The sequence below is a fragment of the Pollicipes pollicipes genome, unplaced genomic scaffold (assembly GCF_011947565.3).
Source record: "Pollicipes pollicipes isolate AB1234 unplaced genomic scaffold, Ppol_2.1 Scaffold_5724;HRSCAF=6776_pilon_pilon_pilon, whole genome shotgun sequence".
Lineage (NCBI taxonomy): Eukaryota > Metazoa > Arthropoda > Thecostraca > Pollicipedomorpha > Pollicipedidae > Pollicipes > Pollicipes pollicipes.
This window is the reverse complement of record NW_023596746.1, coordinates 22558868-22625221: the sequence shown is the minus strand read 5'-3', so window position 1 is coordinate 22625221 and position 66354 is coordinate 22558868. Positions and strand designations below refer to the sequence as shown.

Genomic DNA, 66354 nt, shown 5'->3' with positions numbered 1-66354 from the left:
TGATTACGCTTCTGCGCCCCACTGATTTATTCACCAAGGACGATTCTGATTTCAGGCTATCAATTGTTTGTTCATAAACACTAGCTTTGGTTTCCATTTTACATTTATTTACCATTGGACACATATCGTATCTGAACTAAAAGCCTCAGGGTCGTATTTGCTTGTGCGGTGTCCCACATGCATATGAATACAACACACATATAATCACTGGCCTCTGACAAAAACAAAATCCAACCAAGGTTCTTGCACTTGCTGATTTGGGACCTGTTTTTCCTAGATCAGCACTATAACTCGATGCATCACTTAAGACGGGATTTTGATTGCAACTGGACCCCCTCCCCCCTCCATATTCCAGGAACCTTTTTTGCATGAGGGGTTCGACCGGCCCGGGTTGCCCGTTTAATTCCTTGACAAATTCCAGATATGTGTCTTGGTTCCTTTCGGATCTCTATGCATATTGTAAAACGAAGCGTTACAATATTCCAGGCCAGATATTGGTTCTTGTTTGATCTCCTGGCTCAGCGTCAGGCTGGATACTGGTCCTCGCAGGTTACATGAGCACAATTCAGTGCTAGATCATGGCTCTCGCTGTTTCCTCAGCTTGATTCCAAACTCGCGCACCCTCGGCAGCTCTGAAAGACTGTCGGTGTTTCCACGCGCGACGCGGGTCGGCAATGCATCGTGGTGCAGCACGCGCTCTTTCAGAGATTTCGGTGAGCGAGACTTGTGTAGGATTCTATGCACTGACGCTTGCTCACTGTTTAACTGAAAGCTGCTGAAATATAGTTATTTTAGCTCGGCTACGGCAGGAGAAGCATGATCATAGCAGCACGTACCTTTCACGATACGCGCACAGTGTTTGGCCATTTTTTGGATGCCATACCGCTGAGCAACGCTGCGGCACTCCCACGGAGTCAATAAATGTTGCAAATTGGGAAAGACCAAAGTTTCGATTAGCCTCTTCTCAATATTCACCATCAGCTTCTGTGAAGAAAAAAAATGAAATGCCGGAGATACTTGCATAGCAGTGCATGGCTACCACTGGCACCTGAAGCTTTCAAGTCAGGCTTCCGTCCTCGACGATACCGAGGACTTTGGCTGAGTGTGGGGTTTGAGTAACGAAATATCGGAGTTCAGTAGGAAACCTGCCCTTCCAGCGCCGCTGACGTTAGTGTATTAGGATAACATAAGTTTTTGTCGGATTTATCTTTAAACTTTTTTGGCGAACCAGGAGTCAACTCCTGCCAAAGTTTCGTCGATGTGGTCTTTAAGACGAATTCAAGCGTTCGGATGGCACGGGTGGACAAACTGAGCATTGCCCGGATACATACCCGACGCACACTACAAGTACTAGTAGAAGTATTTCGGGCTTAAGGGGCGCGCCGATCGTATCCGTCATTTAGCGCCTATAACTTTGTTTTAGTGGTCTTGACTTATTCGACGCAAGCGGGAAAACACGCTGTGTGCTCTGAGTCATCAGGTCTGGATTAGGCGTATCGAAGCTGGAGCTACACACCCTTATGGAACATTAAACAGGCAAGTAGATTATTTTGAAATCGATGTGCTTCATAAAATCTAAAGCAATCATCGCATCATTGTTTAGTTCCTTCCCAATGAAGGAGCATAGAGACAGTGTTGGCCGCGAGTGAGAGCCAAAGTTATCATGACGCTCAGCTTCCAGGTGGCGACACTGCACAAGGATATGAGCGACTGACAGAGGGCGATCACACCGAGAACACGTTGACATTTGACCTGGCAGAAGAAATTCGTGTGTTCCGTGCGCATGGCCAAAACGGAGGCGACAAAGGGTGACTGCCTCCTTTCTGCTGTCGCGGTGGGAGGACGACCAATCACCCAACGCGTCTTTCATTGCTTGGAGTTTGTTTTTCGCGTCACGGTCGGGGATCTGTGCTCGCCTGGTCCCAAGCCTGTTGCCAGCTTTTTGCCAGACGCGCAGATACCAACCGCTTGAAACCTGAGCATGGCACTTGGACGAAGCAAGGTGGAGGACCGCCCGCGCCCCCTTTTGCAGCAGCGTCAACTCTTTCATTCTCAACTAGCCTCATGTGTCCGGACACCCAAAAAGGCATGTGCTTTTTGGCTCCTTTAGAGCTACTAACTGCCGTAAGATTTCATCCACTAAGGAATGCTCTGATTTCAAATGGGTAGCTAAGACACCGCTCAAGGATTCTGATTATATGAGAAAAGAACCGTTCCGCTCTGTGCTTCCTGGCGTGATGTAACGCTTCGGATTCCACACAGTTCAGCAAGTGGTGAAACAATCTAAAGGCTCCGTCCAGACACCGCATGTCACGCCTCACGCTGCCCCTCTTTCTGACTTAAAACCATGCATGTATTTATGTACGAAGGAGTCGCGCTCCATGTAGCAGAAAAATACAAAATAAGGATCGCAACAGAAAAATAGGGACCGCTCGCGAAAGAGCAATGCCCGGATCTTGGCGGCCAGGTGTCGCACTGAGGCAAGGCAAGCTAATACTGACTGAGCAGAAACTGACAATCGCACTGACAAAACTCAAGATTAATGCGTGCAGACTCTCACGCGCCATTGTGCGACAACCACGGATCCACCCGTCTTCAGGTATTTAAGGGATCGGTATCAGGTCTCGACAAGTGAATCAAATCAAGACGTGAAGCTAGCTATACGACACATGCGAACATTCCAGCCTGTTTCAGCACTGCCTGATCCATAAGCGCACCAATATCAGACGGGAAAGTCCCCGATGCCACTTTTCCCAAACTGGCCCCAAATGCACATGCTGTGACCCGGAACAAGGCAATGCGGGCCACTAAAAGCTACACGGTCACATAGTTTTTACTTACTGCGACCACAGTTTGTTCCAGCCGCCGGTTGGACGCCGCTCCGCCGGCTAGCCGCAGGGGGGGGGGGGGGGACCCGCCCATTGTGGGAAGGCCGGAGAGCTGTTGACATGACACGCACAGCGATTTGAACGATTAATTTTGCATACCTAGATGCCGCGTTAGCTATTCGATCACGATTAGCGCTTCCATCAGGCACTAACAAGACCACATAAACTTCATTTGGGCTTTATGCTTACCATACTTCATCAATGTGACTAAATCACGTACCTGTTAACTTACCTTCTATTGAAAAGTCTTTACGTATGACAGGGAAAAGTCTTTCATTGATGCGAAAACAGTATAAAAAGCGACAACAGCCGAGCAAGGCGACAGCATTGTTTGTCTTTGGGACAGCGTATGATTGCTAGGATTTGTGATGGTCATTATCCAAGCTTACGAATTGCACAGTGTAGGGAGATTTTACCCATCCAACTTGTTCTTTGTTACACTATTTGACAACTGCCTTGATAAGGTTTCTCACTCCTGACAGACATTAAAGAAAGTTATCAAAACCTTGAGCATTAATTTTGTTCACAGGATCTTTACATAATTTGAACTGATTCGGCTCAATACTGAAAACATAGCGATGTATTCTGTACCATGCCTCCAGCTATCAGACTAATTCTGGGAGTCTGCTTTAATTATTAGCCATCAGCTGTTCACAAAATAGGCTGCGGGCCGGCTAGTCGCCGACACGAAAAACAAGCTAGCGGTAGCCCGCTGTGGTAGCCAATCTTTGTGGCATCTTAGTCTTGGTGTGCAATAGCTTCGTCGCTCTCACCAAGCGTGCAAAATATTTCCCATTCATTCCCCTTGCTGATTAAAATTGCCAGGTCTTGGCATTGGCGAGGTTCCAGCGCATCGATAGTTCCTATCCATGTGTGCTCTTAATGATCGCGAGCCCTTCCCTTAGTTTAGGTGTCATTTGCGTCGTGATGATTACATGCCATCATATTTTGTTCATTCCACGCCGCAAAATGCGTGCAAATGAGCGTAATGTTACCGAGTGGAAACATTGGACTGATCAGAACATCTACGAAGTGCTCAACTGACGCCCGTCAAGCAAGCCGATGCAAAGCTGATGCATTGTCGGGTTATATGGCGCTTCTATCTTTGCGCTCCCCCTCCCCCCACCCCCAATATCTACTACCTGTAATCAGAATATTTAGGCCGGAACATAATAGAAGGTACAAAAACAGCGGAGAGAAGCTCTAGTCTCAACTAAATTTTTACATTGTCAAGTGTTGAGAAAAGACGGCAGATATGCAAGTTAGCAAAACAACGGTGCGGAGCTGATCTGCACTGCTCTGCAGACCATGTGAAGTAGTTTATATGAAAGCTGATCCTCCGAGCAAACAAGCCTGCGTTACCATCCGCGCCGATATGCCATTTTCAAGTTTCCACGTCCAGATACCGCAAACACTTAAAACACAAGAGTGTCAGTGGTCACCCCTGTTCTTACTTAGTGAAACACAAGAGTGTCAGTGGTCAGCCCTGGTCTAGCCTGGTAAGCACTTGGCAGAGCCGCGCCGACGGAGCCTCCGAGTCCGTGAATGGATGGCGAGCCAGGGACGCCCCGCACCGTGGCGCCGCCGTCACCGGGCCGTCGCCGATCATGATCACCAGATTGGCCCAGGATCAGCGAGAAGCTCGCGTTCCTCCTGCACGCCCGACTATCCGCTTCACGAGGAGCAGTTCAGTGAGGCGCAGCCGTGAGGACCCGGGTGGCGAAATGCAGCCTGCTTCAGTAGCCATCGCCAGGAGTACGCCGTGCATGATGGGGGCGCGTCAGCTGACCTCGGTAGGGACTCGGTCCCGTCCAGAGGCGACACGTTATAACGGCGACATTTTGTGACCATTAGTTGATCTGACCGCTCCAGTCAGCAAGCATGAAGCTTCTTGTCGTAGCCGTTCTGGCCGTTCTGGCTGCAGTCGACAGGCAGTTTGCTAACCAGTCCCAGATCGGCGCCCAGTCTGGCGTCCAGTCCCAGTACCGCGCCCAGTCCGGCTGCTCAGTCTCAGTACGGCGCCCAGCCTGGTGCCCAGTCTGACGCCCAGTCCCAGTACGGCGCCCAGTCTGGCGCCCAGTCCCAGTCTGGCGCCCAGTCTGGCGCTCAGTCCCAGTACGACGCCCAGTCTGATGCCTAGTCTGGTGTCCAGTCCCAGAACGGTGCCCAGTCTGGCGTCCAGTCCCGGTACGGTGCCCAGTCTGGTGCTCCATCCCAGTACGGCGCCCAGTCTGGCGCCCAGTCCCAGTCTGGCGCCCAGTCTGGCGCTCAGTCCCAGTACGGATCGTCATCCTCCTCGTCCGGATATGGTCTCAACTCGCACAGGGAGCCGTTCAAGTCAACCCTAGGTCTGCCGCCGACTCGCAGTCCAACGGAGGTTGCGGTCAGCAGTCCAGCGAAAGCTGCAGTCAGCAGCTCAGCAACAGAGGCTGCGGTCAGCGACCCAATGGGGGTTACCCCCAGACCAGAGCTACGTCGCCTTCCACGCTGTACCCATTCAGCTACGACGTACTGGACGTGCACGGTAGCGACTTTGGCGCGGCCGAGGAGTCCAAAGGCGAGGGGTTGCAGGGCCGGTACAGTGTGGTGCTTCCGGACAGCCGAATCCAAACCGTCTCCTACTCGGTCCGCGGCGACTCCGGCTTTATCGCCGATGTTTAGGACGAGGGCGAGGTCAAGTTCTTCAACACCTGCGGCGAGGAGGAGGGTAGCAGCAACGTCAAGAGGGGACGTGGCCCGACCGGAGGTCAGGCTGCGGCCCCAGCAGCGGTCAGAAATACGGTAGTAAAATAATATGGTAATATAATAATAAATAAAGGATAGTAAAATACGGTAGTAAGCTTTCAGACGTCTCTTTTGCGGTGTGTTTGGGGACTGCGGCTGCGGAGCCATTCGCAAGACGGTGCAACACGATAGTGCAAGACTGCACAAAGCTTCGCGGTTTTCACAACGGCGGTGCAGTGATGATTCCTTGGAATACATCGTCTGGGGCTGCAACTTTGACGGTTTGATAATAGAGACGGCTGACCTGGTTCGCTGAAATAAACAGCATCGCTGAAATCAGCAGCTTCATTTTGTTATGAAGTCCGTAGATACTCAGTGCCAAGCACAAGAAATCGGAACGCTTTACATTGGATAACAGAGCATCGCTGTCTCACTTGCTGAAGCTTATGAATATCGGTACACGCAAGCCGCAGCCTTTTAGGTGAAGTAATGAACACACATGCGGCGTGAGAAAAAGGATATGAGATCCTGCCGCAATCGCCTCTCACGCAGTGCAGAGATGACGGATTCCGATTATTTCACCCGCGTTTTCGGACCGCGGACACCGGTCCCCTGACGCCGCCTCAAGCCCCTTCCCGCCCCTTCCCCTGTCAAGTCCCTTCTCCGCCCCTCCCCCTGTCGCGACACCTCGCCGGCGGCGCTGGCGCGGAGAACCGGATGCGTCCCCTGCCCTGACCTGGTCTGAGCCCGCCAATCAGAGGCGTCTGGTGGCCGGCTGGGGCCGTGCCTATTATCGGGGGTGCCGCCGGGCCGTCCCCTGTGCTCGGTCAGGGGGAGGGGAGGGGGTGTTTTTCCGGCCGGCCCGCCGGCCGCGGCCGGTCAGAGGTGGCGCCGCTGCGCCGCGGACGGGATCGGCGGCGGTGCTGCTGCAGGCGAGCAATGGCCGAGGCCAGCGAGCCGCCAAGCAGGCCGACCTCAGCCACGCCGCACGTGCCGCTCGAGGAACCGGGGCCGCTCCGCTCCGAGCTGTTCAACTGGCTCCAGGGGCCGAGACCGGTGCCTTCATCCAGCGTGCCATACGCCCGACTGAGCCAGGCGGCGCGCGCGTTGCAGGACTCCACCGAGAGCTACTCGTTCTGGGTAGGTGCGGCGTGTGTCTCTGGGTGTTGTGCGTGCCGTTTTCTGCCCCGGGACGTTGGATGCTGGTTGTGAGTATGATCTCATACGCTGTCCGTGTGGTGGTTGCCGTAGTGGATGAATCGCAGCATTGAGCTTGGTACGTGTGCGTGCGCGACATCCCTGTTGTGGGTGCGTGTTGGTACGAGGAGTGGATCTGATGCCTTACCCTTGTTCCGCTGTGCTTATGCTCCGATGCATTCGTCGCGAACGCGTTGTCTGTTCGGTTCCGTGACCTATGTCTATGGGTCTGTTTCCGTCGCTCCTCCAAAAAAGACGAGATAGGACTGGAGGAGCTTGGACGAGCGCTTGAATCTGCGTTAATTGTGCCGCCGCGGGACCGATTTTGGAGGAGGCATCAGCTGTCACTGCGCAAGTTAGCCGAACAGTTTTGGTGTACTGACGGCGAATGATATTGAGCGCTGAGATTTCTGAAAGGTATACTCAAAAGTCGTAAATATGTACCACTGCAATAATTACATGAATATGAAACTATAAGAAATTACTTATTATTTGATCGATCTGCACCACTTTACACACTCGTCATCTGTTTCTGTCATGTGGCAACAGATGAAACCAAAAAGCATGTTGGTCAACTGCGCCACTAATGTCTACCACAGCTCCTCCAAGCTCCTACGAAAAACCACCTTTCGTTTCGGAGGAAGTTGCGGAGCTTAGCGGCGAGCTATGAGGAACTTTGAGAGGTTAGAGAAGCCACGGCAACAATCTGGTTAGTTTGTAGGAGCTTTGAAGGAGGTTAGAGGATCGACGGGAGCGGGCTCTATCTGTCAGTGGCTTATCGTTGGCAGCACAGGACTGCTTGCTCTTAATCATTTTTTCGCATAATCAGCTCAAAATGCTTCGCAATGATCATTAATCGTGGGGTTTTGTGCTGATGAACAATCGTGGTCGTCGGATGCTAGCTACTTGTTTACAAAACGAGACACACGCCCAAACACTGTCGAGCTTGTTGATGCTTCGGCGCTTAGCACCCTAACAACACCTACTCACCCCTGCAAAGCCACCGTATTGCAGTTAGAACTAGTTATTTATATTTTCTGCCTGCGGTGGGCTGGCAGTCGTCTGGCGTATGCTCAAAGGCGAAAAAGGTTGTGAAGGGAGTCCCGCTCACTTTCTGTGGAGTGGAGCAATAACCTCGTGATGACGTTTGGTAAGAAGCCACTTCAAGAAAAGGTGTATGGAAAAAGATGTATGGAAAAGTGTATATGTGTAGATGTGTGTGTGAAGGTGTCTTCAAAGGCGCATGGAAGATTGAATTTTAGGACATCCCTTCGCCCGCGCCGTTGTGATTATTTGAGTATCTTGCGCGCAGAGGTGTGCGACGTTCAATGAGCTGCTGAGGAGACACGATTCTCATTCTGCTCGATTTCTCACTCGATTGCTCGATTCTTCTCGAGCTATCGATTCTTGCTCCAACCTGTTTGGAGCTGAAGCATGGCTCGAATCAAAGGTAGTTTCGGCAGAGAGAGTCGATTCGCCTTTTTTCCAATGGAGTGCGACGTGCTTCGGCGCACGCCCTTTCACGCTGCGCCATCAACTGTTATCATCATATTGGCGCTCAGGGGTCGCAGCGAAACTGAAGTTCGAACACGGCTCCCTCTCGTGGGAGCCGAGAGTTCTTACCACTCGGTCGTTGCGGCCCCCGGAATCGAGCTTTGATTTGCGCAATTTTGTTTTTATGACTCGGATTCCGACTCTGAACAGCAGAGAAAATCCGAATGGTGTACGGCAGCAGAAGCAGCCAATCCAAACAGAGCAAAATCAAAAGGAAACGAAATATGGAAGTCAACCAAAGCAGAGACAAGGTGCATGCATTATGACGAGTTTGGCCAGTTCATCGGAGCAGCACCAGAGGTGTACCTTTTGGGTTCCTTGACTTCACGTTCCTCTTGCCTACTGCAGGGCCAGCGGCGATTTAAATAAAACACATGCGTACAAACTTCACTTACTCGTATCGGTCGTACAATTTTGGCAGGGGCCAATCCGGAAGAGACCAAGGGAAGGCTGCTCATGCTTGTTGCAAAACAGTTTGAGAGGTCCCCCATGCTGTTTCAAACGTCTCACGTCCATAGTGCCGGTGCTGAGGCCGGCAAGCCGCGCAGAGGTCATGTGGACCCTCTTACTGGACGCATTGTCTGCAGTGCACGTTTCTATTCACTGCCATGTGTCGCATGCGGGCTTGTATGCATCATAAATGACAGGCTTCGCCAAATAACCAGCCGTTGGTTTAGCTATTTGATCCCCATTGGTGCTTCCAGAAAATCAGGTGTATGTGTATCAAGTGCGTGCAGGCAGTATCGGATATTTGTGTTTAGAGGCGGTTGTATAGAAGGGAAGAAGGCGATGAAAAGAGTAAAATGTCGTTGCCTGTGAGAAAACAGCTGTAACATTCAGCCTCACGCCATGTATTATAACATAACATTTAGCTCCATATGAGAGTCACGCTTCCACACACTTTTCCATGCCACTCGACGTCGCCCAAAGAACTGTCAAGTCAAGAGTCAAGCTGCAATAATTCTGCGGAGTTTTTCCCTTACACTGGCCCAATGGAAAGTAATAACGTCAAGCGCGCTATGACGGAATTCCAGACCATATCGATGCAGTGGAAGATCAAGCACGACGTGGCATTATTTCGAGAGCTTGTAATCTGTCGGTGTTGGGGTGCACATGATGGGTTCAGAATCTGCTGCTGGTTGCAGGAAAAATGTAATCGAGAAGCCTGCTTTCTACTCTCAAGTATAAATCTAGTCCCTTTAAAAGTTGAAAAATGCTTTAGGCCATGGATGCACTTGAGAGCCATTGCAAATCGCGAAATTGCGAATGACCACTTATCACCTGCAATTGCAAAATTAAACGAAATAACGCGGAAGGCAGCACGGAAGTCATCCGGAAAATCAGGTAAGGGGCACCCAAGATAGGAGATAAACGCCGGTGCTGCTGGGATCACAGCCCGCGGGACAGCCGGTGGCTTCACAGCCCGCCGGACAGCCGGTGACGTCACCGCTGCGGAGCCGCCGAAACATGGTTGATGTTAGTAGGGAAGGACGGCTGGGGCGGACACGGCGCCGCTGCCGCCGCCCAGCGGATGACGTCACCGTCCCCGGCGGACCGTCTGTTTATGTCCTGGGTGGCGTGCTGCCTGCACGTGGCCTTGGCCCATTCAGGCTCAAGCACATGTCCACGCACCACCAGCTGGGCGGCAGTGAGCGCTCGTCCACAGTCTGCCACTGGCGGTCACCAGTGGCGTAGTCAGGATTTCGCGCCGAAGGGGCCAAAGCGGGTCACGGAGCCCTCTTAGCGAAGGGTCTCTCCTCGCCGCTATGGAGGCCCTGTTTTTTATTTTGTTTTGAGGACCTTTTAGGCTCCAGATCCTATTTTGACTAAGGCCTCTTTAGACTCGGGAAGCCTGAAACTGTTAGAATGGTTAAATGTAGCAACTACTTTGATGTGTTAGATATCACACGAGCTCCTAAAACTAACAAGAAGTAATGGGGCCTTCGCCCTCAGGCCCCTTCCCCTTCCTGTGGAGACGGTGGTATATATGGCACACAACGCTCACCACTCGCCTACGCCACTGTTTTTTTCTGTCAGACATGGTGATGTAGCCAGCCTGGATCAATGCAATGTCGGGTCAGCTCATTTGTTTTTCCCCCTTTCGGATATGTCTAAGAAACAGTCATGGAGCTAATAGCAACAAAACGCCGACACATAAGACTTACTGACATAGCTACCATAATTCCAAACCTATTTCTCGTACAGGTAGTCATGGCATTTTGAAATCATGGCATTTTGAGCTATGTCAAATTAATATAATTTTCTTTGGGCTACTTTACTCAAAACGGCTATCCTAAAACAGCAAGCTAAGGTCATCCAACTAGGTCTGTGTCAGGGATGTAGTCCCCTATTCAGTCGGGGCTGGGTGGAGGGGTGGTGGTGGGGAAATGGCTCTAAACCCCAACATGAGAAGAAAGCTGATCAAATGCGGGAAGAAGCCCGTGTTTGGCGCGGTTTGTGGTGTGTCGGGTTAGCATTCCCTGCTTAGCCTCCAATTTAACTTAATCTGGGACGGAAGTTGTTCAGTGCATTTGCGAGAAACATAAGTCACATAGATAAGACTGAAGTAATAGCCTTATTCCTCGGAGAAAAAAAGCAGGAAAACCAGGATCTTCGGCGTAGTCATGATGCTTTCCTTTCATTTTTCCCCTTTCAAGAAGCCACTAATGAGTCACAATCATAAGGACGCGATCATTGATTTGCAGGACCCGGGGTTTATGAGAACAAAAAAGGAGACCAATCTCTTTCTCCATTCTCCTGGTTTTTCTCCGAGGAATAATGCTATGAGTTCTGTCTTATCTAATCTGGGACGGGGTTCCTTTCTCCGCTGTGCCCGCCCTTGCTGCCAGGGTCTGGGGCAGACATTGCTAGATAACCTCAGTAGATGAGTGCGTCGTAAAGCCGCAACGAGACACATGCGAAACTGCCCGCCTGCCCTTGGTCTGTGTTATAACCCCGACTCGGCTTGATCTGTTGTTTCCACTAGCTTGCTGTCAGACTGCTCACCGGGATGCAGTCCCACGCCAATTACTGCATGGAAAAGGAACTGGACGTTGGGCAGGTGATGACAGGTCAGAGATACTGGTGTGATTACGCATCCGAGTGGCTGGAGAGGCTCATTCTGGTGCAACTTGGTTGCAGTTTGCAAAACTGCAAGGGGCTGGCTATATTTAAGAATCTGCGCTCTTGAAATCAGCCAATATTTTGAAGTTACTCGTTTCAGTTCCCGGCCGGACGAAACCTTGATCCGTGTTGAATATTCTCGGGTAAAATTGGCAACTTCGGCGTAGCCATAATGCTTTCATTTCATTTGGTTCCTTTTTGGATAAACCACTAATGAGTCCGAATTATTAGGAACGATCATTTATTTGCAGGACCCGAGGCTCATGAGAACAAAAAAGAAAATGCGCAGATATAAATATAAAATACAAATCCAAAATATAAATATAAATGGAGAGAGAGAAGAGAGGAGAGAGGGAGAGGGAGAGGGAGAGGGAGAGGGAGAGAGCGTACAATCATATTGACGTGTTTAAGAGAAGAAGTGTGTATTGAGAATGACGTTCAAGCTATTAATTTGTACGGCGCACCGAGAATAAACTGAAATTTCTGACGTGCATTACCTGGTCATCGACCGACCATGGTATTATACCTGGGAACCACCTCATTGTTGAGGTCTACCAATCCTCACTGCCGCGTTTTCTACACCGCTATGTGTGGGTGTTGGATGACCTCAGTGGTCGACGCGCCCTTAAATACCATTGATCGATCTGTCAATCAAAGAAATACTACTTAAAGCACTTATTTACGTCCACATGTGTGAATCTTTATCGATATCGGCTTAGTCTACAGAAATATTAGCGTAACGCTTAAGAATAACGAATAGATGGACTCCGTTTTTAAGGACTCACAGGTTGTGACCTTGAACAAACAGTAATTCTTGTTGACCAAACGGAAATGAGACTTTGCAGCACGTGCACCAGACCCACTCTTTTGGTTTAGGGAACTACAAAGACGTGCTACTCAACCCCATTTTTAGGAACAGGTTGTCTTAGGACTGTACAAATAAGAGTGTCTAAAGCCCTGATCTCAGTGGACCTCATTCACACGCCCTATCTACAAAATACAAAACGACAGCATATAAACACGATACAGAACAATGAAAAACAAATATCACAATGGCAGACAAGCATCACGAGTTGAAGGCATGTAAGTAAAAAATGCGAAGCATAGTCTCTCGTGTCATGGAAAGGATCAAATTGTGTATACAAGTGTAAAAACGTGTTGAAAGCGCAGAACAAAAACGAGAAAAGTGTTATTGTGGACGTGGAGATATTCTGCCTGGTAACAGGAATACAATGCCTGAGCTCCGAGACGTCCGGACAGAGATGCGTAGCGGAAAAATAACGGACGAGAAGTACACTTCTGTCTTGTCAGCCATCACTCCGTGAAAGAACGAGAACTTCTGCGCTGTGTGTCGATTTGCAACTTTGTTAATCTTATCTGGATGAAGTACACCGGCCTTCGCAATTTTAATCATGCTAGAAACACCACACAGAGCTCCTGCTACACGAAAGCTCAAAACACAGCTAAATGCGTCCCAATCTCCGCAAATTTATACCTGCAGGCGCTGTCCAAACCGCGGTTCTGTAAGGAAGAATGGAGCGCGCGTCAGCGCGGTGGCTCGCAGGGACGCTAGTTTGACTATGTTCGCCGCGCCCGCCCGCACACGCCGTACGTGGCTGGAGCAAAAAAGTCCGCAGACTTCGCATTAGCAGTCCTATCGTACGGTTGCCGGGCCTTATTATGTGTAGAAGTGATCTGATCCAAAAATGTATTTTTGCGCTTATGCAATTTTTAAAAAACGATAATATGCAGTTCAAATAATATGTATTTCAGTGATATACCGCTTCGACTGCACAACTTGACTTTTCAGGTTTCTCTAGTCTCGATCAAATCCCCACTCGTTGAGACCATTGCAGCCTCGCCAAGTTAGCAGTGGATGTGGGCCCTCTATGCTTGTTTAGGTATCTCAAAATGCATGGTCTACCATGGTCTACCATGGTGAAAACTGATTTACAGGTCGATTGGTATGACGTGCTAGAGCCAACATGAAAGTAAGGAGCTGAACAATTTTATTTTCGACACTCAAGGACCGTTTGCCACATAAATGAAACGACAATACGGATACAAATGACGTATCTTGGTGGGTATCTGGTTTGGGACGTAACACCGCCCATTTTCTCTCATCAGGACCATCCAAAAAATATGAGCCAAATTCGGCGAAACGACAAACGACTTATGTACATGTTTTTGCTGAGATTGCTTTGCTGCTTCTCCTGCGGGTGATCTATAAGGTAGGCTGGCACAAGATCGAAGCACAATTTTGCCGTCCTACTTAGCTCCTCAGATGTCCGCAGAGCGCGGCTGATACAAGCCAGGGTATGCCATCATGCCGCCTAAGTCATCTTAATGTCATCATTGTCATCATAAGTCGTGAGTCTGCGACCGGACACACCAATAAGTCTGAACGTCCAGGTGACGTGTAAAAAGGTGTGAAACTTAGCCAAAATCATTCTACCACGCTGAGTTTAGCCGGCTACAGCTCGACCCCGTTCAGCGTCGGCTCCGTCCGAGGCAGTGAGCGGGTACAGGCAGTGGACGGTGGCCGCGCGGGGGAGGGGGTGGGCTGGGGGAGGCAGACGAGGCCGCTCGCGCGCGCGGCGGACGGCCGTCCTCACTGCTCCACGGCGGTTGACGGCGGGTGGACCTGCCGGAAGGGACGTCCCGCAGACGGAGGTCGAGAGCGACGGTGACGGCCCGAGATCTCAGCATGCTGTTCAAAAGGAAGGTCAGACGTTGTTTGAGGTGCAGAGACATTGATGGGCTGCCCGGATGGTCGCGTTGATGGCGTAGGCAGTTGACATTGACGCAAGCTTCGCTTGACTGGCACCTATGCATCCCGTGCTCCGCACTATTTACATGTGCCTTGGAACGTGAGGGGACTTTGCCCCACTGTGACTAGGATTTATAGATGCCAGAGGCGTAAAATCGAGGACGAGGGACTGGTGGGATACAGCTCACTAACTCTCCATATAGGTTGGAAACTGATCGCATCGTGAAAAGTGGAAAGAATCTTTACAAGGGGACCTGGCCCTGGTGCTGATATCACTTGTCACTGGTGTCTAGTGCTGGCGTCGGCGTCTTGGTGCTAAGACCACTGTCCCGGTGCTGGTATTCCTGTCCTGGTGCTGATTTGTTTTCGTGGTACCGATGCCGCTGTCCTGGTGCTGAAGTCCATGTCCTGGTGCTGATTTGCTTTGATGGTGCTGAAGCCGTTATCCCGATGCTGATGTTGCTGCTCTGACGTTGCTGTCTCGGCCTGCCGACAGTGGCTGGATCTGCAGGTGCGTGAGCCGCAGTTGGACAGCATCGGCTGCTGCAACCTCTGCCGCGGCACCAGCTGGAAGCCGTACCCCGTCAGCTTCCAGATCACCACCATGGTGCGGTAGCCGTCAAGACCCAAATCCCCCGCGCCCTAGCGCTGGTACTGCGATGTGTACTGGCCGCTTACCAAGCTGAGGTGCTCATTTTCTATGTCAAATCAGTCCCTGAGTCAAACCTTATTTGAAGCAATCAAAGCACGATCCATGTCGACTCGTGTGGGAAACGTCGGACGGGTTTACCTACCTAAGCGACTGCCCCTTTCCAAGATGGTCGACATAGGACAGCAAGCTGCTCCTTTTCGAATTTTCGCTGACCCACATAGCTCCCTCGTTCGGAGCAGTAGTCCAAATGGTGCATAGCCTGCACCAGCCACGAGCGGTACGAGACTCCCGGATGTGCTGGTGTGCGACGGGTCTGGGTGTGTAGCGACTCGCGGGCCGTGCAGGGATGTGAGCGGTTCGTGGGTCCCCGCCCAGCACCGCAGCGCCGTCCACCGGTCCCATCTGCGCCCGTGTTCGCGGGGGCGTGCGGGACCCGTGGGTGCGGCTGGGGGTGCGGGTGCGGGTCTGGAGCTCTGACCGTGTCGACAGTCCGACTCGCCGATGCTCTGCGCCAATTACATGGTGATCCGGCGGTGGGACGAGGACTTCATGAAGCTGGCCGCCAGCCTCAGGAGCCAGTTCGCCTTCAAGTAAGACATCGGCCGCCGCTAGTCTAGGACGCGCTGTGCGCCGACAGCCGCTTCCGATTCACAGTGCGCTCAGGCCCAGTCAACGCCAACTGGGATCATCCGCGCTGCATGACGAACGTGCTCAGAATGGATCGAATCACCGTGTTATAAGTGGCTCTCACACACACACACATCGAAGACCACCACACCGTCGCTCTCTTCTTCGGAGACAAGCTCGCACAGCCCATCTCCACCCCGGCACGGTCTCCATAACCGTCACGGTCTGTCCGCCGCCGACGCCCTCGGTGGAGCGGCGCGTAATGTCACTCTTGCTCCGGCGCAGCACGGAGCTGATGCGCGGCCTGAAGTCGCTGGGACCGCGGCGGCTGACCAGCGTCTCTGACGATGAGCTCCTGCTCCAGTGCGGCCTCCACAAGAGGCTGCTCAAGTGGTGAGTGGGCGGCATATGCCGGCATCGACCGGGTATCTCGTCTCTTCCCAGGCCGACGGTCACACCCCGGGCGCCCTCCCCCCCCCCCCCCCCCTCTGCTACGACGGAGGGAGTCGCCTGCAGCCCATCTCACCGTTAAAAATGCAGTTATGAGGCTGAGTTATCAACAGTTTATCATGCCTCGTCCGCAAGGCCCTCGTCAGGTCCTGCAAATCGCGCTGGTTTAATCTGCCGCGGAACGGACCCAAACGACCAGCGGTGTCATGACCAGGCCTGTGTGGCTGACGCCGGCAGGATCCTAGCCCACGAGGTGTTCTACAGCAGCCACGACCTGCACGCCTTCCTCGGCTGCCGGGAGGAGGAGTGTCCGTCCAACAGGACGGACGCCGTCAGGAAGTTCCCGCTGTACCCGCCGCGCCTTTGATGGCCGTCGCGGGACCGGCAGACTGGGTCGGTTTGGGTCCGGACATCTGTCGTCTGTAATCGTTTGTTGGCGTTCCAAGCGGAGGTTATCGCTTATCATGCATTCCGGAGTTGTGTTATGGAGCGGACTGGACCTTGGGAAGGGTCCATTTTGGCACGCGTCGGTGCTGCCGCGTAAGACTGTTCGACGTGCAGTTGTTAGACGGGATCGCCAAAAGGCGCGCAGTCGCTTCTGAGCTCCTTTCTAACAACTGAAATCAAAACCCGCAGCGTGAATGCATCCCTTCGGAGGACAACATTTAACAGTTGCCACAGTAAGCCGTGAAGTGCACTTGCGAGGGGCATTACGCATGTAAATAGGGCATTACGAAAATTATTATTCATCGAAGAATAACCAGGAGAATCTATCTCTCTACATTTTGTGTGTAATCCATCTCGCTAAAATCTGCCTCTCCATTCTTCTAATTGTTCTACGAGTAAAAAGGCTCTAGTGTTATCTTCTTCAAATGTCATTATAATCACATTGCTCCTTTACAATGACTTTTTACCAACGACCTCGATTGGCAGAGAGCTCGCAACAGACCTCTGATATTGGCTGGCGCATTTGATGGCCTTAGTCACAGCAGGCAGATTGTTTCTCCCGGACCAAATGAAAACGTAATCAAACTTATGTGTCTAGTGCGGGAAAAATTCAACGATACCATCGTTTGGTGACTTCCTGGGTAGTACGACGGGCAAAGCGGCAATTTGACATATCCAACGAAGGTAAAGCGGCAATTTAAGATCTACAACGAGGGCAAAGCGGAAACTTCACATCTGCGACCAGGGTAGAGCGACAATTTAACATCTCCAACGAGGGCATAGCGGCAATTTAACACCATTATCTCTCGTATATTAACCGAAACTTCGTGCGAAATTAGGTCATACTTCCAAACCGGTCCTGAGATTTGGACTTGGGTCGGGGTAAAAATTTAGTTTTTTCGGAGGTACAGATTACATTACAGTGCCTTAACCAATTGTGACTGCCAGGTTTTCTTCTGATTGCACTTCGCGTGGCAATTTGGCATCCCAATTGCAGCCTGTGCAATAATCAATGTGATTATATCGCACAGAAGGGATTTCTTTGGGCAGGGCGCTTTTAAAACGAGCGCAAATCGCATCCGATCACCATTTGATGTTGGACGAATACGCTTCTCATCGTCGGAAGGTGTCGCAGACATCGGGGAATGTAGCTGTTTTAAAGCGGGCGCAAAATCGCATCCGATCACCATTTGATGTTGGACGAATACGCTTCTCATCGTAGGAAGGTGTCGCAGACATCCGGGAATGTAGCTGTTTCCTCTCGCACATTTAGTGTATTGGTGTTTTGTGATACTAACTTTGCATGCGGTGGATCTGGTGACAGGCGACGAACGTTGTAGGCGGCTGCCTATTGCGACCACGTGTGATCTGTTCCAACTATTCAAAAAGTTACGAAATCTGATTTGGTTCTCAAATTGGGTAATCGAATGTTACATTTTTCTGCGACGTAATCGTCTGGAACCAAACCGAGCTTCCAAACACCGGGTCGTTGATCTTAAGTCCGCAGGGTATGCGGAAGCCATCGGTAATGGTTATGGCCGTGCGCAAGATGGGCTCGGCCCTGGACGTTTTAGCTTATCAAAGCGTGAGCTGCACCCAGAAAATAACCTGAGTTTGGTTTTGCCGGCAGGGCGCGTTGTCTCGAGAGCAACGCGAAAACTCATCCTTGGGAGAAACGTGTTTTTAAGATCTCAGGGAAAGCGTGTGACAAGCTGACATGCCTTAGAACAAGACGGGACCGTGGCTATATCCAGGAAGACAGCGTCATCATTGCATCGAAAGGCCCGTCTCAGCTCAAGGGCCGCGGTGGTACTGTGAACAACTGCCAATGCATTCGTTACAGGGAGCATTTGTCTTTCAGGGCCGTTCATTTAAGCATGGTTGCTCAGTTCCTGGAGAAAGCGGAGGTTTTGTGTGTTATCTGTATGTGTGTCTCTGCGCTATTTTATTCATCTATTTAAAGCGATGTATTTCAGACTTTTTGCGACATCCAAAGCCCTTACAGTTGATAAGTTGTAACACTTTCGTTAGCCAGCAACAACGAATGCTGAGTGCCTGATTGCGTGCTTAGATTGTTCTGGTGATGTACATAGGTCCTGGTGCCACTGTATAGTTTTAAGACGTAGAGTGACATTTCTAAAAAATGTGAACGGTCGTACGAGATGTTTGCCTTTTTACTACGCTTCATATAATACAAACTGATAAGGCGTCACATACTTTCCTTAGGCGTTAGATGTTCCTTTGGTGACAAATACACATATTGGACGTTTGTTCTAACTCCGTCAACGTTACTGTTTCATCGAAGCTTCCATTAGAATGCCCACTCAGACACGCAACATGGACATTTATCGGTTGTCTTAGATAGCTTTGGTTGTGTCCAGAAACTGCACGAAGTAGGTACTGCTTCAAAAGAAGAACGTGCTTTCGAGTTCGGTATCATTTCTGCAGCACAGCCGAGCAGCTCGGATAAAATACAAACGCAAAATTTTCATTTTGGCTGAACCGGACACATCCAAATTGTTGTTCCTTTTCTTGTTACCACTTCCTACAAAATTGCTGAGTGTATATTATGTGACCTGAAATCCTTTATGTTAATGTGCACTTAACTTAGACGTTCACAACTTTCAACCTCATCCGCGGCAAATCTATGTGTTGAAATGGCTGCAGGGTAGGCTCAATTGTTCTAGATTGACCTGTCCCATACCAATTACAAGGACGGTCACCAGACACAAACGGAATAGTACAACGATACGAAATGCCAGACGCTCCGCTCGACGAATATGGTAAGCTATGTTGTGGATCTTAAGATACCGGTCACCGTTGCCTCGCAAAAAGCTATTTGCTTTTGGAAATTAGTCATCAGTTGTAATTTATTAGCTGTTTTGAGTAGTTTATTACATCTGGAAGTTTATTACAGCTGGAAGTGAAGTCCGTTTCTCATTACCTGCGACCCTCCGAGTCGATCACGTCCGTACGATGCAGCGTCAGCGTTTCGTACAGCATATGTGTGGATTACGTCACCAGCAGGGACGGTCAATCTATCTTGAAGACAGTTTAGTGTCACGCACATTGGCTCGCACCTTGGTATGTTGCGGCATGAGCAGCGCAGCCACACACCACGACAGGACGAGTGTTTTGACATTTTTTGGAAGCGATTTTTTATGTGAAAAGTACGCCCAAATTCGCGATATTTACCCACGAGTTAGTGCCATCTGTGGCTATCGTCCAAAATTTTCACCAATGGTTGCAATTAGATTGCACGAGCAGCTTTAAACTTGAGCACTTCTAGAGCACCACCTGTCACATCTGTGTGAACACTTGACGGACCCGGGCGTGTCAGGATACCTTCAACTCGTCGGATACAATAAAACATCGTGAAAAGGGGCGTACGAAGATTTTACAATGAGGGCGTACAACCCAACATTCTCACTGAGAACCCGGCTCATCACGCCGCGAGCAGCTAGATTTCATGTGTATCGTAAAGATGCATCGCATGCTCTTTCATGTTTACACCGCATGTTACATTCCCATTCTTACGTGTCTCCTTGGTCTGTCAACATTCGTTCCCGTACATATCAATGCATGTTAAAATGATGGAGGGGGCGGACACGTCCCTCCGTGGGTTACCATGCTAGAACACCCTTCAATATACATGTCCACCGAGTTAGGCCACAGGAAAACGACCGTAGAATATAAAAGGTACATTTTTGGCCTCATATTTCATTGCGCTGGTAAGCATTGACTCATGACCATTCCAGTGGTTGTAACAGCCAATAACCTGATAATATGCACAATTCAAAGATACATGTCATTCGAAGGAAGGTTTTTGGATTATAATGCAGTATAGAAATAAATATACATAGGTGTGTATATGTACATATCCACACTAATTTATATATATATATATATATATATATATATATATATATATATATACAATCATTGCGTTTGTGGTGAATTGACGTAATGTACTTTGCCACGATACCGTTTATTTGGTATGGTACCACATATACACAAATACACATGCACTCTTGCCCACGAATGTATCATGCCCTTTTGCTCATTACTGGAGCTCGCACTGCCATTCGCGTATTTCCAATTAACGCTTAAAGACGGCCTGTCTTACTGGCGAAACGCGAGTTAAGAAACGATACCGTTTCGTCTCTCTCTTCTATCGGACGACGCTGGATCCCTGAGAAAGGCGGCATTGACCCGACACTGTCTCGTCATCCACCCGCTTTATCTTATCCGTCTTTTATCTATGGGTTGATGGCTTGCTGAGGTCAGCGGGCCCGATACTTATCCGTCTTTTATCTATGGGTTGATGACTTGCTGAGGTCAGCGGGCCCAACACTTTGACAGTCAAGCGAAAACCTACGGTACAGTCGGTCGTGTCGGCATGTGGCGGTGCAAATCCTTGGTCGTGACCGAGTTGCGTTTCGGTCATATAAAGCTATAACACCCCACCCCGCGTTTTCTAATTTTTATCTCTTATTCCGTTTGCGGGAGTTGTGTGTTCAACAGACAATATTTTCTCAGTCTCGTAAAATAAAGAAATTGCCCAAAAGTGGCGGCATGACCGTTATTGCTGATACCGAATTTGGGCTTCATGTGTGCGATTCATGTTATACGCGTATACGCCATGGCCCCGCATGGCAATGGGTTCAATAACACTTCATGATGTCAACGGGTATCCAGCCAGGTCATCCTCACGCATAATCACAAACGGCCTTCGCTGTCTTCTTTGTGTAGCATCAGACATCAGTGAAAAGTGTGTCTTCATGCAATCTGAAGGTCATGGCCATCACTCACGAGGTACTGGATAAGCGCTTAAAAGTACCTTAGCATTCCAGGTCACCCTAAGTAAGCTCTGTGTTGTACTTTGCAGTGGGCACGCAATATGGGGTTGGGATGATGTAGGTCAATGTTTATGCTCTCTGGAGTAGACAAGTCCCAGGCTCCAGATGTTGCTCCTCGACTCCCCCTTTTTCCACTGCATGAAAGTTAGAGCCTGGGTCGATGAACGAGGATAGTGAATGAGGCAGAGAATGTGAGAGAGCTTGAACGAGAACGAGAGCCAGGAACTGGGAGAGATCAAAAGAGCGAGAGAGAGAGAGAGAGAGAGAGAGAGAGAGAGAGAGAGAGAGAGAGAGAGAGAGAGAGAGAGAGAGAGGAGAGATAGAGAGAAGAGAGAGATCAGAGAGAAGAGATAGAGAAGAGGAGAGAAGGAAGAATGAGAGAGAGAGAGAGAAGAGAGGAGAGAGAGAGAGAGAGAGAGAGAGAGAGAGAGGAGAGGAGAGAGAGAGAGAGAGAGAGAGAGAGAGAAGCGAGAGAGAGAGAGAGAGAGAGGAGAAGAGAGAGAGAGAGAAGGAGAGAGAGAGAGAGAGAGAGAGAGAGAGAGAGAGAGAGAGAGAGAGAGAGAAGAGAGAGAGGAGAGAGAGAGAGAGAGAGAGAGAGAGAGGAGAGAGAGAGAGGAGAGAGAGAGATAGAGAGAGAGATAGAGAGAGAAAGATAGATGAGAGAGAGAGAGAGAGGAGAGAGAGAGAGAGGAGAGAAGAGAGAGAGAGAGGAGAGAGAGAGGAGAGAGAGAGAGAGAGAGTAGAGAGAGAGAGAAGAAGAGAGAGAAGAGAGAGGAGAGAGAGACGAGAGAGAGAGAGAGAGAGAGAGAGAGAGAGAGAGAGAGAGAGAGAGAGAGGAGAGAGAGAGAGAGAGAGAGAGAGAGAGAGAGAGAGAGAGAGAGAGAGAGAGAGACTAGGAGAGAGAGGAGAGTTAGAGAGAGAAGAGAGAAGAGCGATCTCTCCCTCTCTCCTCTCTCAGTCTTCCTCCTCGTTTCTCTTCCTCCCTCCGAGAGAGAAGAGAGAGAGAAAGAGAAGAGGAGAAGGAGAGAGAGAAGCGAACTTCCCCTCCTCGTTTATACAGAGCCTTCGCGCGTCAGTGTGGGATAGATGCACATCATTTCTGATAACAATTTCAGGAAATATCACGGCTGTTGTTGGTTCCCTCTGTACTGGATCTTTGGTCGTGCTGGGTCTTCTCTCAAGGCATCGTATTAAGCTGGGCTTTGGTTTCCGCTGGATCCCTGTGCATATTTTGCTGCACTGGATCGAGCGAGAGCGAGGGCGCATTGCTGTATCTAGCTTACTAGAGAGCGGTAGAGCGTACTACGCGTGCTACTGTATCTGCAGGCTTACTGCCAGGTGTAAGGCTGGCTCCTGGCACTTGCTTTCCCTTGGCTGGCTCCCTTAACATATATTAGTACTGACACTGGCTCTCGCAGAATCTCCAACTTGGTTATAAGCCGATTACTGGCTCAGGAACCAAGAACCGGTTTCCACGAAGAATTATGGGGAGGCAAGCACGCGTGTGGCGTGCTCCTTGTCTCCTGTATTGAAACAAGACAGCAGTTTGCGGGTGACCTAGTGTCTTTGGTCACCAAAGTTCACTGTTATTTGCTAGACCCTTGCTGACCTATGAGTCTCGACGATTGGCGAAGCATTCCAAGACCAGAATTGGCACGCCAGATTTGACTTGACTTCAAGGCCAAACAGGGGAACTCGAAGATTATGTTGCTTGAAATACGTATCTCACTCAAGTTTGCATGTGTAAGGACACAAATTCGGACCCGGCGTTCCAGTTGCCGTCGCGATTGCTATCATCATTGGGACATTATGACGCACCCATCTGCTGAGGCTATGTGGCACCGCCCGCTTTTCACCCTGGCAGGAATAGGCGGGCACCGCGGAGAATCGAGCCCCGTGCCGTTGGTTTTCCAGACGTGCATCACAGCTACCAAACTGTCGGTACCTCCGTCGCGAATACTTCGCTTGACGAACATTGACATTGACATCGACAAAATCTCGACGGACATCTTGGCCTCTACTGCCCCTTGAGCCGAATATATTATCGCGGAATGCATTTTTTGCACCTTGGGTCCTGGGTAGTTCTGGCATACATCTTACGTCTATGCTCAAGGCACTTATCTTATTTATGGATGAGACATGCCCGCGAAGCTCTTCAGCTAACAAGCATATCGCTAACTGGCGATCACTGCTGCAGACGCCTGGCTGAACCACATAACCTTGCTGTCCCAGCCACGGCAGTACCGTCCACCACCGGACACCCGACTGCCATGGAAGTGAGTTAGTGTGTGTTTATTGGGATGAATCTGAGTCTAAGTCTTTGTTTTTCTTTTTGCTATCGACAAACCACCTCATCTCGCTGCAAGAAATGAGCCTCGAGAGCTTCTTTTGTCATAAAGATATCGCCGTCTAAAGTGCACTGAAAATATATTAAGATTCGCTTTGAAAACACACAAATAACATGAGCACACTTGCCACACCGCGCGTGCACTTTGACTAGGCAACGTTCCATGTTGAACTTTAACCGGGCTCCGCCAATGTTACAGCAAGTCATTTCAGTTAATGGAGGAAAACAATGGCCCCTCTTTCGCTCGGATATATTACATCGCTCGGGCGAAGAGAGTGGTCGGGATGGAGGTTCACACAAGGTAAGACATAGCCGTGTGAGAGACTGGGTACAACCCTCAAAATAGTTTTCCATTTGTTGGCCAATGCCGGGAAAATTAGATCGTCCGATCCCGATAAAAGTCAAACGTTTGTTTTTGCCGTGGCATTTGCTTCTAAGTGTAAAACCATTTCTCATTTACATCGACACCGCCCCCTGGAGGCTATCACGTTTTAAATTTGGCACTTAATATTGTAATATTATAAACCATGGCGCTGTGAAATCAACCAAAACAACCCTATAAAAGGGTCTCGTTTCTGTCACGCTGCACTTGTAACGGCAAACAAGCACGCTTTCCGTACGACGGTTTGGACCACGTTTCATAACAGAGGTCTGAAAGCATCAACAGACGATGCTGCACTCTCTAAGGAAACCATCTCATCCGTGTCAATTAATTGAAGTATATTTCCCTCCCCCCTCCCTCTCTCTCTCTCTCTTCCTCTCCATTTAAGATGGCGCCACACTACGCCCCCCCCCCCCCGCTCTCCGTCTATAGGTGGCGCTACTTTACTCCCCCGCCGCTATCAGCCCTTACCAAGTCCTGTAAAAAGTGACCCAATACCATCTCTAACAGATGCTGTATATTCCTAACAGGAGCACCGACGAGGTGATTCATGTGCCCCGAGCCGCCCTGAAGTACAACATTACCGACCACATGCTGCAGATGTCCCAGCCCAAGAAGGTGTACCCGCTGGATGGTACGAAGCGGCGTCACGGAGGCCACGCGGGCGACCGAGCATCACGCACGTCGGGTGCCACCCGCACGTGGAGTGGCCGCCTGGCAGTGGTCGTCTGGCGCGTGCTTTCCAGGCTGATGTTATTCGTGTTCGATTGGGTGCGACCTCTTACACTTTTATTTTGTAGTAAAAATGACGGCGACGTGGCGCGCAAGGCAAGATGATTCACGCTGTCGGAAAGGGCTCCAACACGTACAATGTGATACGAATTCGCATGCCTTTGGGTCTTAACAGATGGTCCTTATGTACAAGAAAGCAGATGAAATGATTCATTGACTGTGTAAATTGATTTCAATAAGCTGACAAAAACAGACAGAAGTTTGCTGATGGTTCGTTCGAAACTGATGAATCCATTCATCACTACGCAAACACGCCGCAATTGTCGTGCATCAGTATTTTTTAGACAGGTCGCTGAGAACAGGCCTAGGGAGCTCAGATCAGTATTATTCCATCGCCAACTCGAGCGCTTCATTTTCCTCACTGACGCCTTGTATTGGTGGTTATGATCTGTCATACGTCTGTTTTCCCTGCGTGTGACAGTGAACGAGCCGTGGCGGCTGAAGGGGCGATACAAGCTGTCGGAGCGAATGGACGCCATATCGAAGCCACGTAAAGCGTACCCGAGCACGGACCGGCCAGCCAGCGAGATCGGCCACCCGCCGCGAGCTGCGCTGTACGGTTCGCCACCGTCTCGGGCTGCCAGGTCGGCCGCATCCAGGCCGCCCCCGCCGCCGCCGCCACCGCCACCGCCGCCGCCGCCGCCCGCCGCTAAGCCAAGCGTTCCTGCAGCCACCTCGTCCAGTGCGGGCCCCGCCACGTCCACCACCGGTCCCAGCACGTCCACCACCGGTCCCAGCACGTCCACCACCGGTCCCAGCACGTCCACCACCGGTCCGAGCGCTTCCGCCACGGGTCCGAGCGCTTCCACCACGGGTCCGAGCGCATCCACCACGGGCCCGACCGGGACGTCGTCGGCCACAGGCGCAACGGGCACCTCCTCTTCTACGGGCGCCACCTCGTCCGGCTCGTCCACCACGGCCGGCGCCACCTCGTCGGACGAGTCGCCGCCGTCGGACGCGGCCCCGGTCGAGGACGCCGCGCCGGTTGAGGACGCCGCACCGGTCGAGGACGCCGCCCCGGCCGAGGACACCGCGCCAGATGAGTGAGGCCCGGCCCCGGATGAGTGAGTTCGACTCCGGGCACGTGAGACCCAGCCCCACACGGGTGAGCTCGATCTCGGGTGCGTGAGACCCGGCCCCAGATGAGTGAGCTCGACTCCGGGCGAGCGAGGCCCGGACCCGGACAAGTAAGGCCCGGCCCCGGACGAGTGAGGCCCGGACCCGGACAATGGGGCCCAGCCCCGGACGAGTGGGGCCCGGCCCCGGACGAGTGGCGCCCGGCCCCGGACGAACAACGCATGCCTCATCATCGGCGACGATGAGGTAGGGTTGAGCAGACGCGAGAAGCCCGGACGGTAGACTCGGGTCGGCTGGCTGCGAAATGGGGCGACGGCACGACCGCTGGCACGAAATGGAGCGACCCCGCTCGATGCTCTACGGACTGCGGAGCAGGAGCGGAGCAGAACAGGCTGATCGCCAAGAGATGACCGGAGACGGAGCGGCGTCTCTGCAGGCCCCTATCACGGTTTAAGCAGGAGTGGCACCAGCCCGCTCCCCGCTCTGGCAGGCAAGCGTGGCAATCGAGCGTCCTTAGGACGGCCGAGGCGTGCCAGGCATCGCCCAGGAAGCCCGAGGGACGCTGCCCCTGCCGACGCCTGAGGGATTCAGCAACTACAGATGGGCTGTGTGACGAGTCGCTGAAGATGATGGTGATGAGGAGGAGGATGATGCTCCTCTGTCCCTCTAAGAGGCACCAGCCGGGCGCTACGTTTGCGGTCATGATGTATTTTCTCCCATGTGATCAAGCGAGGGCCGTCTGAGATTGCCGTCGTGAACGCGTCGGGGGTGCCGAGCCGCTATTGTGACGGCTCGGGTCAAGTCTGTAGTGTCTGTGACAGCCGGAAGTCGGTAACAGCACTGAAGTCCAGTTTGTCCGGCCGGGGACTCGTCAGTGGCTAAGCCTAACTCGCGACACTCGAGGGTGCGCGGACGGCCGTCGTGGCCAGGCCAGGCCCAAAGCGGTGCAAACCAGGCCAGGCACCTGCCGGCGACTGTGGGGCCGCGCGGACAGCCAGCGCCGTGACGTCACCAGGCCAAACGGAGGACGGCGGACGCGGATGGCGCGGCGAGAGGCGGCGCTCTGAAGCGGTGGACGCGCGTCAGTCGCCGACCGCGCGTCTGTGCCCGGCGTCGTGGTCTGCGCGCTTGGCGAGGTCGCGAAATATGTGCGCGGGCGGCGACGCAGAGCTGACGGTAACAGGGTACCGCGTGTGAGTAAAATTTAGTGTGATGTCAGCAAAGTTATCTCAGTCGTACGCATTCAGACAACTGGATGAGTCTACATAATATAGACAGTAAAATATCATCAAAATTTATTTCTGGCTTAATGCATATCATATTGCGTGTTGCATTATGAGTTCATAACTAGGGAATGGTGGATGGAAGTAGACCCGGACTTGGGCCAGGACAATGCGTGAACTTCGCTGTCATATTGAGGAGGTTATTGCATTTTTGAGATAAGGTAACCTATACGATAGATGCTGCAAACTCAATTTTAACATACTACGATGGTGGATGGAGGATGTACACAAAGGCCGGTTAGCGAACGGAGAGTGCCTGGTTATTGGCGACAGCTTTTATTCGGTCTAAAACTACTCGTTTGAAAGTCACTGTCGGGACAAATACGCTACATTAAATTATAGCTTGGGATTGTTTCTGATCGTGTAAATCTTAAGCAATTGGTGATCACGAATTACAGCAAGTCACGTGATAAAAGTCCATGACAGCGTGCTACTTTCTAAAATGGCCTTAAGGTATCAGACACGCTGCGTGGGTTAGTGACGGAGTAGTTTTTATGGGGTAGAAATTTAACACCAAAATGAGTTCTACGCAAGGCGACTCACGCATGATAAAGTTAATCCCCACGACCTCGCGAGGAACTCACTGAATCTGCCTCCCGGTGTTACGATCTGAACCGACTCTAGGAATCGAAGTTGGACTCACTTACTGTAGAATTGATGCCCTGGCTGAAATCTTTACGATTCATGGCTCACTCAGGCAGGATCGCAAGGGTTAATTTCCGACCGATTCCGGACACTGGGCTCGTAACTGAGCTTGTCAACTCGGTCTCAAATCCATGAAGCAAATGGGGTAAGTTTGCCGCCGGCTCCGGATTTTTCAAGACACGGAAAGTTTCCGCTTCTGCGTGGGAAATGCGGCGGGCCTCGACTTGCATACTGCATTGTCCTCGTTAGGTGCTCGTGCCCCAAATCTGTTAGTACAAGCACATCCGTTTCAAAACTGTATTTGCCAAAAGACATATAAACGGCCGTTAAAACTGCGGCACGGTACACGCAAACACGCGACGCAAGAACACCGCTGTAGCTTTAGTCCAGTCTGCGGTAAGTTGAGCAAGCCTAGAAGCCTTAACCCGCGGCCCGCGACCTCAAGCAACAGTGAAGATGTCGGACTTCAATCTCCAAGGACACTTAAAAGCTATTCACCCGCTGGTTCCAACAAAACATATAAAATAAATGGAAAAATAGACAAGGAAGTGATCCGGACGCCTTCCAGGAGGCGCACTTCCAAACGACTGCTTCCATTGTTCGCTGATGCTTGGAAGATCACATTACACGTCCTTCAGGGCCTCTGGCAGGGGGTTCTTCGGATGTTTGCTCTCAAAGTGCTGTTTGTACGTTTTGGGATCCGGCATTTGAGACTGAAACATTCAGTGAAAATTTCGCGGCTGTTACAGGCGCGTTTGTTCATGTTTGTTTAGACTCGGTGTGGTTCGTCTTTTCATGACCTACCACTTGTCTGGCGCAGAAAATGCATTTTATCACATGTATGCACACGCAACGATAGCACTATTATTACAAAAACAAAGAGCAACACACCGACATAACTATCATCAAAGTGCGAGGCATATTCGGAAATTGCAGTTGTAGGCACGAGACATGCACAATAGAGAGGTGACAAAGAGAAAACATCTCAGAGGTGGGGATAGGGAATAGTGCAACTGGCAAGACTTACGCAATAAGCACCCATTTGTTCATGAAACTATGGCTATGCACACGTGCCCGTAAGGGATATCACAGTTATAAGTTATCTGATTCACAAATATTCAGACGTAATATTTCGCCGGATTGAAGGGACACCGAAACGTTCTAAAGTCGGCACAAGCCGAACTTCTGAATTATTGAATAAGTGAGCTGTAAATATCTCGCAGGCGTGATGTGTAAGTACGCCGTACATATGACGACTGGAGTACCGAATTCCCCAGCGCTCAGACTTTTCTGAACGTGAAATACCTTTGTAACACTTCGGGTCAGGTTAGCGTTTAATTATTGTAAACCGACACGAACCTTATGACCACCACGTGACGTTCTACTCCATACCTACGTTTCAATTGCAGATACCACAATCTGTTCCCATGACACTTCCAGTGGGGGGGGGGGGGGGGGAGAACAGGACGGACACCCGCAAACATTACCGCGCTCTCACTTACTCCGACTCTCACTGCCCCTGCTTCACGCCAAGCGTGCCTGCACTAGTTGAGTCAATCTTCATCTTTAAAACATATTTCAAATAGCCATTCCTTACAGTCAAAGGAACTCTCAGCCGCCGCCATCAAAACGCTATAATCTCTATCGGTTTCTGACCCCGATTACAGCATGGCGTTTTCACAGAACGCTAAAACACACGAATCTGTTACGGCGTATGAGCTTAACTTCCTCATGCCTACAGGTTTCGATCTAAGTGGCTGTTGGTTTCATTTGAGACAACCGAACTTATGTGCTGAAACATTCAGGGTACATGGTCAAAATAACCTTGCATGGCCTCACTTACACTTGGCAAAGAGCGGAGGTTTGGCCCAAGAAAAAAGGCATGATTCGTTACAAATCGTCAACAAGAAGCAGAGCATTACACCTGACTTACGGTGGAACATATATATATATATATATATATATATATATATATATATATATATATATATATATATATACATATATATATATATATATATATATTCGGTTTGAAAAAGCACCTGCTACGCTAAGTGTCATCGACCGCAACCAGCCGCCCGCGATTAAGTTCTGCCGTCCCGTTGGTTCTGGGACCATATCTGCCTGATTTAGCCTGGTGTGCGTCTCGCAATGTGTCAAAGAACATACCGACATGACTACGCGCGCCAGTAAGACGCCTTTCTGCGGAAGGGGACGAGCGAAGCGATAACTCCAAGACAATAAGGGCTCTCAACTGTTATCATGTAGATGATGACGAAGACTCAGAGCATGGAGCCCGGCGAATTTGGCAATCGACACCGCTAGTTTTATCGGTGCGTCAGGGAGTACCTTTGATGGGAATTTAACGGACGGCGGTCGGCTCATACAAATTTGTGACCTGATTAGCTCATAATATTCCTGGCCGTGAGTGAGGGTGGGCTCAGCGATGTAAATCGGCGACACCGATGACTTTGCAACAAAGCAAGATTTTGAACGCAATGCTCCTTGACTTGCGAATCCAATAAACGCGGTCAACACAAAATATACAAAAGGTATGCTTACACGCATGGCGAAAATCCATCTTGTGGCTGTAACTGTGACCGATCCACCGTACCAATAATTGACTTACGAAATAAAGTGTCATTTCTTCATCATGCTGTGCTTTTTACATTAACGTGTGTCTCAACAAACTATGCAGTGTACAACGATGCTACGGCTCAAGGAAAGGATAACACACAGAAGCGAACCTGATGCATGGTTTTGGGAACTGAGATAAGCAATTGCACCTCTTTGTTCCAGTGAACACTGTGAACCTGTGACTACCAGCCAGCGCTGGTAAAGATAGCGTGAAGGAAGTGCATCGACCGGGACGGGCTAGGCCGGGTTGGCCGGGCCGCATAAGTAGAAGTATTTTATCCTTGTTCAACTCAGACTCATTCAGCCTGCGGCCTCACTCGTGTTAAGCAAGAGCTTTGGTTTCCCCAGGCGCTTTTCGTTTCAGGCTACGAAACTGAATGGCTGATGTTAGGATTAGCTAAATGGCATCGGCATCTTACAGAACATGGACTGATTTATGCATGGGTGTTGACAAATATCTGGCATGACCTCACGTGCGACATATTTCAAAGCAGAGTACTGACAGCATGACTTGGCTTCGAGGGAAAATACCTTGCAGATATCACAGTTGAAGCTAAGCGCAGCAGCCGCAGCTTTTTTCTGATCCTTCAAATTGTGACCGGCTTGCTTCTTTGCCATGGCGGTTTTAGCCTGAGCTTTCTGTTGAGATTGTATTTTCTGCTGTCCACGGGCCATGGTGAAACTATCTGAGGACAAAAAAAAAGAACCGTCACATCTCCAGAAACGACGCAGACGATTCCACCCGTGAGTTCCACACAGCTTAAGGATGAGAACCGGCTTGCAAACATAAGACGATGCAATCTGATGGGTTCACCCACTCCCTTCTTACAGCGGCACCCAACAACGGCCTCTTTTTTGGCACGTCACCCGCTCGTCGTCCTTAATGCGGCTGGAGGCCTTCATGGGCCCGCAGCATCAGTTCGAACCTATAAATGATGCCACACGAGCTGGGTTGGGTAGATTGGCGACAGTGTCGGCATGGGTGCCGCTGTGGGTTGATAAGTTAAAAAATGCGCGCTAGTAATCTTAAGCAATGACGCAAAATATTTCTGGCTATCTGTCCTTAAAGAAAAGTGGGCACTTGCAATAATATTGCCTGCTAATGCAACTGCATCAAAAAGGGTTCCACACGCTGCCCTTGCTCAATATCTTGTGCTGTTCAAACTACGACTCTGAAAAACATTAACCACGAGAATGGGATTGAGTCTGCATCGGTAGCGGGTTAGCCCAGCAAGGAACCCACGGATATTTAATAGACTGGACAGCAAAACTCCGTCCCAAAATACCTCTAACCGCAGCACAGACGCTGATTCACAGAAGGCTTCGTCCGCACCAAACGCCGCAAGAACCGCAGGACGTGAACAGGCGGCCGGCCTCAGGGGCGATTACTGGGTGGTGGGATAGACCGCGGACCGGACGCGCGTCGAGTCACACGCGGGACGCATGGCTGGTTGGTTCTCGATGGCATGCCCCCTGCACTCTTACAGAGAGGGTCTACTACCCAGCCGACACGCTGCAGGATGTCGCGCGATAGCAGAGAACAGTTGGCTATCAGTTGGGACACCGTCGCTGGCCCACAGTGCGGATGTTGTCAAGGGACGGCAGTTGATGGCAGGTGCAGGTGGACGGAACCCCGCCATCTCTCGGGCCTGGCGTCATATGGCCGCCCGGGTGCCTGTGATGTTCCAAGTCTGTCGTGATCACGGGTCAACGGAACCATGCTGGCGACGCGGCCGGCAGCCTTGTTGACCTCGTCACCAATGTCGCCCGAGACCCTCAGGACCGCATTCTGCGCGCCCCGGTCAAATGACGTTTGGACGCGGCCGTGCATTTAGGCCAGGAGCACGTCGTGCGAGGCCATGAGGTGGAGAGCTCGAGTCCAAAGACAGCAGACAGTGACTTGACTTTAGACAGACAGCAAGTCGGGGCTCAACGTATTCTCCTTGGCCTCAGTGTTACGCTCCCGCGGGAGCTGGACGGTGGCGTAGCTGCTTTACCAGCGCCCACCAGCTCAGCGCCACAACGTCAAACAAAAATAACTATGTCAATGCTGCGACGGCAAGTGCCCACGACAGGAGGACGTGTTGCCGGCGATGAAGCCCAACCGGTGCCCGCCTGTGGCCCTGCCGTTGCCGCTTTCACCAATTTGTTCGACCACATGGTGTCGTCTCTGTCCAGGCAGACAGCCCAAGTCTTAATGGCCGCTGCCTCCCGCACGCCTGGAGGAGGCGAGGACCCCATGTGGCTCTTGACAGATCCAGACTGAAGAACATCGCATTCAGGTAGTCCATGCTTCCCGACTGGCCGACACTGGAAGATGACCGACGGCTCTTCCGACAGGGTTACTGGCGCGGCAGGGATCCGGTAGCCCAGCCATCAGAGCTGAGTCTCGTGTGTTTGGTGTTTTCCGTTTCGGCTACAGGAGGGCTACAATAGCTGTCGATCCGGGATCTCCGCGAGTCGCTTCATCCTCGCGCAACTTACCACAGCAAACCTTATTACCCTCATGGCCACTGGTTTCCAGCCGCCCCGCACCAGCGTGCATGCCAGCCGGCGAGCCTAGCGCATCTATCCAGAGATCTGCCATGTGCACTTCCACTACTCTAGCCCCCGTATATCGCGTGCCATCTATGCAGCGAGGCTGAAGTGGCTGGACGTCACACAATCAAAGAACGACCTAATGTGAGCAGTTATTCGATTGTAATGCCCATGTTGTTTACCACCAACAGAGTCAGACAGTTGCATCGCACGGTCACCTTCCTTTTCGTGATGATGATAATTCGAGCCTTGCGGCGCGGTAGCTACCCTGGTCGTATGGCGCCAGTGTGGGAAAAACCTCCGTTTTCTGGCGGATGTGGCACCAGGAAATTTTGTACTCCAGGCTCTTGACTGGTAAGAATGACAATTTTTGTACTCCAGACAAATGCTGCAGTCGTCCCACGAAGCAGACACCATTGCAAATGTATGAGCCTGAGTATAAGTACCAAGGCAGACAGTTTTGCTTTCTTGATAGCCAGGAGGGTGCATGAACTTTGCTTTCATAAAGTGAGTTATACCTTTTATTTGATTTCCAGGGACAAAACATATGGAGCACCAAGAAATGGAAACAAGCATCTGCAATCCTGCAGGAGCTGGCCAATCCAGGGCATTCATGTCAATGTCCTTCATCATTGTATTACATGGGTTAGATGCACTTGTACAAGCCTATGCAACTCCTGAATGGTGATGCCAACTCATGTGAATTACTTCTGTGGGAATGAAATAAACTGAAATATGAAATGTGCTTGTTTTAAGTACCTACCGCTGCCACATACCTCGCACGTCATTACCTGTGGGGAAAATATATGGCGCACCTGAGTAAGTAAGACCGCATTCTCCACGACGCACACACCTGCCGATACCTTTCAAGAAACGGACACACATATCACGGCTCTGGCTCCCACCACGCGACGAACCCATCGCCTCCCGTACCCGAAACCAACGGCACCCCAGCCTCCTGCAACTGACGAGTGCATTTTCGAGCAGTGAAGGTCCGCGTCGCAACAGACACCTACAACAGTATTCGTTCGACCAGAAAACCACTAGCAGCACCAAAATCATCGATGGCACATCTTTTTCAACTAGGTCATTCAAAGACTCGCCGAGCAAGAAGTCCAGCATGCCAACTATGCTCTTAACTTACCCCATATTAAGATAACATGTTAGCGATTTTACCAAAGGACGTGCATCTTGCAAACAGTTTGGTGGGAAAATTTCAAAGATTGCAGCATTGTACATCCTTTTCAAAGCGCCTGTTTCATTCCTGCTCCTGCTATACGAGCCACCAATCACTATCCAGCTTGCAATTAAACTCAAAATCATAGCATTCAAACACACCACATATCGGCACTTTTGAGATAGAATCATGACATTAAATGGCACCCAAATATCACTGTGGGCGGCACTTTTGGTGGTAACGGCTCCTTTTGAGTTCTTAAATGTCATCGGGAATTACGTTCCCAAAATGGGAGTTTGTGACATGCAGCATTGCAAAACTTATTACTATTCTATAAATGATAGTACGTCAACCACTTTTTCAGGAATCGGTAAATGTCGGTCTTTGAAGATTCGAGGATATCTTACTTATTTAACAACGGTATCATGTCTCCAGGCTCAACCAGTACCTATACTTGTAAGATAGAGATGGTCCATAACCCAGTGGGAAAAAATCGCAGTACTTGGTTGCCCTTATCACAATGGGGCCTATGGGAAGACCCGGGGAGAACAGGCCGGAGTACAAGCCGGAGAACAGCAAGTTTTTAGCAAAGTTAGCCAAATTTAATTGAAAAATTTACATGTTTTGGTATCGCCCAGGTACGGGCCTTCCTCAGAGGGTATTGAAATGGCATGATATGCCTTATAATGAGAAATATCTATAGATTTCTAGTACAGGGACTGCATTATCTCGGCGTTGACTTGCGCCACCAGAAGATAATATATATTTGTAGGTGGAAAATAGCAACTTGAAATGCATGACTGTAAAGCTCTATGATTTTTCTACCACAAACTTAACAATCTGTGTTGGTGCAACTGCATAAATGGCTTTTCTTAGACCATTCATCACAGCCTGTCATTTCAGGACCGACCCGTGGTACTTGTACTTGGTTGCCCCATTGACGAGTGCTAGAATGCCATCACAATGTCTGTGAATGCGCCAGAACTCCTGTGCATGGTTTGGTTGTCTTGATGTGGTGAGAGTGAGGAGGGCGGGGGGTGAGTGAAGCTGCTTGGGATTATGTGCATCGCAGCTGCGAGTTTGAGGCATTCAGTGAGGCAAAGTGGAATTGGTTGTCTTCAGTTTTAACACAGCATGTATCCACACTTCTAAAGTTACTTGGGACTTAGCTTTGGACCGCTATTAAGTCATTCCAAAAAGGGTAAATAAATACCGGGGGACTGATCTATAAATGTTTACTGCTGCAAGCTGGTACAGAATCACCTTGGTATAACCTACTCTACCTACAGCATGGTGGGTAGGTACGTAGGTACTAAGATATCTATATACAACATTAATGCTAGGCTTGGGTTTCCCATGTGGGATCAAATATGAGGCTGGCCTCTTTTCAGCCTGTGGTTATAATTGCTGTAAACTGACAGGTGGCAATGCTGCCATGTTCCTTGCTGCCAGGCATAAGGTCTTGTAGTGACAGTATTAAAATTGTCCCTACATAGGATCATAGGGAACTTGGAGAAGAGGAGAGGGATAACAGGAGGTGCAGGAAGAGAGGAGGAGCAGAAGTGTAGGAGGAGTGGAAGGAGAAGAGTGACAGAAAGAGAAGGTGAGGAACTGAAAGATGAGAAGAGCAGAAAGAGAAGGATAGGAACAGGAACACTTTTGGTATGTTTATATTAATTATGCAAAGGCCAAAAGGACAACATGTTAGTGATGTCACATACATAAGGCTTTCATAGTCAGTTGCAGCTGCCTAAGACTCATTCAAAAACCAGGGTGTGATGCGCGGTGGTTGTCCGCAATTCAGTTTGTCAGTAAGCAGAGGATGCACCTAATTTATCATTTTGATATTGTGCAAGTTTGCATGTAGATAGGTATTGATAAGTAACTGAGCTTTGTATGATGCACCTGTAAATGCATATGTATAAAGTTTTGTTGTTAGCCTCTCTAACTGTATATTTCTTATCAACATGTACCATTACTCGATCTCTGCATGTATAGGTGAGCTAGTAGCACTACAGGGATATGGATGGGATCATTGTGGCACCCTCACTCACAAGAAGTGCTCTGTTCCACTGAAATGCAAAATTGCATGCTGATACTAATTTTTGCCAGAAAAACATTGGGAAAATGTTGACCCATTAAAGGCAGTATGTGATGTACTCCAAGCAAGGCCCATTGTGCAGACACTCATGCCACATTAGACAGACCTTTGCTTGCAGGCAAGTTTGTACTCCGACCACAAAAAATTGTACTCCGCCACCAGCAAAAAAAAACCAATTTCCTACCCTGTATGGCGCCCATTTCTTTTCATCTTATCGCCATGCGCAGGGTACGCAAAACAAAGCACCTTTACATTCCAGCTGGTTCCTGCACAATCTAGATTCAGGCTTAACTAGTCACTGAACTCCCATGATGTCAAGAGTAAACAGCATTCAGATGCTCATTTATGTGGTTCACCAATTTGTTTGAACTGCATGAATTTCTTCTGCTGAAGTTGCTATCAGTGCAAGATCGCGACCACTATGAAATTAAATGGCAGTGGGTAAAACCCAGGCCAAGCGACTTGCATATGCGGTGCCCAGCCGCAAACACCGCCAGCTTTGGCCAGACATTCTCCACTCAGCCAGTTCACTTGCTGTCCTCATCTGCCATGGACACTGCTTGTTGGTGAAGTTGATAAATACAACCGTGTTAGTGTATCATGCATGTAAAAATTGTGCTAACCACTGTTTTTAAGGTATTATGCCCATCTAAGTGTTTTCACACTTTTATATATAAAGACTGGTGCATTTGTATGTTTTTACACACAAAAATTTGCCTTCTAGTGTCTTTGCACCAATGAGGTTTGTTGAATATAAATACTTTTACTGATGGGTCAGTTTAAGGCCTGGTCCTTCCTTAAGTGCTCAAATGGTATCATCCCAATGGTTAAGTGGTTCAAGAGCAGGTCTTCACACGGAGTTAAGAGGCAAAAACAGTGCTGTCTAGCCTCAGTACCAGGTGGGTCTCACCCCTATTTAACTCATTACAATTATTTGTAACCAGATATCTTTATCCACTGAGCGCTCATGCCACAAACATGGCCTGCCAGAAATTTCCAGTACATTTGGCTAACATGAGGCACTTATAAGTTTTATAGTTTCTGTAGTTTGGCTCTTAGTATTTGCAGTAATGAATACTTTGTATTATTATGTTCTAATTGTTGCAGAAAAGTACAAGCATCAAGGCTGCAGTTAAGCCTATGATTGGCAACTGCTGAGAAAGCTTAGCACAATGCAGCTGAGGAATGGGAATAATTCCATATAACTTTGCTGCCTTCTATGTGAGTTGGTGCTCCAATTTCACCCACTGTTAGCAACTGCTCTTATGGTGTTGCTTTCATTCAACCAACTACCATGAAGATGACATTTCACAAAACCTGCAAGACTTCTCTCTCCATCCCCAGTGGAAATAAGGCCCATGACCGTCATAGCATATACCTAACCACCAGCCTGGAAACCACAACAATTAATGACATCTTGTTGGGGCCAAATGGGAGCACAAATAACAATATGGGGCAGCTAATCAACATCTTGAGAGCAAAATTGCTGCTTGGACCACTGAATGCACTTTGTTTCCTATGATATAAATATTGTAAGATACCCCCTCCCCCCCCCAAAAAAAAAACAGATAGAGCTGACCATAAATTATATTTTACAGGGTACATAATATTAAAAGAATGGCATAAATGGCAAGCAGATTAAAGACATGAGGAAAGATTCTGTCGGCACCAAACATCTTGGCACTTTGCCATGGTTTGTTCTGCCCGAACTCATCGGTCACAGCGCACAGCTGGACCCAGGGAACAAAACAAGAACCAAAAAATAGTCGTCCAGGGATGGTTTCTTCTCACTTATAATGCTGATCCTGATGGTAACCAGCAGATTCCCAGATCTATACTCTGAACAGCCATTGAACAATTACTAATACATACCTATTCCGCCTTGAGTTTACACACACCCTCTAGCTTTATTTCGCAACAACTGCGCCACCCAAGGTTGATTGAAAAGCAAAGATCCATGGTTTTGAAACGCTGCTATTACTCTGCTTATTTTGCTGTTGTTTATTGGTGTTTTGGACGCGCCGACTGCACCGGTCATCTGGCGCCCGTAACGATTTTTGTTTTACCTAACTTATGAACCGTGCAAACTGTCCCGTAGTTGACATGTTTAGGGAATAAAAATATTTGCTTAGATTCAAGAAAGCGCCAGTTGCCTCCTAAGATGTCAAGGAGCGTGAAGGGCGAGTTATGCTGTCCGAAGTAACGTCAACTTTCTTCCACGAGGCGCGGACATGATATGAGCACATGACGAACGGTGAGAACAGCACCGTATCGATGGCAGATAGGTCTTTCGAACCATGAGTTGCATACGTGTGCCCAATACGTAGCCTGCAGAGCACCACATCTTCTTGCCTGACTGCGAGAACATGATAACCACTGACCCAGCTTGCGTTTTCTTACTCTGAGCTTATTTTCGTTTGTTCCATCCCAACAACGCTGCCATTCATTCTGCAGAAAGGTTTTTATCGCAGGGTACAAATCTCTGGCAGGGATAGAAAGGGAGCGAACACATGGAGCCAGCGCTGCTCGCTTTGCAGCCGCGTCAGCCACCTCGTTGCCGGCGATTCCAGTGTGACTGGGGATCCAACACAAGATAACTTTTTTCGGGCCTGGTCTAGTTGATTCAGACGTCCTAAAATATCCTGTATAGGGGGACATGATGGAAAAAAGACCTCAGACTAAGAACATTGCTCAGAGAATCTGTCAAAATCAGATGTGAAGGCTCATCACTGACTTCAGTGAAACACAGCGCTTTGGTGATCGCTACCAACTCCGATGTGAACACCGACGCGTGTGGAGGCAAAGAAAATGGCCGGACGACGCCGCCGCTCACAAACGCACAGCCCACACGGCGATAAGTTTCAGATCCGTCCGTGTAAGTAAGTGTACAACCGTCGTATAGCACCAAACGCCCAAGTGCTCTCGACCTTCTTTTTCATTTCGGCCAAAGACGCATCTATTGATGGCGAGATCAAACGCCAGGGAGCAGTGGACAGATGATCTACCCGCTTCAAGCTTCGAATGGCAATTTCGCTTTCCCGTAGCAAGGCTTGTATTCGGGTGCCAAAGGTTACATCATATGCCCGAGGTGCACTGCGACGAAAATACACAGCAGGCCGTGAAAAACTGGGTTGTATGCCGGATGAGAGGGTAACTGTCGCAGCTTAGGTGCATAACGCATACCGAGCATTTTCCTTCTCACTGACAAGGGCGGCTCGTGCGATTCCACCATGAGGCTCGCGGCAGGTGGTGTACGGAACGCTCCTATGATCACACGTAAAGGGGTGTGATGGACAGTATCCAGGGCGCGTTTGGTGGACTCACACGCGCTGTCGTAAATGAAATATGCGTAGTCAAGCTTAGAACATATGACTGAGCGATACAATAGCAACAGCGTGCTTCTATCTGTCCCATACGATGTGTACGAAGCACATTTTAGTATGTTCAAGGATTTAAAACAGCTTTCGCGTAGCGTTTTAAGATGGACTTTATACGTCAGTCGGCGGTCAAGCTATACCCCAAGGTATCTAGCCACAGGCTCTGTTGAGATGCGCTGGCCGTACAGACGGATAGACGTATTGCCTCATTGCCGACTACGACAAAAATGCATGGCTACAGTCTTGTTCCTAGAACACCTGAACCCGTTTATGGTGCCCCACTTCTCGATATGATCCACAGCCAACTGAAGATGTCGCACCATCAATGAAGCTCTTGCTGCGCTAGTCCAGATGGTAAAACCATTAACAAAAAGGGCATGACCTACAGACTGTGGAAGCCCATCCCCGATGTCGTCTATCATAACGGCGAACAGTGATACGCTTAGGACACCACCTTGCGGCACACCATTAACTTGATGGTGCCTCTCAGAGAGCGCGCTCCCAACACGGACACAGAAATAACGGTCAACTAAAAAGTTATGAAGAAAAGTACCCATGTTGCCGCGTATACCACGCCTATATAGCTTGATAAGAATACCATGACACCATGTGGTGTCATAGGCGCCCTCTATGTCAAAGAAGACAGCTCCAGCGTGTCGTTTTGCCCTAGATCCCTCACGAATCACGGTGTCAAGAACTGAAAGATTATCCACTGTGCTGCGATTCTTTCTAAAACCACACTGTGCGTTTGCAAAAATGCCGTGATGCTAAAAAAAACAGCTTAAACGGACATTAATCATCTTCTCCATCACCTTACAGAGCGATGACGTAAGAGAAATGGCTTATAATGTAAAGGATCCAGCCCACTTTTCCCGGCTTCAAGAGAGGCACGACAGTAGCTTCTCGGCAAGAAGCTGGAAATTCACCTCTGGTCCAAAGCGAATTAAAGGCCGCTAATAAAACGCAAAGCACGCGACGCGGCAGATGCTTAAGCATATCGTTGTGCACAGTGTCCGAGCCTTCAAACACGCTGCGAAGCCTGGCGATCGCCGATTTCAACTCGACCAGCGTGAAAGGGTCATTATGTGAATGTCATTCACTCGTCGAAAAGTCCACTGCAGATTGCTCACATCACGTTCTATGCCGCACAAACTGTGGGTTTGTGTTACCACCCACGCTGCGTTGGGCCAAGGCCCGGGCAACCTCATTCGCAACATCCAACGGGCGCGTCACAGCCTGGCCGTTAACACACAACACCGGCAGAGCTATGGGTGAAAATTGACCCGAAATACGCTTGATCCGGGCCCAAATCTGCGATGTCGGCGTAAACCGGTTTAGCATGCTCATGTACGCGCACCAGGAAGCACGCTTCGCCTCGCTTAAAGTGCGCCGAGCAAAAGCTCTCGCTTCCGTAAAGGCTACCAGGTTTTCTACATTGCTCCTGGCGTTAAAATCCCGAAACGCACGTTTACGTACCGGCGGATGACGCTCCATGACTCCTCCGTCCACCGCGGAACAGGAGTGCGTCGGGGAGCGCCAGACGTGAGTGGGACATGAGTGGGACAACTGTTGGCACACTCTTAAAGTCTGTGAGTATAATCCTCAATAGAGGGTGGCGTCCTCTCAGGCTCAGTTACAAGCGATTCCTCGAGCTGAGTCTCATATGCGCACCAGTCCGCTTTCTTAAAATTCCAGCGTTGTGGTCTAACACTCAATGCTCTACCTCTCTTAAACCGGACACACACTGCGAAGTAGTCATTTCCCATGGGATCATCTCCGACACTCCACTCGAGGTGTTGGAAGAGCTGGAGGACTGGAGAGGCTTAAGTCTAGCGCTGACGTCTGACCGGACAGCACTGTAAAATGGGTACGAGTTCCTGCGTTTAAAATACATAGTGAAACACCATGAATACAATGGTCACACAGCCTTCCACGAGCATTGGTGACGCCACACCCCATGCGGTGTGATTCGCATTAAAACCGCCAAGAAGAAGAAGTGGTGGAGGCAGTTCAGCCACCAGGCATCTAATGTGCACCGACGGAAAAGCGATGCCAGGTGGAGGGTAAAGAGAACAAAGGGTGATGTGACGATGGTTGAAAAATGGCCACAGCCTGAAGCGTGTGCCGCAAGCTTAACCTTCTCGCTAACACGCTATGATGACCTGCAAGGAGGACAACACCGTGAGCAATGGTCTCCGTCAACACGTCGTTGCGGAACATCGCATAACCTTTCAAAGAGCAGAAATGTTCAGAAGCTAGCTTGGTCTCTTGCAGCGCCACGATTGCAGGAAAGACCCTGCTGACGACGGCTTCGAGATCGAGGGCGTTCGCCCTAATCCATGCATAATTCCACTGTGGAAACGCCTGTAAAAGGACGCATTAAAAAGCGGTGAGATATAGCAAGCTAAAACAAGCCCCGTCTTAAAAGAGCTCGGCTGCGCCAGTTGTGTGCCCAGACGCCTCAGATCGAGAGCTATGGCTTAACTCCGGGGGGCCGTGCCCCACTCTAGGACGAATCCTTGGGCTCCCTCCATCAGATGGAGAAGGGGGCCGGCTGGGGCACGCTTTACGCCAGGGTACTCAGTCCGGGGTGGAGGCGGGAGAGGGCCCATCGGTGGACCTTTACCGGGTTTCGAGGAACCAGTGGGGGCCTCCACCGGTCTCCGTGGCGATGGAGTGCTGTTTTGGGGAACGGGCCCTTTGTTTGTCCCGGACATACGACTTGCCGTTTTAGCACGTTCCAGCTCGGCCAAGCGCGCTCGCTTGGCCTCGCGGGCGCGCCTGTCAGCTTCCTGGCGCTCCAGCGTCTCTGCCACACGCTCACAGGCACTGGCAAGCGGTGTCTGCAGCGAAGGGACCGATTGGGAGGCAGACGAAGGCACGGCCGGCGGCGCACGAGGACTCCGACCACGCCGAGCCGTCGTCTAACCATCGCCCGTTGGTGATCCAGCGCGCACCGAGGAGGCCAGCAGAGCGGCGTCTACTGACTGCTCGATCGGCGGGGAGGGAGCTTGGAGTGCCAGCTGGGAGTCGAGCGTTCGGACTGAGGGAAGAACCGACAGGCCAAATGACCTCAGAAGTCCCACGAACTGAACTGCCGACATGTGCTCGATGACATTACTTTGTGGCAGCGAAGTTTTCACTTTGGGCGCATACGATAATTTTGGGTGGCTGTCGTTGTAAAGTTCCTCGTTGTGAAGTTCCTCGACCATCTCGTCCTCAGCGACGTCACGAAGATCAAAACAATTGGCTACGCCACTGGACGAATTTTTGGTTTTATGTGGTGTTGCTCACATTGGCACGGTCTTTTCATGCTTACCAGTCTCATCCCGAACACTATACGTAAATTCCTCAGCTGCCATGGCCCTACTCGCCTCCAGACCACTAACGTACTCTGCTTCTATTTTTACATTACTGAGCTTGTCGTGTCTGGTGATTTCCCCAAACCTGTCGCAGCCGTTCCGTCTCTAAAACGGTGAGAGGGAAACAGCTTAATCTCTTCACTACCGAAGATCAGGATCCGTGGACCGGGGGGCGCAGATTCTTCTCTGCACTCTGGGGTTATCGAGGTCCATCCCCCTTTCGGAGGACGGGTGTTTTTAAGATGAGAAGAAGCCATAAAAGGTGGTTTTCCTCTCGGCACTGGGGCTCCCCACCCACCGCGAAGCCCAACTGGAGCACGGCCCAACACTCCCTCGGGAGGTGGTCACCGCCAGGGCTACCCCGGTGCTATACGGGGCGAACGTCTCCTCCCTCACGGCCACGTGTAACCGGGGAGACACCTTCCCGTCCTGACCGTGGTTCAGCGCCGCCGCCCCTTGACCCCTTAAGCCTCTGCACGGCCAGGCGCCCCAAGCGGAGACCCGCAAGGAGTGCCCAACCGCAACGCGAGCAACAAGCCGCTAGATCCGTCTGGGGTTCCATGGGCTCCCGGGCTCCCGGATATCCTGGCCAAAGTGGAGTGTTGGGACGTGCCGTGACTAACACGCACGACGCGTCCCTCAGCCACCAGGATCCGATCAACCCAGGAACGCGGGCGAGGGGGCACGGCGAGCCCGATAAAACGAGGATGAGGAGTGATGATGAGCCGGATGCGGGAAAGTGGGTAATGGAAAGGAGCGGGCGGAACAACGAGCATGTGCTTACGTACCGGCAAGGTTGCTACGCCCTGAGAGGAACAGCTCGCGCCGTTACCGGAGCTTGGACCCGAGGGGGCGCTAGCCCCCTACATCGACCGAAGCCGGTGCCCCTGCGGGACTCTGCTTTATAAAAAGTTAGTTAAGGGCGTTAAAGGCTCAGTTGGCGCTATTTGCTAAGAACTGATAATACAAAGCTACCTTCCGTGACGAACCAATGGGCGTAGAGTACGCAACATTGTGCGGTCCCGTGGAGTCTAAGCTCTTAAAGGCCTGGAATTTCGGCTATTCAGTTGTAAGGTTCTCAGGTGTGTTATTTTTTATACAGGACACCACCGTTCAGCACACGGCCCCAGAAGACTAGGCGTAGTACATATGCAGATATATGGAGAGGGTTATGCATGTGCAGGTCCCCTGATCGATCAATAGCGCCCCGGCAAGTTAGCATATAGAGGCCTGAGAGCACCTTAGCGCTCTCCGAACAAATACAGAGAAGTTGAGAGCATCATAGAAAGCTCCTTAAAATCTAAGGAAACTGGCTTTTCAGAAAGTGGAATCAACATAGCAACGGTGCAACTAGGCCACTATCTGTGCCCAATTGACCTTGGATGCTATCTTGGCACGTGCTTCGGTAGGCCAGTATTCGTCTTTCCGATGCACCTGTCCCAAACATTATATTCGACGAAGTATTTTCGCAAAAGGAAGTTGAAGAATAGGGTAAGTTACGTCATCACGTATTTGCAGTATAAAATGGCAGTAAAATTGTAGACCATCAGTTTCTATTGCTGCAAGGTTCGCTGCGCGCGTGATACGAGTGGGTCAAGAACCTGCGTGTGTGCAGCATTTACACCGTTTGCACCTTATACGGCATTGGGTTACGCGCTGCGCGGTGCTGTCGTCGCGTTGTCGCAAAGGTACGTATTTGTGGTTTATTAGACAGCGAGGGAAGAGCTTTTCAGCAGTGGTGTAAATCAGGCTGCATCAGGAAAATTTTACAAAGCGTAGGTGGGCATGACATATACATGTGTTGGTGTTGAGGCTGAAGAAAAGTAATGGGAATAGGGGAGAAGGCTTACTCGAAATTTGGACTGCATGAATCTGGCCTCATTTATAAATGCTGTTTTTGTCCTGATCTGATACTATTGGCTCTGACTGTTTGTTATAAAAGAACCTGCTTAAACCATTTATGAAAACAGTTTATCCATGTCAAATGTTGACCCTGGCCGGCCCTTACAAAAAATCTGCCAATGGGCCCACCATGATAGTGACAGTGTGAGCAAGGACAGCCACTGCACAATGCAAAACTGATAGCTGGTGGCTAAGTGCATTTGGGCAAAACAAACTGTCCCTGAAGGTGTACATGGGTGCAATGGGGAATCCAGCTGGTCCAAGGCTGCTTACTGGACTGTAGCCCTCAGGTATCCAGAGGTGGGCAGAAATCACAACTTGTAATCAGAGTACCTTTTTCAGCTTTGGTCCCCTGATCTAACACTGCCGAATCTGTGAGGTAGGGTTTTCTTCAATGACATCCTGTGAATGCACATTATGTTGTAGGTGCATTCTCTGCCATTATCACTTGCAGAACTAGGGTCCAGGTATGCAATGAATGGGACAAGGACAGAGCTTATTATATTGATGGCACAGTGCAAACTACTTGATGGGTCTCCCACATATTACACTAAGTGTGAATGGGAAGGGGGCTTTGATGTAAAATTATTTTGAGCATTGCCAAAGCACAACAAGGGGAACAGGTGTTGACAGGTAAGGGATTACAATGTAGTCTGTGGCGTTTTGCTTAGGTGTGGTCTCAAATCATTCTTAAGCCTTTCTAAGTGTTTTAAACATAGGAAACTAGGTGCTGAAGGCTTACTCCCATCATATGTGGCAAGGCCCCACCGATGTTACCTTTTGAAACATAATGCTTAATGTAATGCAACCAGGGAAGGGGTCTTTCACTCAGCATAAACAGTGCATAACCAGTGAGAAGATATTTGAAGAATAGTTAAAAGACATACTCTGTCCATGAAGCAATGTAAAAGCATTGTCTGATTCAAACTGTGCAGCTAAATGAACCACAGAAGTTGAAAAGTATGATGCAACACAATTTGACATAACTTTGATACAATTACAAGCCACTTATTCTCAAGTGATCAGAATGTGCTAGATTTCCAATGATGTAGTTACAGGCAAAGATGGTCCATGAGTCAGCTCTACCATGCATTTCCTCCAGCCTTGGATCAAACTGGTGTACATATTCCTATATTGTGTCAGTCTGGTGATATTTTATTGGATATGTCCACTTCTCCTCCCTCTACATGCCATTTTTGTTGATAATTCTATCATGTATTTAAGTTGCACTTATTGTATTTTGTTAGCTGATTTATTTTAGGATTATGACTATAATTTCTACTTCATACCAAAATGGCACAGTGAGCCTGTATGATCAACTTGAAGTGTTTAGCTCTATTGCTTCCATGGCAAGTCAAAGAAGCAATGTCAGCCATGTTAACAAAGCAATGCTAATTATTGAGATGAGTGGAGGATGACTCCTGACTTACTGCTAGTTCTACCCCCAGTATACCCTGTTGACTATCATTTGTGTCCTGTTTCTGTCCTGTTGTATCAAAGTGATCATGGGGGCTCAAAATGAGTTTGTCAGCAAGGTGCTGATGAATGAATTAAAATTTGCCAAATGTGCTTTAGTCTTGGACATAGCTTTGTTGTTTTAAGTAAAATAAGGGCCAGCAGGGGTCATGGTTTGTAGTACAGTTTTGATGAGCACATAATTTGTGTTGTTACCAAAGTATTGACAAAGTGACAACTCAGACTTGCAGAGCATTGAAGCATGGATGCATGGAAGCTGTAGTTATCTGAAATGTGCATGATGCATTTAAAACACCAGTGGCTACTTGATTTAGTACACATTTTGAATGTCTGCCATCAATTGACATTGTGTGCCTTTGCATCTTGGGATTTGTATCCAGCAGGTGGCTACTTCGAGTAATTTATTTGATGCTGTGCTATTTTTGGCTGGCTGCCATGTTGTAAATTTAGAGCGATATTTCAAGAATATTTCAGATCAAAAGACCTGCACACCCAACGTTTTCAGCATTCTTTTTGTCTTGCCTGTATTTTTCAAACTTTCTGATGACACATTTCATTGTGCACAGCTTAACTTAACTGAACAGGTGTCCACGACGGTGACACCCGTGGATCGTTACAGCTCACTTGAGAGAGAACCCGCCCACCGACGGTGTGCCGAGTCTCCAGCTGGCTTCACACCTGTCTGTCAGCCAACAGTGCTTTCATTCCTGGCATTGGTCAGCCATCAGTTCCTTCATTCCTGGGATCGGTCAGCCAACGGTTCCTCCATACCTGGTATCGGTCAGCCAACGGTTCCTCCATACCTGGCATCGGTCAGCCAATAGTTCCTTCATTCCTGACATCTGTCAGCCAACAGTTCTTCATTTCTGACATCGATCTGCGCGAGAGATTGTAATCACGACCCAAAATGCTGAATGTGTCATCAAGGCCCAGCAGTTGGTATTTATGGGTGATGACAACAGTCATATTTTATCACCAATTGCATGAATGATTGGAAATCTGCTCGGCACCATCTGGTTCCCTTGTGAAAAGAAGAACTCATACTATCGTCCAGTTGGAATGTAAGTGGTCAGAATTTGTTTGCCAATGTGTACCAGTAAGCAGCGCAAATACGCGCACCCAACCCCGATGTGGCTTTGGTGTTGGTGTCAGTTGGCCTTAGGTTTCCAATTTGTTCCTCACATGAAAAGCAACTCAAGCTTCCATTTTGAATTGTGCCAAAGCTGCGAATGACACAGACACCTTTCGCTGCAGTCAGGCTTCAATTCGACTTCTCTACAAGACTGGATCTGTTTCACCTGCGTGCCATCTATCTTTCTCACCGCTGACAGGGCTGGGTCTGTTCCACCTGCGTGCCGTCCCCCTTTCTCACCGCTGACAGAGCTGGATCTGTTTCAGGCCCGGACGCCATGCCGCCGGTCCGTCGTTCAAAGCGCCTGTCAGCCGCAGAGCCGGAGCCGGATCCGGCTTCGGCTTCGGCTTCGGAGCCGGAGCCGGATCCGCTGGCGGAGCGGCGCCGCCGTCTCGCCGCCCTGACCAGAGAGCTGGCTGAGACCAGAGGTACATTTGTGGCCTCGGACCGGACCCGTCGATCTCGGGTCGGGATACAGGTGCCAGCGGCTGTGGGATAGCTTTATTGCAGCTCTCCTTCAGCCAGTTAAATGCTAAATGCGTTCGGAGTATGGAAATACACACAGTGAGAGATCGGGGCCCCATTCTACCCCATTGTGAGGTTTTCATTCTGTATCATTCCGGGTGTGAGTTGCCCTGGGTCGACGAACTTCATGCCAGACATGGCAGCTCATTCTGTTATGCATAAAACATCAATATAAATGTCCCTCAACCCTTTGAAAAGAAAGGGGCTATGTTCTTGGACATCTGGCAGCAGAGGAATTGGGCCTGTGGTGGGAATTATCCTGTTTCAATTTTCTTAAAATGGGCAAAAAATCGTTTCCAAACAATGGTTCGTCTGCAACTGAACCTCAGACAACTGAAACACTGGCATTTATGCGCTTTATCGGTTTGTTGCCAGTAAATGCGTTAACGAAATATGTATGGATTATGCACAACGTACACCTAAATGTTGCTGGACCACGCATGGTATGACGTGACTTGTAAGACTATGGACTCCGATATCTTAAGCTACGCATTTGACGTTCGGATTGATCATGACGCATTACGCTTGGGCCCGGAATATTTCCACTCGTGGTGACGCTTGAATTATGATGCTATTGATTCCGATATCTACACTTAGCCACCGGAATATGATAACCACGCCTGATGATATAGAATCAACCCGCACCCACCGTGCCCTCCCGCATCACCCACCGCACTCACCGCACCCACTCATACCCACCCGCACCTACACCAACCACCGCACCCACCGCACTCACTGCACTCACCGCACCCACCCATACCCACCCATACCCACCCGCACCCACCCGCACCCACACCAACCACCGCATTCGCTGCACTCACCGCACGCCAAGCGATGTCGGCAAAAATCTGGAGCTTTGTAGTCTTGAGTTGGCGAAAGACCTCATTATTGTAATGAAATAGGAATCTTCTATGAGAACACTGCCTGTGCGTTACGAGGTCTCTTTTCTGTTGTTTTCACAGCCGCTGTACAAAATGCAAGTAGCGCTGCCAGTAAGGAGTCGTTCGAGCCGAAGCGAATCCTGGAGGCCACAGAACGATTTTCGAGGTTTGCGCAGCTGCCTTCGTCTGTACTGGATCTGCCTGACGGACAGTGAGTAACCTAAACCGGGAGGTATGAAACCACGAAAACAAGACATGCATTTGGCCCGGTTCATAGTTACCAGTATCCATCCTAAATCTTGTTTTATGTTTTCGCAATGCTTTGCTCGAAATGGTGTCCTGTTTATGTGTCCTAACATTGTGTCCAAAACTGTCGTGTTTCATAGCCAGGCAGACCTTCGTCATCCGGTTGTAAGTATGCAGGTGTGCATGCTGACCAGATAGTATCGAACACTGAAGTCACCAGCATCAGCCGGATCTTGTGGTTGTGCACATAACACAAAGAACAGAACCTGGTTTAGTAGTCTCTGGCATCTCGCTTGTCGCCGTTTTCCATGTTTAGTGTCGTTTTCGTCGGAATCCATGTTCCGTTCGCCGGCGTTGACTGCGAGCTAGTGCTTCCGGCTGCCGCCAGGATCGCCTCGTCGCCGCCGTCGCGCGCCGCATGTGCGCCATAGTGCACTGTCAGCGGCCACCCGTGTCCGGCAGGGGCGAGGCGATGATGCGGGAGCACGGAGAGGCAGAGCGAGCGCGACTGCAGCGGGTGCTGCGGCTGGAGGCGGAGCTGGCCGAGGCCACGGTGGCCCAGCGCCAGCTGCAGCTGCGCGTTGACCAGCTGCGCCGCGACCTGCCGCCGCCCAGCCGGACGCTCGGAATTGTCCAGCGCCAGCAGAGGGAGCCCGCCGTCCAGAGGTCAGCCGGGGTCGCTTGGCGGGGCCGCTCGCCGCCGCTGGGTGGCGTCAGGCCTCGTCTCGAGCTGTTCTGTCCGTGCTCCGTCGCCTTGTGACCGCAGTGCGAGGGCGAGGCCACAGCCTAGCGTGGCCGAGGGGGTACAGCTTGGAACTGGTGCAGGCGACCGTGATCCCAGCAGCAGTGACAGTGGCGTGAGTGCGGCGCGGTCGGCCGGCGCCGGCCGCCTCTTAGTGGTCCAGGTCTGGTGACCCGTCCAGTCCGGCCCGCCCCGGACTGATCCCTGCCGTCCTCACACTGACCCGCGCGGCGGTGCGGCGGAAGTGACCCAAGGCCCTCCCTGCGGCCCTAGCCGGGAGCATGCCTGTCGAGGCTAGGTGCGAGCCTGTATTGGTGGCTGGTCCCGCCGTCTGTGTGGGTCGCTGATCGCTGCTGCTGCTCATCTCAGTCTCATGAAATTAATCGCGATCCTTGTCCGCCGACCCAACTGCAGCAGATATTTAGTCGCCTTGTGACGTGGGATGCCGTAGAGGTGTGCATTGTAGAGAGAAAGGAGGTATGCCGCGAGGGGAGCAGTGTCGGCAGGCGGGGTAATACCACGGTCGCGCTTGCAGGGTGCGGAGGTCTGAATGGGCCGTGTTGACGGGAGTGATCAGCCTCACATTCTGGTCGTGCCTTACGCATGCTGAACTAACCACTACGTTTATCTGCCCCTCATTTTAACGCGAATATAACGTCTGACCGATATACCGCGAATATATCGGTCAGGCGTGTGCCGTGGACCGAAATTGTGGCGTAACCTGGTCACTCTTGACTTGCGACTTTATTCATATCACGGTCTGGTCCGGTCTGTGATCCAGGTCAGTATGATCTGAGCCCTCAGCCAGGCCATGCATCGCCCGGTGTTTGTTATCTTTGTCGGCACGATTTGACCTCCCAGCCGGGTCCTTCACCGTTCACGTCCCTCACGGTCTATGATCCCAGTCAACACGGTCTGACCTCCCAGCCAGGTCATGCATCGCCTTTGTCTCGCCCGATCTTGCAATCCAGGTCAGGATGATCCGACCTGCCAGTCTGGTCATTCATCGCCTTTGTCTCGCCTGGTCTGTAATCCGTGTCAGTGCGGTCTGACCTCCCAGCCGGGCCTCCTGGAAATCTTAATCTGTCGAGTCCGTGACGCAATGGGAATAACGGATGGCCTCTAGCCCTGATTGTAGAGGTCGTCTGGGTCTGCAAACCGGTTTGTTGTCTTCTTGCGCGGTGTGCTCTATCTCTACCAAGTTTTGCCGAAACGGAAAGGGTTCTGGCAGAAAGTAACAGTTTTTCGATCGGATGTGGAAAAGCCATCTGCACAAACGTGCAGAATTTGTCGTGCGCTTTGACCATTGTCTGACTTGACCTGCCCATACAGACGGGGTGTGAGCGATCTGCTCTGACCTGACGTGACCCGTTGTCCCCCGCGCAGGGATTACGCCCTGCTGGTGGACGAGTTCAAGCAGCTGTGCCACCTGTACCAGCTGACTGAGAACCTCATGGTGTCGACCGAGTACGACATGTTCTCCAACGCGACCTGGATGGAGAGCGTGCGGCCGCGCTACCACACACTGGCGCGGCCGTCGCAGGTGTTCGTGGCGCCCGCCGAGTGACTCCGCCGGTCCGTCCCCGCTCGCGCCGTGGTGCCCGGCGACACGGCCTCCAACCGGGGGCCGGCGGCTCTCCCCCTCGCCCTATGTGGGGACGTGCCTGGGCTGATGTGGCGCACCCCGCGGGGCGGGAGGAGTGCGGGTGTGTGCTGAGGCGGTCGACGGCCGGCTGGATCGGCTCACCCGCAGGCGCGGTCGCGCTGCTCTGTTCGTTCTGGAAATGGGGGGGGGAGGGGGGGGGGGGGGGCACTCGTCGACGTCTGACTCTATCCGTTGAGCGAGCCGCCGACGGAAGGACTGCCGTTACAAGGCGCTCCACCCGTCATCCCATCCGCGTCTCTGGCCCCGCGGCATAGCGGCACGGCCGTCTTTTGCTAGCCTCTGTTGGAAGGTGCTGCCATCTCAGCCGAACTCATCCTCGCGGCTGTACGTCTGCTTGTCGTTCCTAAAGTCAGTGAGTCCTTGGGAAATGATCGTCTGTCAGTACTGAGAGTCCGCTTGTAAGGTGATGCTTTGGATATTGGTCCATCTTCACTCAGATATACAAGACTGCGTAATAAAGGGCATGTTATGGTCCATGTGTGAGCTGTACTTTGCCCGGCGGCGATGTGTGTATGCGTAGCACGCATATAATGTGATGGCATGAGCAATGACAGTTTTCATGGCTTCTTCGTTTGATCGTGGCACAACAAGTGACTCATGATCGTGACATAACAAGTGACTGATAGTTCCAGATAGACGCTTAACCTTGAAGGTCAAACTTTGCAACTTTGCAAAATAATTTGGAAAGGTCGGGGCTTTTTGAAGGATACTGCTTTACGTGCTAAAGAAGATTCTGATGTTAAAAATCGACGGAGTTCCTGTCTCATGATTCCGAATTTCAGATGCCGGTAGTGCAGCCGTTAAGCGTTGTTTAAATTTCCATACTTTTTTCCATATTTAAATTTCCATTTCCATACTAAACCCTGTACCGTGCCGTGCCGGTAGTACAGTAGCCCAGCTGGGCTTAAAATCCCAAACCCTGCACTTCTGGGCAATCCCGTGCTTCTGGGAAACCAAAAGTACGAGGTTCGATTCCCCGCAGTCCCCGCCATTCCTGTCGGGGTGAGGGACAGGCGACGCCATCTGGCCTCAGCAGCTGAGTGCGCCGTGAAGCCCCGATGACAGCGACGACGACAATCTCAAATTTCACCCTGGAGTGTGATCTTCAGATATGAGCACTTTAAAGCACGCTGGTTGATGCACCGAAGGGAAGTCAGATTGTTAGAAGCTATTTGTTTTTCAGGTGATTGCAGTTTTCCCATATCTACCTTGGATTTCACCTTGGATTTTGGCATTGAGAGGTCTGGACTTTGCATGCACTTAGTTCATGCAGTGAAGAAGGTTCTGATGGTCTAAAGCGCAATGAGTTCATAGCTTTTGGTTCGCATGAGGTTCTCCGTCCGCTCCCCGTCAAATCCCCTAAAGTGCGTGGCCTGCAATTAATTAATAACATCCACAACATGCTAAGAAGTTTGCAAACTATCCAGAAAAGCTTTATTTGTCTATTCCAGTTTGCTAGGTTCGTAGCGCACGTCTGTCTGTCCGTCTCTCTGTCCGCTTTCTTTAGCGAGACGCACAGCTTGGACGGCTGTACGGATTGTCGAGATTTTGTGCACTGGATGTCATCAACCTTTGAAACGATCCATAGCATAAACTCAGTTCTATCTTGTGCCGGTGTCGGTCATGGTACGCACAAGAGCTGGGGTGTATTTTTCGTATATGTAGGAGAAACAGAAACATACAGCACACTGGCTAATTCGCCGCGTCGTCGCGACGTCACTGGCTAATTAGTCGCGTCGCAAAGCTCGAGCAACAACGAACATAGCATCCCCATACGCACGGTAGCGATGGACGCAAACGCTACAATTACGTACGTTTGCAAGGGCATCTGCGATGGACATTATGCATATAGATATGACATCAATGGTCGTGCTTCTCGTGGAATGAGCAGGAGGATGGACAGATATAGTATTTCATATTGGTATGTTATCTCATATATCTAAGATATGAATATCATATGTCTGATATAGATATGTTCTCTAATATCCCAAAATATATGTTTGTCAATTCTAGTTATTCTACTAGGAATAGCTATAGTACTAATAGTTACAACCCGGAAGCCAAATTATTTTGAGATGTTTGCATGTTTTGAGTCTTTGCCGAAGTGGAAGCAGACTATTTTGGATATTTTATGATGATGAAAGGCGAAATTGGGTTCGCGTTACACAGCGAAATTGCTCGCATTTTTGCTGTATGTATGCATGAGTGTATGTGTCATGCGTGATTGCATTGCATGCGCGACGTGTTCTTTCCGTTGACCTTTGACCCACGGACCGTAGTTCATCAGTGTTGTATCAAATGTAAACGGGACGGATGTTAACCAATGTTTTAAGCGAACTATAAATGGAGATTGTGTTGTGTCATCTTGCGTGGTGGAATTGAAGAGCATGAGTATGGGTGAGTTATCTGATGTTTGCTTGATAACGTCGTTTCGCCAGCAGCTCCTGGTATGTTCAAGATCAATAACTAACACAAGGCACCTCGATTCCTTTTGCTGATTAGGAAGGGGTAGCGATACGCATGGGCACAGCCACGTGGGAAGTGGGTGGATTGGGTGAGCACGCACTTCTTCGTAAGGGCACTTTGTTCAAAGAACGCCCGTCCGGTTTATTAATCATCTGCTTGCATGTTTGTTTTATTCTGTGAAGGCGACCTTGCAGTGATAGGGTTTTAGTGGTGGCTAGAGGTAGTGGTGGTTTCATTATTCAGGCATTCCGTTGCGCTGTAATTTTACCACGAAGCGTCATGCAGAAGACGGTGTAGATAGGAAAAACAGTTCAGTGTTAGATCTTGCTGGGGTTGATAGTGATTTTTGAAAACTTTTTGTCTGTTTTAAGAAGACGAAATCGAATTCAAAACCATCATGGGGTTTGGCCGATTGACGATGTCATCTGCAGCTATGTCAATTTCCATCTCTACCATTGCACGATGTGGTCTGGTTCCTGCAAGATGACTGTGCGCTCGCCAAAATAAATAAGTTACCTTTGTGTGGAAGTAAAAGAACGTCTTGATTGTTGCCTCTTTTCAAGAAGACCAGTGCATTATAATCATATGGGACACTTCATTGAACGTGAGCCAAGTCCAAGCTTCTGAAACCTAAACCCTATTCCCATTTGTCACGAACGAGCTTTGCTCTGGTGCCACGGCAGTTCCTTCCGGTGCGTCGACAGTCGTCATTCCGTGCGTCATTGCATCGTCATCGCATGCTGACTGTCAGTTTACGTCGCGAATGACGTCAGCGGCCGCTCACCGGCTATCCGCGGCCGGGTCTGTTAGCGACTGGGGCTTAGAAGCGGTTAAAGGCCATGCGATATCAGGTCTTGCCGGCTATTTACGGCCAGGTTTGCTCAGCTTGACCTCCATGGACTGTTTTAGGAAATTATGTCCCTCCTGTGGACCCTTAAAGACGTGGCGGACTTCACGTGGCTGCGGATTCACGTGGCGGATTCACTCATACGTGGCGGATTCACTTATAGGTGGCAGATTCACCACCAGTTTCCCACAAGATCACCACCAGCGTCAGGTCTGGGACTCAGGGCCCTCTTCCCAGGCAGGGACAAGGTCGGCACCCGCCATAAGCAGTGACCGGGAGGCCTGAAACGTTGCGGCTTCTGTGTCAGTCACCTGTCCACAGTGCTTAAAAGAGGGTCCTGTGTCGGCAAGGGAACACTGATGAGCATTGGCAGGGGCGGGACCCCGAATGCTAGGAGGCCTGGTATGCTGGTCGAGGCCCTCGGACACGGGAGTGGATATGAGAGTTTGCGACGAGAGGGCACGATGAGACGATGGAAGGCCCTCCATCACATTTCAGCCATACGCCAGTCATGCTGGGGCGGAGTTTATGCCAATTATTGGACACCTGCGGAGATAAGGAACCTCTTTACGTTAAATAGGACCCCTGCGTATATCCGGGGTCAAATACCCGGGTCAGGGAGCTCCGGCGTCATGTAGGCAACCAATATATGACTGATACCTCTAAGGGCTTCCGTATCGACCTGGTGGATCGCCCCTGTGTCGCCAGCGTGACCACCGTCAGGCACCCTGCACTGTAATGGAATGGCCTTTTTCTTTAGCTCCTAACCGATAATACCATGTTCTCCTCAGTGTACTAGCGACACTGCCGTTACTCGGAAAAGACAAGGACAGGGCTAAAAAAGTGCCTTCTGTCATCGAAGAAACTATGAAAAAGCCTGACCTGCCACATGCAGCCAAATTTATCAGAAAGCGTCGCATTATAGCTATAAATGCCATAAACCTTACGAAACAGAAATAAAGAAGTGCAGTGAGTGGCAAACATCACCAATAATTTCGTTTTGGAAGGTTCATTAAAAAAAATTGATCCGAACCACTTGAATGGATGAATTTCTGGAACCAGCGCTCACGCTGAACAGTGCTTGTTGTCTGAGCCCTGACCCCCACCATCCGATCTCGCAATTCCAGGCAACGGCAGCGTTCAGTGGCGAAAGCTTAACGTGCCGCAATGCTCGGCACCGTCCGTCCTGCCCTCTGACGTCAACTGACCTTTAGCGCGACCGCTGCCACCGGCCGTAGGCCATACCTGTCAAGGCAAATAACGAGCGCCCTAAACCGACGCAAACCCACCCTGCCACGGTTGGGTGGATCTGAAGGCAGGCGCTCTAACCAACTGAGCCACCGGGAGTGAGCATTTGAGCATCTGAGCATTTGCACTGAGTATCATTTGCTAGCCATGCCAAAAAACCCAGTGGTAAGGACCTAGGTCTTAGTGCATGAATGGCCAACGCAGCGGGCTAAGACCGGTGAGCGCGTCAGTTCGGTTCAAACCAAGACGGCGCATGCATGGAGAGAGGCGAGAACATTTTTGGTCATCGATTGCATCACAACCATAAATGGCACGTAACAAAGCCCGTGCACTTTCTCACGAAATACTGGGTCAGTACCAGTGTTGGAGAAAGAGCTGTTACATGGTTTAATCCACCCATAGCAAATCACTCTCCATCGCTTTGCTGTCAGTTGTACACTCATTTTGATGTCCCAGTTTACGTTGCCTTAAGTTCAGAATTGCTATGTCGTTTCACATCACAACTTCAGCCTAAGTCTATAACTGCAGTGTCTGAAATACAATTTCGTAGCTTTCCATATTGCCCAAAATTCATATTTCTAGCATTTACATTCCAAGCCTGGGAAATCTTAACTCCCCAATCCAAAACCGCCAACCAGAAATCCAACACTGGATAAGCTATTTCATAGCCTGGGTTACATGCATGGCGGGTCAATGTCCGCGTATCGAGCGGTGCTCAGCGGGATCAGCTCAGTTCGAATTTCGGGCGATGCGACTGTTCCATTATCTGTCAACCATATTTGATGTTGAGCAAATATTCTGATTCCAGATTGATTCAAGTCAACGACTGAGTTCAAAATCCTCACTTTTTAAGTAGCATTTGGGGCAGCGTGCATATCATAAACGACCATAGCATTTCTTCGCTAACCTGTCGTGGGCATATTCAAGTACAGCACATCATATATTCTAGCTATGGTCCGAGGACCTAACGTCCATACACCACGGGCTCATGAGAAATAGGGCAGGGCGTGAAGTACCTGTTGCATTAGTCAGCACTGCACCATTACAACCCTCTGCATCTCACCAGGGCCTGCGGCGCCAGTACCCATTGCAGCGGCGCTGGCCACTCACTGGAGTGCCGCTATATGGACCCCTGGACTATCGAACATCCGACAGATGGGTGGCCAGGTGTCCAGCACAGAAGGGGCCGCGTGTCCGAGACAGGAGCGGCGAGGTGTCCGGCACAGAAGGGGCCGCGTGTCCGAGACAGGAACGGTCAGGTGTCCAGCACAGAAGGGTAGGCGTGTCCGAGATAGAAGCGGCCGTCGGGCACAGAAAAAGCCGCGTGTCCGGCACCGCACTGGCCGCGTGTCGGCGCATGAGAGGTAACATACCCATCACACGAGCAATCCTACAGCACTAAGGCGGCAGTGTTTCCGGCACGAAAGAGACCGCGTGAGTGACACAGGAGCGGCCGCTCAGCACTGGAGTGCGCTCACCTTCAGGACTGCAGCTGCCGCGCGTCCAGCACAGGAGAGGCAGCACGTCTGGCACAGGAGAGATCGCACGTCCAGCGCTGGGGTAGGTGCGTTTGGCACTCTGGTGAGCACACGCCCGGCACTGGAGGGGCTGCGTGTCGGACACAGGAAGGACCGCGTGTCTGACGCAGGGCTGGGGAAATACTGGTGCCGGGCTGCGAAGCGCTTAACACTCGCCCTGAATCGCCATGTTTCATGACTGGGACTAATAGAGGGTAGGGGGAGGTCGATGGAACTCCCTGCCGTTTCCAAACAAGACAGGGAAAGCCTCTCGGAAAGAAACGGTGGATTAGCCTTGACGACACCTTGCAATTAGCAACACGTTGCATAATGATAGATCAATAATTGGCCTCACTAGGCCAGGTCGAAGATAAATTTCGCTTAAAAGCAACTTTTTTCGCTTCATGCCCCCTTACGTGCAAGATCATATCCCGCAGTGACACGGAATTTAAAAAGCCATGTTTCCACGCATACGATGTGGGTACTTGTTAACGTAACGATGTAATGCGCATCGTCGGTTGCCGCTCGTCGCCAGCGCTGACAGTGGATCGCCGTGCAGTGATCCTAAAAGTTAGTAGCTTCTCAGAAAGCAGAATTGCTAGGGACACATGTTTGATGGCACAACACGCGCAATGTATACCCCGGTGGATGTCAAAGTTTGGGCGCGATCGCACGACGTGCAGGAGAGGCGTCCTCCGAAAGAGTAAGGGAGGCCACGTGCCAAGATGATCGCTACTTGAAGCTCTGGAGGTTGTGCACGGTCTTCCGGCCTCGGACCCTCAGCATTTCCACGGGATCCCCTCATCAGGTCAGCAGGTACTGCAGGCGCGCTTTTCAATCAGATCCTTATCCATTCTGCTAAAATCCAGAGGCTGGTGCAGACATGGCATGACAGATTCACAGCCTGGCCGCGCACTGGGGACTGGGTGATGCCAAATTTTAATCATGGAAGTGAAGCTGTTGCCTGCCCGATCAATGAAGTGACGGTTTTGCACCAGGCCGCCAATCCCGACGACCCGACCAGGGTGTGGGTGTTACCAAGTGCATCACTGTTAATCTGGCCCACACTAGAGTCGCGGTAACCTGCGAGCAAATGAAACACCCGATGAAAGCTTGAGCCCCAAGGCGTACCACTGTCTCTCAGTATAGGATGCATGAAATCTAAATATGCGGACACATGGAATTCGATCCATCATCTCGACATAAAGAAAGACAATTCTGTAACTGTCTGTTTTGTACTAATTTCCGATGGGTAAAACCCTCGTACCAAGCTAAAGCTCTTCAAGGCATCTGCTCCCAACCCTTGAGAAATGTCACCAAAAACGCTTCCTAGTTTCCCTTAATTTGATGAGGATGTGATGGGAGGGAAATAACCGGATTGAAAGCCGGCATCAGTTTCAATACCGGCCAACTCGTGTCGAATTCTTAGGAAAATGCATACTTGGCACGATGCAGGAAATCGAGCCGATCATATCGCGTGGTTCGCGATGTTGTTTGCTATTTTTAGTATTTTTACTCATCATTTTTGTCGTTTATCACTTAGATTTCAGCCTACTACACACCAGTTTTGAAGACCTGCACCCGTGCTCTCAATTGTGAAGGGTCAGATCAGTAACTGGGTCAGATCTGGCGAGAAAACTTTTCATTGCATTTCGGAGTCAGGCCTTTTTCCTTCCTGAGCCCTCCCCCCCCCCTCATCCTTATATGATCTACCTAAATCTAGCGATTATCATGGTTCTACAGGAACCCGAAAATAAAATGACTTGGTTAGGTGGCATATCGTGTTGCACTTTATCAGGTCATTCTGCATTATTGGGCTATTCTTTGTCCTTTGACCTGTGTTTGTCCCCTGTTTGACCTTTGTCAACCGCTACATCGGCAGTCACTGGTGACACAGTGCCCTCGGATCAGTGCTTTTCACAGATTGTGCAGCCTAAGCTCATTTAACATACTAAGCAGCATAAAATATCAAAATAAATTCAATTATTGCCAGCTGTAAGAATCGTGGCTGGCTTCAGCACCTTGCGACGAACATGATCAGTCTGCTACGCGGCGTTTTGAATCATTGTGCCAGCTGAGACCGATGGGTTCGAATGCTCACAGCGTGGCCGTGAATCGGGTTCAGAATCAGGATGTAAGCTACCGTTGGCTGTACTTGTGCCGCGGGGAGCTCGCTCGATTAAAAGACGTAACCAGTCGTCAGTGTCTTAAGACACTGTCCATCTCTTCTAAAGATCTACCACTGAGGGCGTCCATAGTTAAAGCGTTAAAAAGGCCATTATAATGTATTACAACCGGCAAATATGACTACAAAGAAAGCAGTCCTATATCACAAATGCAGAGGGCAGCGTATTTTTCGTTAGTAATCGGTTTTCATCCCTACTCACTTGAGCGTAGTCGTCCTAACAGATACTTTCTTCCTGTAAGAATATGTACCAGAAGCACTGAGTAAGGTGTCTCGATTATTCTGAAAGTTCTCGGGTTAACAATACAATAATATCAAGTTTGTAAAAAGCCGTAGAAAGCAAACACAAACAGGATGCGTGAAACTACCGCTTATTCAGTGTGCATATTGAACTATCGCCAGGTGAAAGTTGAACATATTTTGCTCAACAGTGACATGAGCATTTTTCCCACGACCGAAACTGCACCAGCATTCCAACGACCATGCAATGGTAAAACAGGATTTAACAGTGGCAGTCAGCAGTGATTTCGCATTCGTCAAATCACGACTTACAGAAGATTCTTCCCTGAGGACGCCAACGAAGATCCTGCCACGAACACCTCGGGCGCCACATCATCATCACTCCAATGTCCGCCTGAGCTGTCCAGGGGCGATGTTACGGCACGGCTCGGGACGGAGGGTGACTTCCAGCATGATAGCACAATCACGTCCACACTACGTGTGCCGCGTCGCCCGATCGTGTTTTCTGGATTAGTTGATGACCTTTTCCCTGGCATGCACACCGGCGTAAAACTTCGTTACTCGTCTCCAAACACGCCAGACCTGTCGCCCCTGACCTTTACCGCCGCATCCGATTATAAAAGCCACGTCCGCATGTAAGAGCCAGCTTGCCGTCAAAAGCTCCAGGTCGCCTTGAGACCTGAGATGGGCGCATCACCGTCGACAAGCATCACCCGACAATCGGCCGCCCGCAGCGGGCTCAACTGCTGTACACTTCGGACCGCCAGGGGGCCATGTGAGGCATCTTTCGCTGTCACGATTTGACGGATGTAGAATCTCTGATAACTACCACTGTGGCTCCACGTGTTTTGCCATTGAAGTGACAGCTGTTGGCGCCCTGCAGCGTCAGTGCACGGCCCGGCACTGCCCCGGCCATGCCGGCTACCCGGCCCCTCTGGCGGGTCGGGCCAAGAGTGTCCTCGGGGCTCGCGCTCGGCGAGGTTGGCTTCCACTTATTTTTGCCGATGCTGGACAACATAACTCGTATCTCGACAGCTGACGTTTATCCGGGCCACGCAATGTTTTTTTAAAGAGCTGGCGTGTATTGCTGCCCGATCCACCTGTGCTATCTGGTGAAATATCTTCCAGTATTCAGAGGCCGGCTAAATAAATACAGGAGTTGGCATAAAAGCATGACCAGATGAGGAGCATCAGATCATGACAATCCCTAGACTTCAGCCAACCATGAACTAATTTTGAGAGCTTTTGCCCCTGCTCCCAGCTCTGAAACGAAAATGGGTCAAATCTGGGGAGAAAATGGTTTTTATTGTATTGCAAAGCAAGCCAAGCTTTTTTTATCCTAAGTCCCTTCTTTTCGATCAGCCATGTGCATTTTGCAAAACTGCATCCCTGTAGTCCTACATCTACCGATTATCATGGTTCTGCAAGCGCCTGAAAATGATATTACCTTTGGCTAGGTGATGTCATCGTACAATCCGCTGGCATTGTTGGCGACCCTCACTATCTTCGTATATTATTACCGGCGCAATCATGCACTTCCTAACGTGGTCCCATTCAACAGAATTGAGTACGAATCCCATGCTATGTGGTTATCTGCAGATGCGCACGGTATTTTTGAACACCTCTTCCGCCTTCCATTAGCTTCATATACAAACGAATGGCAATAAAAACATTCTGTCTTGTGCCAGTCAGCTGGCCACCTCGCCAAATCTGCGGTGCGGCGGGCAGTGTGCGAGGCCGATACCGGCGATATTTGGCCTTTTACCCCAAAGCCGCTGTTCCTCTCGGCAGCAGGGCACACTGGATGAATCCTCGACATGTGCGACTCCAACATCCTCCCTTTTGAAACTACAGTTCGGGCTCCCACGAACAATGAGCCCCCTAGGTCGGCAGGGCCCAGGTAGAAGGCCTTCTATCAGGAGAGGTCCTTTGTCAACCCTGTGCCCTCGCCTCCTTACCCAGGTTCTGGCTGCGCACCTACATGGGTGAGCTTCTTGAGCACCGAACAAGGCTATATAAGTATGATCGCATTGGCCACTGAAGAGCCAGCTAACCTAGCAGCACGAACATTCAGCCTGCGTTACACATGCCCTTGGCATTACATAGGCTAAAATTTGCCACACATTTCCATTGAAGCGGGTTAGGGTCGCTTTCCCTTCAGAGACGTAAAGGCTCGGAACAGTGTCTCCCAGAAGCTCAGCTGTGTAACAATGCATGTTAAATTAAATGAGAGGGAAAAGACATTCTCAACAGGAGGGCATCTTGCGGAGCAGTTGATGACCATTTTCGGAAATGATGCGCGCAGGAGTGACTATGTTTTGTTTACATGAACTGGAATGCATATGTTTTTGTCGCTGAAACTTGGGTGTGTCGAGAATCTGCGTGTCACTGAGTTGTGACAGCCACATGTATTGTGGGCATTTCATTCTTGTAAATACGTAGATAAACACACGACGAATTGTCTAAGGACATGCTTGTGAATTACGCACAGATTTTACTTTTCGATATGCAGGAGAGCTGTGCAACTTGACTATATTGGCTTAACAAGCAGGCGCGTTTATAAGAAGCTGATGCAAACTGCTATGTCCCAAAGGTTATTGTTGTGACAATGCACGTGAGCTCTCAAGAACATATTATACAGGATTGATGTTGTATACTATGCTATGCAGGGATATATATATATATATATATATATATATATATATACATATATATATATACATATACATATATATATATATATATATATATATATATATACCATAACGGAAACAAAAGAGGAACAAATCCGAGATTTTCGTTCCTGTCCCTAATAGCGCATTCCAAGACTTAGGCCCCACAATCATTGAGAAATGGACACCCACGTTTCGGAGACCACTGGCACGGTCTGGAATGCGGTCTGGGACCCTGTAATGGTGTCGGGGTGGTGAGCGGCGGGAGTCTGGTGAGTGTGAGCTGCTTGCAATGAGGTCGGTAGCCTGCGCGGGCGGTGGGTCCCGCACACGCTGCCCTCAGTCACAACTGGATGGTTCAACGTGAAGCCTGATCCTTCTGCTCGGCTACTGGCGACGCTACATAAACGTTTAGGTTGTTCGGTGTCGCAAGGTCATGTCGGCTGCCATACCAGGACGCTGACGACACATGCGCCGTTCCTATTGCAACATGTCAGCTGCTGGCCGGCGCGGCTCTCAGTGCGGGCTCGCGGCTTGGTTGTTTGGATTAGAGCCCTATGACCAGTAATGATCATTTTAGGTCTATGGCATGAAAGAGATTGGATAACAGTGGGGCAGGACTACATGCACCTGGAGGTCAACCGCCGAGCTTTGCCCCGCGCAGGGACCCATCTGCGGGGCATGCGCAGGGCGTCCGTTCCGGGTTCTCCTCCATGGAGCCTCTCGGCTCACGCCTGGGTGACGCACGCAGCCTGTCCCGGACAGGCGGGCGTCGCGAGGATGCGGGACGAAGCAAGAAACAGGATGAGGGGGTCGGATGACATTACGACTTGAAATTTGTTTTATTTGGGGCGTTTTGGCTCTTTCGGACCACTTCGCGCCTTGAGCATAACAAGGGCGTTATGTAAAAAGAGCGTTCATATCCTTTTGAGCATGCTTGTAAGTTACAGCCTACAGTCCGACACAAAACAGTCTTGTGTAATTTTAGTCGCCATAACCTTCAAAAAGTCGAACAAGGTCGCTGACCTTAACTGAGCATGCGACCCTTTGGTTAGAACAATTATCTAGGTTCAATGGGCCCTTCGAAAACCAATCTGGAATTTAGCCGTGTCTGACCTCATTTGACCCGGAGGTCATGACCTAGTAAACTCAAAATTCGACCTAAGCGAGTTCATGTACAGGTTAACACACACTCTGAATTTGGTGTCTTTAGCTTTCTTAGTTACTGAGATCTCAGTGGGAAGGGGTCAAACTGACCCCTCCCCCACCCGAGCGAAGGGTATCCAACCGGCCGCTCGGGCGCAGCGTTAAGCTTTGACAGAAGGCAGGCCACACGAGACGCAATCGCGAGGCCCGAGGGACATCTGGCGCTCCTACGCATGTGCGGTGAATTCGGAACAGTGCATGTGCCGAGGCAACTGCTGGACGGCTTGGATTTTGTCGAATCTTTGTGATGTACCTCAAGGTGTATGCAGTGCGTCGAAGGGCGAGAGGCATACTGTATGCATTTACTTATAGTGAGGATATTGGAAATGTCCGTTTAAGGTTGAAAACAGAGGAGGAACACCGCTACCCTGCGGAAGCCAGTTTTCTAGGACAAACATCGCAAGCAGCCGATCGACACCCCACACGGAACGGCCACGTTCCCAATAGAAATCCTGCCATATAATGCGCCAAATTTTCCTTAAACCCTAACTTATGACGACTGAAAGTGAATGTTTCTTTAACTGTCAGATCGTGGGCGCGAGTAATGTCTAGGAATACAGCCGCTGCTCGGCGTTTTTGAAGAACTGCACGACGAACGCCTGTTTCTAGGGGATTAAATTGTCATAAGTGGCACGGTTGCGTTTTAATCCACATTGTTGGTTTGATATCATCTTATCGTGATCTATTAACCAGGAAAGGCGCTTTCCATCCATGCGTTTCAGGAGTTTTCGAAGGCAGCTGGTGAATGCAATGAGACGATAGTTGGCTTGGTCACGAGTGTCCCTGCCTGGTTTTGGAAGTGGAGTTATTACTGTGTCCTTCCACGTCTTTAGAAGAAAAAAAAACATGGGAAGACAGCATATCATTGCAGATGTTTAAAATGGCTTGAAGTATGTTGTCAGGAAAATGATGAAAGAATAGTTTAAGTTATCCTGACCTGCTGAAGCATTACCACGGCATTTAATTGCATCATGAACCTTTTGGCAAGGAAAATGTTATCTTGTTGGCCTCCGTATTGCTTGAAGGGAAACAGGTCCGAGGCAAATGAAAACTAAGCCATGCATGATCTATGAATTGCAGCTTGTAATCGTGTGATGAACTACAGTTGGCTTTACTTTGGGCAAGGCCATTTATGCTCTATGGCGGTGTAGTCGTTGATTCTGAAAACTGGACGTAAAAATGGAAGCCGCTTGCCAGAAAGCACTCGGAACAGTCCCAGAATTTTGCTTAGTGAAGTGACCGCTGTGAACTGCAATGGAAATTTTGCCAGGATCGGCGTTTTGTAGCCTTTATGAGTCTCCTGATTCTTGGGCGTTGATTGTTGCGGGCTTAACAGCCCGCAGGAGGAGTGCCGTAAGTTCGTTGATGACTTCGGAGGCACGTTTCCGTCTTGTAATAGCCTTTTTAATGTCGTCTGCCCTTCACGGCACGGGGATGAGCCGTGGTGGCTGCTGAGTAAGTGAATCGCAGTTGATACTGCGGTGCGAAGGTGTTTGTGATCGATACCCGGTGCTGGAGTGGTGTATCGTGTGTCGATGCTGGATTGAAGCTCTTTAAATTTGACTCAGCCAGCCGTGTGTATGTTCCAAGTGAGTATGAAACGGGGAACAGCGTCATCAGCGGTCACAGATGTGGTGCAGATTTTAATGGAAAGTGATCACCCTCACGTACATCTCCATCAATTAACCAATCAGAAAATAGCGAAGGTGGGGTAACACACTGAAAGCTCTATTGCGGTCTTCTGGTCAGTTGCCATGTGATCATAGATAATGCTGCCTGTGTTAAGGAGAACCCAGTGGTGTGCGTCTTGGAAGTCTTCAATAATTCGTCCCCGGAGGCCAGCTGTTTGGGCATCATTGCTCCAACCGGGCTATGTCCGTCAAAATCGCCGAGGGAGAAATGGATTTCTAAATTGTTGAGAAAGATACATAAGGTGACGTGAGAGATGATAATCAAGTTCCGAAGGTAAGCATATTGAGCATATGTCAATGCTACGGCCATGAAAATGCCGTAAAGCGGCAACGGCTTGCAGAGGGTGTGTTTAAAGCAAACTGGTTGGAAATATACAGGGCAGCCCCACCCTGGCGGCGCTCTCCTCCAGTTTCATTCCGACGATATAACGAATAATTGGTGAGGCTTAAGTTATGGAGGTCAGTAGTAAGAAGCTATGTTTCTTGAACGGCACGTATGATTGATGCTATAAATAAGAAAAAAAAACGTGCTTGCTTTGACTCGTTTACTAACTCATCATTGGTAGTTCAACTGTAGAAAGAAAGACATGGATAACTGATTAAGTGTGACTAGCTAGCCCCAGTGACCTGAGGTGCTGGTTCTCTTTCAGGAACGCGTCCAACACCACCGGGCGGGATTTCGCCGTTTGGCATGGACCGTGCC

At 50.1% G+C, this 66354-nt stretch overlaps 3 protein-coding genes across 3 annotated transcripts; all 3 read left to right on the top strand.

Moving 5' to 3' along the window:
* The first annotated feature begins 6576 nt into the window (after positions 1-6576).
* Positions 6577-18709, top strand: LOC119103864 (uncharacterized). The gene is made up of 6 exons (XM_037227542.1): positions 6577-6752; positions 14753-14863; positions 15398-15498; positions 15821-15928; positions 16223-16378; positions 18063-18709. Exons 2-5 carry the CDS (start codon positions 14861-14863, stop codon positions 16350-16352), a joined length of 342 nt encoding a protein of 113 aa, XP_037083437.1. The 5' UTR covers positions 6577-6752; positions 14753-14860; the 3' UTR covers positions 16353-16378; positions 18063-18709.
* A 179-nt stretch (positions 18710-18888) lies between these two features.
* On the top strand, positions 18889-27220 carry LOC119103304 (putative protein TPRXL). Its single transcript, XM_037226776.1, has 5 exons — positions 18889-19215; positions 23489-23567; positions 23838-23939; positions 24551-24654; positions 25234-27220. The coding sequence occupies exons 1-5, from the start codon at positions 19188-19190 to the stop codon at positions 25857-25859; spliced, it is 939 nt and encodes a 312-aa protein (XP_037082671.1). The 5' UTR covers positions 18889-19187; the 3' UTR covers positions 25860-27220.
* Positions 27221-46031: 18811 nt separating this feature from the next.
* On the top strand, positions 46032-51691 carry LOC119103555 (uncharacterized). The gene is made up of 5 exons (XM_037227134.1): positions 46032-46049; positions 47786-47947; positions 49007-49136; positions 49634-49837; positions 51300-51691. The coding sequence occupies exons 2-5, from the start codon at positions 47797-47799 to the stop codon at positions 51478-51480; spliced, it is 666 nt and encodes a 221-aa protein (XP_037083029.1). The 5' UTR covers positions 46032-46049; positions 47786-47796; the 3' UTR covers positions 51481-51691.
* The last annotated feature ends 14663 nt before the right edge of the window (positions 51692-66354 follow it).

Bases quoted from the DNA above. Each gene is read 5' to 3' on its own strand.
- LOC119103864 (XM_037227542.1), top strand. The intron at 15,499-15,820 runs GTAAGACATCGG...GCTCCGGCGCAG, and splicing joins AGGAGCCAGTTCGCCTTCAA to CACGGAGCTGATGCGCGGCC. The intron at 15,929-16,222 runs GTGAGTGGGCGG...TGACGCCGGCAG, and splicing joins CACAAGAGGCTGCTCAAGTG to GATCCTAGCCCACGAGGTGT.
- LOC119103304 (XM_037226776.1), top strand. From the start codon at position 19,188: ATGCCAGACGCTCCGCTCGACGAATATG. The intron at 19,216-23,488 runs GTAAGCTATGTT...TCACTGCTGCAG, and splicing joins CGCTCCGCTCGACGAATATG to ACGCCTGGCTGAACCACATA. The intron at 24,655-25,233 runs GTACGAAGCGGC...TGCGTGTGACAG, and splicing joins GAAGGTGTACCCGCTGGATG to TGAACGAGCCGTGGCGGCTG.
- LOC119103555 (XM_037227134.1), top strand. From the start codon at position 47,797: ATGCCGCCGGTCCGTCGTTCAAAGCGCCTGTCAGCCGCAGAGCCGGAG. The intron at 49,137-49,633 runs GTGAGTAACCTA...CGTGTCCGGCAG, and splicing joins CTGGATCTGCCTGACGGACA to GGGCGAGGCGATGATGCGGG. The intron at 49,838-51,299 runs GTCAGCCGGGGT...TCCCCCGCGCAG, and splicing joins AGGGAGCCCGCCGTCCAGAG to GGATTACGCCCTGCTGGTGG.